General features: G+C 43.9%; 2 protein-coding genes across 2 annotated transcripts; both read right to left on the bottom strand.

Annotated features, from left to right (window-relative positions):
* Nucleotides 1–712: 712 nt before the first annotated feature.
* LOC115774673 (ankyrin repeat and SOCS box protein 2-like) lies at nt 713–28865 on the bottom strand. Its single transcript, XM_030722031.1, has 11 exons — nt 28800–28865; nt 28605–28701; nt 13088–13447; nt 12438–12548; nt 12158–12327; nt 11936–12091; nt 3323–3568; nt 2996–3167; nt 2035–2605; nt 1580–1733; nt 713–1471 (listed from the first exon to the last, which is right to left on the bottom strand). Exons 3-11 carry the CDS (start codon nt 13438–13440, stop codon nt 1332–1334), a joined length of 2073 nt encoding a protein of 690 aa, XP_030577891.1. The 5' UTR covers nt 13441–13447; nt 28605–28701; nt 28800–28865; the 3' UTR covers nt 713–1331.
* A 9610-nt stretch (nt 28866–38475) lies between these two features.
* LOC115774706 (ankyrin repeat and SOCS box protein 2-like) lies at nt 38476–59925 on the bottom strand. Its single transcript, XM_030722091.1, has 8 exons — nt 59478–59925; nt 58195–58364; nt 56341–56496; nt 54828–55073; nt 54592–54763; nt 53899–54469; nt 53671–53824; nt 38476–38921 (listed from the first exon to the last, which is right to left on the bottom strand). The coding sequence occupies exons 1-8, from the start codon at nt 59774–59776 to the stop codon at nt 38776–38778; spliced, it is 1914 nt and encodes a 637-aa protein (XP_030577951.1). The 5' UTR covers nt 59777–59925; the 3' UTR covers nt 38476–38775.
* Nucleotides 59926–60948: the final 1023 nt, after the last annotated feature.

The following is a 60948-nucleotide window of genomic DNA, read 5'->3' as shown; positions in this document are numbered from 1 at the left end:
GTGTGTATATGTACATGTGTGTATTGACTATATATTTTCTGTATATAGTGCTTATGTATATGTGTATAGTGTTTTTCTATTTTATTTTATTTTATTCTATTCTATTTTTAGTTTTCTGTATTGAGCTGCTGTAATGTGCAAATTTCCCCGTCGTGGGATCATTAAAGTTTTATCTTATCTTATCTTATATTGCAACAGTTCTCAAGAGCTTTAGAATTTATTACATATTATTCCATTCCAGATCATTTATTTCTTACATGCAGCTAGCCTACCTTTGGAATACAATTAAAACACTTATATTTCTTTACAGTAAATTGAATCTATTTTGAGTCAGCTTCCTCTCCACCAGAGTCAGATTATGATCAGCGAGGCTAGTGATCAGGTTCTTCTTTCTGGTTTATTTGTAAATATCAGGTCCAATTGTGTACTTGACCTTTTTGAAATCCTTGTTACATACTTTCTCATTTGGCTTATTATATTTGTCCATTATTCTTTTTCCTTTGATTTGTCCTCCTAATCAAGTTATTATTGACATTATAACACTTATTTTAATGAATCCCATAACCATCCGTTCTCTTCTGCTTATCCTGTTCAGGGTTGGGGGGGCTGGAGCCTATCCCAGCTGTCATGGGGCGAGAGGTGGGGTACACCTGTGCAGGTCGCCAGCCTGTCGCAGAGCTAACACAGAAAGACAGACAACCATTCACACTCACACCTGTGGGCAATTTAGAATGAACAGGAAACTTAACCCCACTAATTGCATGTCTTTGGACTGTGGGAGGAAACCAGAAAAAACCCACACAAACATGGGGAGAACATGGAAACTCCACTCAGAGAGGTCCGGGCCAAGGTCGATCTGAACCCTGACCTTCTAGCTGTGAGGCAGCAGCGTTACCCACCACACCACTGTGCTGCCCCTTGAATCATACACAACAATTTAACTTGAAATTTGACACAAAATTTTTTCTAAGAAACTGATTTCTTGCTTATCAAACTACAATAATGCAATGTCATCCTGCTAGCAAACAATGTACAAAGCTTCATTTATGCATTACAGTTATTCACAAGAAATTTGCAGAGAATTATCTCCCACCAGTCTGATGCATCTACAGAATATGATATGAAGCATTTTGTGCATTTGTAATAATTATAGTGCCTCCTGTTGTTTACATGTGACATTTCTTTTCCTCAAAAGGCAAACAAAAACAAAAGATTCCTGCAGCTTTAAGATCAGCATTACAAAACTGCATACTGTCTGCAGCATCATCAGGAGATCGATCACAAATCAGAGCTGATAATACCTCTCAGTCAAACCATTCAATGGATAAACATCAGCAGTCATCCTGCAACAGATCTTGATACTGTAGGAAGCGGATCAGACCTCCTGGAAGTGGTAACTTTTTCAACCTACGGCGACCAACCAGCTGCAGAATCTGCAGCCTGCAGAGGTGCAGCAATGGCCGTGGTGGAGCTGCAACAAACACAGACAGGTTAGCGTGGGAGCACTCCAAAATAAGTAATTCTGAAATCAGTGAAATTGTAGCGGAATCAATCAGGTGATTGTTAGTTATTGATTTACCTGCTTTCTCCTTGATGCTGCTCCATTCAGAGTAACTGTCAAGGTGCTCCATCAGTCTGGAGCAGAGCGTCACATGGCCAACGTAATCCAATAGGACATCAATGATTGGCCCTGCCCACCGACAGATACTGGGGACGGAGACCATCTCACAGAACTGTCAATCAATCAATCAGTGAATCAATCAATCACACCTTAACTTAATTGTGGAGGAGTTAAGGCATAGACAGATACCTTCTCCTTCACCAAGTTAATTACCACTGTTAGATAACGATTATCCTGGATGTGTTGGACTGGCTCTGAGTACATTCTACCTTTAAACACCACCTTTGACCACCAAGTCTTTGAATGCCTCATTTAAACACGATACAAGGCCACCTGGGTAGCTAATGATTTTACTGTTTTGATTTTTAATTTTACCAAATAAGCATAAAGTTGAAAGGAGAAACAGAGATCACCTGAACGCCTCTTCTCCACAGGGCCAGGTTGTCGTCATGGACTTCATCCCTCTCTGATCGGCTGGTTTTGATTGGTGGGTGAGGCCGGCTGCCATACATGCAATCAAAGCAGGAGAGGGCGTGGCCTCCGTGGTCCAGCAGGTACTTGAACATGGGCAGGTACTTCATGGAGAACATGTAGACAGCAGGGAAGGTGGTGGGGTGGGTGGGGATGGTGGCATTGATGTCAGCACCGTGTTCCACAAGCAGGGTGACTGTCTGGATGCAGCCCTGCCTTGCCGCCACCATCAGAGGCTTGAACACATCCAGGTTTGGGTCAGCACCCGCAGCCAAGAGCATTCGGACAGCATTGATGTTGTTGTTGATGACAGCAAAGTAGAGTGCCGTGCTGCGGCGATCCTCGTACAACTGTGACTGTTCCTCTGATAGCTGAGCGTTGACGTCAAAGCCTGCCTCAATCAGAGTCTCCAGGACGTCATCACGGTTACGCTCCACTGCCATGTGCAGCGGGCTAATGCCAGTTCGCCGGACTCTGGCCTTACTGGTGACCGGGATCAACATTGAGACTATGCTGGGAACAGGAAACACATAGGACTTAATCTAACCTGATACACCTGAGAGAAGTTTCTCCCCAAGACTTCCTGGCATGCTGTGGTTCTCAGCCATGGTTCAAAACCCAAATATCTGATCCAGCAAAACTGAAAACAGAAAGTACACCTGAGAAGAGGTCAGCAGAGAATCTCCTTTTTCACACAGAAAAACGTGGCAGGTACCAGAAGCAGAAGCAGCTAGAAATATCCAGGCCACTTGAGGCGCAGCACTGATTAAACCAGATGGCCTAAAAAACGCATACCTGTAGCTGAGTTGAGGTAGCCAGACTCACCATGGGTCAATACCATTATTCAGTGTCAACCAAGGTGAGTCTGAACACACCTCAGCAAATATTTCAGATTGTACCTACATGTCACTTCCTCTCTGAGCAGCAATGTGAAGCGGTAACAATCCCCTCTTTCCTGGTTTGTTGGCATCAGCATTCTGGGAAATCAGGAGCTCAACAATTTGCTCATGTCCATTTTTAGTGGCTTCGTACAGAGGTGTGGCACCATCAGCTGCCTGACTGTTGATGTCAGCACCTGTAGGGAGACGGGCGGGGTCAGGAGAGGATTCAGGAGTGTTTGTAAATGAGAACTAGTTCTCAAACATTTTTACCTGGTAAAATAAAGGTTTAAAAAAAAATCAGGTCAGTGGCCGCACAGATGTTCAGCATATACCATCATGTATCATTTACCGTGTTTAAGCAGAAAGCGAAGTGTGGTGAGCTGCCCGCTCTGAGCAGCGGTGAACAGTGGCGTGATGCCATACATGTTACTGATGTTGTGTTTTGCGCCGGCCTTCAGGAGCATCTCACAGATCTCCACGTTGTTTCGGCCCACGGCTTCCTGCAGCGCTGTCCAGCCCTGAATGCAGCGAGTGTTCACCACAACTCCATGGTTCAGCAACAGCGCCACGATTGCTGGGTTACTCCTCTCACAGGCTGCAGGTTGGAAAACAGGTAATTAAAGAGACATTTCACCAAAACAGGAACCAGGTGTAGGTGACTTGAATTAGTGGTGCCCAGTAGACATCACCCTTTAGAGTTAGGGTTAGATGAAATCAGTCATTCTCTGTTGCATGGTCAAAGATTTCTCATCACTACCAGCTCACTCTTCTTCTCCTGCTAGTGTGACTGCTTGTTCTATATCTATAAATTGGGTGTTGAGTTGTATTTAAAAAGGAACAAAATTCTGCTACTTATCCATATTATATTTATGTTATATTTATGGTTTGAAATTGAATGAATGGCTGGTATGAGCTTGCAGGCCTCAGGCCTAGGCAGATGAGGAAGTGATTTAACCCTCCTGAATCAGGTGTGCAGGTTCCTTTGTCTAGTCATCATGGCAGACTGTAGCAGCAGAGAGGAGAGCTGTGTGTCAGTGTTTTAGGAGACCCAGAGACGCCACTGGTAGGTGTGGATTTGTTTGATTTTCACTGCTGAATTATGGTGAATATGATTTAAAGTGTGGCATGTTTAGTTTCAGTTATACAATTTCCGTCGAATGAATAATTGCTCCACTTGATTTGACTGTGCTGAAAGCTGTTTGGGCCAGTTAAGTAACTGACACACATGCTTGCTTTGACGTGAAACCCATTAGTTTATACGTTTGAATAAATAGATTTAAGTTTGAAATCTTTAAACAGTAAGGATAAAATCATGAACATTCTTTGGTAAAAATGTTTAAATATTAATTACAAGTATGTGTTAAAAAATGATGACATTGGTTTTGTTTATCAAGAGGTACTTTAATGTGAATTTGTGTTTCTCTTCTATAGGTTTTCAACCTGCCTCATTACTTTGCTTTAAAATTTGAAATGCACATGGAACAAATAAAGAAAGTATAATTGAGTGAGTTGGCCAGCGTCCTCTGTGGAATCCAAGCCGGTTCGAGTTACGGCTGACACTGAACCTAGGAACTTTGAAAATAACTCGACAGTTGAAAACCAGTCTTTCAGCGGGGGACGAGAAGATAAAAGGCTTCAGTCGTCTGAAGGAGCTGTAGACGCTGAGGTGAAGCTGTCCAGTCAAACATGGCTGAAGATGCCGTGGGCAAAACCATAAAACAGCTCAAAAGGGAGCGAACCATTGCAAAGAGCAGCTTCACCAGACAAGCCAATTTCCTGGATAAAGCGGCAAGCACCATGGTTGAAGCAGAACTGAAAGAAGGACATAACAAGCTCCATGATTATTTCAAGAAGGTAATCGAAGCCAATGACGACTACAGGTTGGGATTACTGGCTGAGACCAAAAAGGATAAGGATGGAGATGCAGTCCTTGGAGAGGTCCTAGAGGGCGACATTCAGAGGACTGCAGACGATGCTGAGTCAAGGCTGAAAGAGATAAAAGAGACTGTCCAACAGAACCTGTGGTCAAAGTATGGTCAGTATGAACTCACTGTTGCAATTCTGGAAGCAGAAAAAAGCTGTGATATGGCGAGTCACCTTCCTGTGGAAGGTAGACATCTTGAGGCTTATGAAGTGCACCTAACTTTCCTCAAGCAGAGGATGCAGGATGCTCGGGCAGCTATGTCATCCTGGGAGCGGTGGATCCCTGGTGAGGAGAGAGGGGACCTAGATCGAAGGATTAAAACCCTAAGAGAGATCACCAGCAAACTTGAGCTTAGGAAAGCTGAATTTGTCTTGGCACAGCGGATTACAGAGGACACACAGGCTGCAGAAGCGACTGGTGGAAGGGATGGAGCATCATTAACCCCGGCAGCACCTATAGTGAGGATTAAACCAACAGCCTTACCCATCTTTAGTGGAAACAAAAGAGAATATTATAGATGGAGGAAAGACTGGGAGAGTCTGCAAAGACAAGGAGAGCCATCTGGATCAGCTGAAATCCGAAAAATCCAACTGCTCAATAGCCTTGATGACAAAATATTAAAGGACCTCAGATTGTCAACCTACAGCACGGCTGCAGAGATCTTCAGAGTTTTGGAGAACAGGTATGGAAATAAATCAACCATCACAATTGAGATTCTAGAAGAACTAGATAAATTACTTCCTGTGAAGGGCAACCAGCCAAGAAAAGTTATAGATCTGATACAATCTGTAGAGAAAGCGCTGGCCGACCTCACAGACCTGGGGAACTCTGGTGCAATTAAGAATCCACTGGTGATCAAAGCAATTGAAAGCAAGTTACCTGACTTTGTAAAGCGAGATTGGTTAATCTTCATGGTGGATCCGGGTAATAATGTCACATCAGATAACCACTTTGATGTCCTGTTGGAGTTCCTGAAAAAACAGGAGGAGATTCTTGAGAGGCTTGAGCAGCTCAAAGTGGGTGAGAAGACAGAAAGACCAGAGCATCATCCGGGTAAGAAATGTGAGAAGAAATATGCCTCTACAAAAACCGCTAAAAAAGTGCTGGAGGATGTGTGTAGTATTTGTGGTGATGGAAGACATGCTGATAAGATCTTCTTCTGCAAAAAATTTAAGGAATTGAAGCTAAATGAGAAGAGAGCTGCATTAAAAAAGCTGGGAGCTTGTAGCCGTTGCCTTGGACGTCATGATCATGAGGGGTTTTGCAGAGACACTTTCTTATGCAAAAATAAAGACTGCAAGAAAGATGGCACCTCCAATCATCATTATTTTCTTTGCCCAAAAGGTGGCAGCAGGAGGGAAAGTGAAGAGGAGTTTGGGAGAAGTATCAGAGGAAGACTTCAGCTGACATCCGAACAGGAGGACTTTTTGTCTGAGCTTTCTCCAGAGATGGCAGAGAGATGCAAAAAAGCTTTCACAAACAAAACAGTAAGGACGACAAACACCAGTAAAAACCAAACTGACCTTTTAAGGGAAAACAGATTCTATGAGCTTCCTGTAATTATGATGCTGTTGGAGGTCACTGCTAATGCAGGTCAGAGGATTGGCACTTTGATTGACCTTGCATCTGACACAAACTACATCACACACAAGGCTGCTGATAGACTGAAGCTACGCAGTGAGAAGGTGACCTTAGTTGTGCATGGTGTGGGTGGGATGTCCCTGAAGGTCAGCACTGAAAGATACCTCCTCAAGGTCAGAATAAAGACAGCTGATGGTAAACTTGTGGCTCATGAACTTTTATGCTATGGTCTGGATAAAATTGCCAAAGTGCACAGAGTTATTGAACCTGAGAAGCTGCAGAAGTTTTCCCGGAGGTCCAACTGGAGGAACTGAGGAGGCCAGAAGAGATTGAACTCCTCATCAGCCACAGAGAAGGAAGGCTTGCCCCCCAAAGAAAGAGAGTGATTGGTGACCTCGTTTTATGGGAAAGTCCATTAGGAAAAACAGTGGGAGGAGCACACCCGGAGCTTTTTGAGGATGTGGAGGTGATGGCACATGAGTCGAAGACCCACTTTGCTCACTCCATGAGAACAGCTGCAGTTAAATATGAAGAAATCACCAGAGACCATAGTAATGTAACGGACGGGAAGTTGACAACTGCAGCAAACCACGAGTTTCTTGAATGGTGGAGGTGGGAAAGCATCGGTGCAGCCTGCGAACCGAAGTGTGGTGGGTGTCGGTGTGGAAATTGCCAACCTGGAGGAAAACAAATGACTCTGGCAGAGGAGAAAGAGCTTGAAATTATAAAAAGAGGACTGACCTATGTAAAAGAAGATGCTCACGTAAGTTCTCCACACTGGGATGCAAAGTATCCGTGGACAGCAGATCCCTCCTCACTCCCCAACAATAAAAATGCAGTGGAGGCCACATTCTTGAGGACAGAGAAACAGCTGGAGAGGGAACCAGAATGGAAAGTTGCATACACAGCCCAGGTCCATGAGATGGTTGAACGAGGTGCAGCCATGGAATTAACTGAAACCATCAAGGGAAGCTGGGATGGGCCTGTGTGGTATGTGAGCCATCTGGTGGCACCCAACCCACATTCTGTAACAACACCCGTCAGACTCGTGTGGAACAGCAGCCAGAGGTTCAAAGGTCTGAGTATGAACGATCTTCTTCTAAAAGGGCCTGACGTCCTCAATCCCATAAGGGCTGTGCTGCTAAGGTTTAGAAGAGGTGTATATGCGGCCCTGGCAGACATCAAAAAGATGTATAACTCAGTATGGTTGGAAGAACGTGAGATGCATCTTCACAGATTCCTCTGGAGGGATGGACCTAACCAAGAAATTAAAGAATATGTCATCACTCGTGTCAACATGGGCGACAGACCAGCTGGATGCATCGCACAGGTAGCAATGAGGGAGACAGCTAGGCTGACCGATTTTGCTCATCTAGAAGATGAGCGCAGGGTCCTGGAAGAGGACAGTTATGTGGATGACATCCTCACTTCCAATAACAGTCTAGAGAATCTGAATGTTGTCACAGAAGGAGTAGAGGAGATTTTAAAGGCTGGTGGGTTTTTCCTGAAACCTTGGGTCCGATCAGGGCAAAGTGGGAGGCAGAAAAGTGCAAAAACCCTGGGAAGACATGAAGTTGTGCCACAAATCAGAACTGTCATCCTCCCAAACCAAATGAGGGATGAAGATAACAAAGCCCTAGGGGTTGGATACCAAGTGGAAAGTGACAGACTGCATATCATGACCTCAATCAACTTTTCCAAAAGGAAAAAGAAGATGAGAGTTGGCAAAGATCTCCTTAAAGATGAAGTGAGACTTGGAACGCCTGACCCATTGACTAGAAGAGATCTACTCAGTCAAGTAGCTGGACTTTATGACCCAATCGGCCTAGTAACACCTGCCAAGCAGAAGGGGGCAATCCTTGTGAGAAAAGCATTCCAAGAAACAGGTGGTGGAAAGCTGACACGTGGAACCTGGGACCAGCCACTATCAGAAAACCTCAGAACAGAGGCTATCAAACTTTTTGAGGAATATGTGGCATTAGGTGAAATTAAGTTCCATCAGAGTCTCACCCCAGTCGGCTGGATAGGTAAACCCTGGGGAATCACCTTCTCAGATGGGAGTGATAATACTTATGGAGCTGTGATGTACCTAAGATGGTCCACCAGGCAAGGTGTGGAAATCCGATTAGTTGAATCTAAAGCCAAGCTGACTCCACTGGATCAGAAAGGAGACACTGTTAAGGCTGAAATCTGTGGTGCAGTCTTTGCCACCAGACTCAGAAAGTATTTTGAGAAACACGGAAGATTGGAGGTTGAGCAGTGGATTCATCTAGTAGACAGCCAAACAGTGCTAGGAGCAATCCAAAGGGAGAGCTATGGATACCAGACCTTCTTTGCTAACCGGGTTGGTGAAATCCAAAAGACCGGATCAGTGAATGACTGGTGGTGGATTCCTGGGGAATTAAACATTGCTGATATCATCACAAGAGGCGGCTCTCCTGAGGAGTTAAAGGAGGATTCCACATGGCAGAACGGACCAGAATTCCTGAGGTGGCCGGTGGAAAAGTGGCCCAGAAAGTCAGCTGGTGAAGTGGCAGCGTATGCCAAAGAGAAGGTAAACAAATTGCAAAGAAAAGCTTTCTCGTCAGTGGTAACTAGAGCTCAAGTGAAGCAATGGGACAATGACCAGCATCATCGGGCCTCGCAAGTAGAGAAAGCAACTCAAGAAGAGGATGCACCTACTGGCTGGTGCAAGGACCTCATACAGGTGGAAAAATTCAGTAGCCTGTCCAGACTCATTAATGTCACAGCCTGGGTGTGGAAAGCTGCCAGGAAGTGGCTGACTTTAAGGAAAGGTGGGAGAGGTCAAATCAAAAACATCAAAACTGTGCTGTCAGTAAACGAACGTGAAGGCGCCCTCAGGATGCTCTTTCTTTCTGCCCAAGGAGGTGTCACTTTTCCAGAGACAATATTAAACAGGCTGGTGGTATACCGTGATGTGATTTCTGGACTGTTAGTCTGTGGAGGCCGAATCCAGATGTTCAATGAAGATAGAACTGCTGTTCCACTTATACCTTATGATGCCTGGTTGTCCACACTGATAGCACGTGAGGCCCACAATGCTAACCATGAAAGTGTTGCAGGAACACTCCTAAGGATGAGGAAAAGTGCTTGGGTAATAAATGGTCGAAGACTCGCAAGAAAAGTAGTGGACAGCTGTGTGGTTTGCAGAAAAGCAAGAGCCAAGCTCTGTCGGCAAGTGATGAGTGACCTTCCTCCTGAAAGAGCATGCCCAGCCAACCCTTCTGAGCTGTTTTATGGTTTTGCCCACGGCATCTTCAGCCATGTTTGACTGGACAGCTTCACCTCAGCGTCTACAGCTCCTTCAGACGACTGAAGCCTTTTATCTTCTCGTCCCCCGCTGAAAGACTGGTTTTCAACTGTCGACCTGTTTGGACCTTACAAGGTAAAAGATGAAGTGAAAAAGAGAGTCACGCTGAAGGTCTGGGGTGTTGTGTTCTGCTGCATGGCCTCACGAGCCATACATACTGATGTGGTCAGTGACCAGTCATCTGAAGGGTTTCTCCTGGCCTACCAGAGGTTCACCTCCCTTAGAGGACATCCCAGAAAAATATGGTCTGACACCGGCACAAATTTTGTGGGGGCTAAACCTGCACTGGAGGAGCTTCACAGATTCCTCAGTAAGCTGAATAAGACTGAGCTAGAAGAAAAGGCTTCCAAAAATAAAACATAGTGGTCCTGGAAATTTCACCCAGCAGACTCTCCCCATAGAAATGGAGCAGCAGAAGCAGCAGTCAAACTGGTAAAGCGAGCCCTGAACAATCTTGGTGGGGATGGTGTCTTTACATGGAATGAATTCCAGACATTTCTCTTCATGGCAGCAAATCTGGTGAATGAAAGGCCCATAGATGCTAGAGTGCAAAGCCGGGAGGACTGTATAGAATATGTTAGTCCCAACTCTCTTTTGTTAGGACGAACCAGCCCAAGAGGAGATCTAGGTGACTTTGCATTTGAAGGCTATCCTTATAAGAGACTTCAAACCATCCAAAGGGAAGTGAACAAGTTCTGGAGGAAATGGTGCCAGTTAGTGGGTCCTAACCTCTTCATAAGGACTAAATGGCACACAAAAGAGCGGAATGTAGCTGTGGGGGATATAGTGTGGCTGGCTGACCAAAATGCTTTGAGAAGTCAATACAAGCTGGGCAAAGTAGTCAGTGTCAACACTGACAAGAATGGAATAGTGAGAGATGTGAATGTGAAGACCTATCCCAGCTATCCTGTCCCACTCATCAAGCCAAGAAAGCCATCAGATTCACAGGAGAGGAATCTCACATTCATCCCTGCTACGATCCTCCACAGGGACGTCAGACGTCTAGTGATAATACTTCCTGTTGAAGAGCAGCAAGGAACTTAAAAGACTTCTGTGACCTCCTTGGGTAAAGTAACCAGGAGCTCAAGTGGGAGGTGTTGAGTTGTATTTAAAAAGGAACAAAATTCTGCTACTTATCCATATTATATTTATGTTATATTTATGGTTTGAAATTGAATGAATGGCTGGTATGAGCTTGCAGGCCTCAGGCCTAGGCAGATGAGGAAGTGATTTAACCCTCCTGAATCAGGTGTGCAGGTTCCTTTGTCTAGTCATCATGGCAGACTGTAGCAGCAGAGAGGAGAGCTGTGTGTCAGTGTTTTAGGAGACCCAGAGACGCCACTGGTAGGTGTGGATTTGTTTGATTTTCACTGCTGAATTATGGTGAATATGATTTAAAGTGTGGCATGTTTAGTTTCAGTTATACAATTTCCGTCGAATGAATAATTGCTCCACTTGATTTGACTGTGCTGAAAGCTGTTTGGGCCAGTTAAGTAACTGACACACATGCTTGCTTTGACGTGAAACCCATTAGTTTATACGTTTGAATAAATAGATTTAAGTTTGAAATCTTTAAACAGTAAGGATAAAATCATGAACATTCTTTGGTAAAAATGTTTAAATATTAATTACAAGTATGTGTTAAAAAATGATGACATTGGTTTTGTTTATCAAGAGGTACTTTAATGTGAATTTGTGTTTCTCTTCTATAGGTTTTCAACCTGCCTCATTACTTTGCTTTAAAATTTGAAATGCACATGGAACAAATAAAGAAAGTATAATTGAGTGAGTTGGCCAGCGTCCTCTGTGGAATCCAAGCCGGTTTGAGTTACGGCTGACACTGAATCTAGGAACTTTGAAAATAACTCGACATTGGGTATCTAAAGAATGTAGTCCAGTAGATTAAACTGGCCTCATTTTATCCAGAGCTGGTCTAATTGGTTGTTTTTTGGGGCCTGATGAAGCTGTTCCTGCTGAAGGTCAAAGAGAGTCTGACCTCCAAATAAGGATTTCTGCAGATGAAATAAAAATCCTACTTTGAATACAGGTCAGGACTTTTTAGTAACATTCAGGGGATGATTTTTTGTTGTTGTTGTCTCTTCACCATGATGCCCTGTCTCTGTTACCTTTATACAGTGGTGTCTCTTTGTCATAGTTTGGGATGTCAGGATCAGCTCCTCTTCCCAGAAGCACCTCAACACATTCCAGATGTTCTCTGCTGACGGCAACCAGTAGTGCCGTCTCACCGCGCTCAGTCCTCTTGTTGATCATCCCAGGCTGAGCTGCTCAAACCAAAGACAGGATTATAGGTGTGCTCAGGTGTGCACTGTGTCAACATATGAACCTACCAGACAGCAACATGCGCAGACAAGGTTCCTTGCCGAACCACGCTGCCTGGTGAACTGCCAGCCAGCCTGGTTTACTCGGCAGCATCAGGTTTGTTGCTGGGCACATCACAAGCACTTTCACTCTGCTCGCATCACCTTCACGGATTGCTTTGAACAAAGGCTCCTCCTCCCTGCAGCAACAAGACAAGTCAGTCACCTGTGTACCTGAAATCCTGTTTCACCTGTAGTGTTCACAGGTGAGTCGGGTAGTTCTACATGTTATGAAGAGAAATGAACTCACTCTTCAGGCTCTGGACAGAAGTGGACCAGACTGCCATCATGTCTGCGATATGCCACCATCCTCTTCCCAGAACCCGTCACAAACAGACTGATTGTCCCATCAAATGTCTTCCTGTTGATACCACAGCCAATCAAAGCACAGTCACAATGACGGCAGCCTTGTCAGAACACAGACAAGGGGCCTGGAGCTAATCAGAGGGCAGACATGGGGCCTGAAGTTTGTAGACAACTGCACATGTTCAGTCTTCGGTGCTTTAGTTCACTAAGGTGTTTGAGTCTTGAATCTGAGGTGTGCGTGCAGGTTTGCATTAAAGAAGCTTCTTCTGTCTTGTAACCCTCTTTTGCCTTTTTTGGCTGCAGGTTGTGCTTGTGTGTTTTGGTGCCCAGTAGGTGTGTCTGGGTCATCATCAGCATCTGGGAAAATGTGGGCCCACTGTTCCCAAAATAAAAGTACACCACTTTCCCCCTTGGGCAGAATACCTCTGCTTCTGAGCATGTGCTGCAGACCTAGTTTTTTTTTTATTCCTCTCAAACATTTCGCCCAGCATGCTAGCACACAAACATGAGACTCATCAATTAGCTGAAGCCTAGAACATGTGCAACTGTCCACATGCTTTTGGTCAAGAGTGCCTAAAAATAGAGGTTACTCACGGATCCGGAGGCTTCTCGGTTGGAGGGTTCGGTGAACTGTAGTGTGCTGTGGTCTGGACTGGGGGAGAATTATGGGAGCTGTGACTGTGTTGGTTTGTGTTTCTGGCTGCTGGGTTCAGTTTGTCACAGCAATGAGGAGGCCGGACAGGGCTAGAGATGTTGGTGGTGTTGGCAATGGTGGTGTTGGCAATGGTGGTGTTGGCGGCGGCAGTGTTGCGGTGTGTGTCGGTCAGGCTGCGCTCAATGGCGAGCTGCAGCAGCTCATCTTCACTCAGATTACTATAGAGAGAATAATCATCGAAGGTCAGACTGGAAGCAGACGAAGTGGAGCGAGAGATCCTGGGAGCTGCCATGATGGCACTGAAACACACAGGACAGACACTTATTGATCCTAATGTCAATGTTCTATCATGTAATAGAAGCTGCTTTGCAAAGTCTTTCTGAATATATTCTCTACAAGCTGTACTCACTGTAGGGGTTTGATCAAAAAACTACAAGAAGCTTCAGCTGCAACAATGAAAGTATGTGCTGGTCACTATGACCATGATGATGGGGACATCATCATGCGTCATTGTATGCTACATAAAGTTTCTGCATGCTGCCTCTTTTGTATTGTTGCCACAGATGGGCAGTGTACATTAGAGTACAAAAGGCTTTAAAAAGAGCTACAGAGGGTTTTACAGAGGGTGAGCACATACCAAATCTTCTGATCAGCATATTAGCTTGTGCATACATCATACGATTCTGCCTATAAATGTCACGATCATCAAACAGGTCATCATTTATGTAATTCCCCAAGTATTTAACCTCATTACAGATGTTAAGAACAGCACCAGACAAGGAGAAGTCAGGAGTTATCAGATGCTTATCTGCCTTACTTCTAGCAATCATAATGTTGCTCTTCTTGGCATTATACTTTATGTCAAAGTCATAACCATATTGATAATAATTAATAATGGTTGAAGGCCAGTGCTGTATGGACATAGGACCACCAATTCATCTGCATACATCAGGTGGTTGGTTATGTGGTCACAAACATACAGCCTGTTTTACAACTATTTAACAGCTTTGACAGATCATCCATATAGATGTTAAAGAGGTAGGGGACAGTATACTTCCCTGCCTGACTCCGTTGCCAACATTAAATGCATCAGACACAGTATTACCCCATTTCATATACATTATCTGATGCCCATACCAGTAAACAAGGATTCTAATTAGATATTTTGGTACTCCTCTGTTATGTAGCTTGTGAAACAGCTTTTGATGATTCACACGGTCCAATGCTTTAGAGGCATCAATAAAACACACAAATTTTGTGGTGTTGTGCCTGTTATACAAGTCTAAGCTCTCCTTTAATGCAAAGATGCACATGCCTGTGCCGTGTTTAGGTTTAAAAACAAATTGGTTGTCAGAGGTCAGGACAAACTCCTCCAACCTATTTAATAAAATCCTTTGTAGGACCTTTGACAGACTACTAGCTAAGGCCATGGGTGGTAATTCTCCAGAGAGCTAATCTTACCAGCTTTGTCCTTAGTAATGGGTACTAGTGTGATAGATAGCATTGAATTAGGTAACAAACCATGGACTAAAAGATCAGTGAAACACACAGAAAGTAGTGGACAGAGTTTTCTACTTGCATTTTTCAGATGCTCAGTACAAATGTTATCCATACCACAGGCCTTATTGTCTTTCAATGTCATCATTGCATTATGTATTTCTTGAGGGGAGACAATCATATTCTCATTACTATGTATGTCATCCACCACAAAAGCGCTACTTTCGACACAATTAAAGACCCCAGTGTAGTGCTCCTGCCATAACTGAGTAATTTCTTTTACATCACTGACACCATCAGTAGTAGTTGGAAGTGATGTTTTACAGTTATTTATTTTCTTAATTTTTTCCAAAAGTCCTTAAAATATTATGTTTTAACTTCCTTGCCGGAGAGTCAGACCTCATAGTGTTTTCATTTCTCTTTATAAATCTTAAAGAATATTTAATTAATATTAATATTAATATTTAAATCTGTTGAATCTTTTCTGCCTTTTCAAACAATATGTCATCTACAGGTTCTGCCTCTTTTTTTAACTTTACATGATCTAATTAAAAACATTTTGAAAACTGTATTGTCAGCTGATAGCTAGACATTGTGTATAACAAAAAATTACATTATACTGTATTGTATTTGATGAATATCTCACAATATTGAACACAATATTATGAAAAAAATATTAGTAATTATAACATAATTTAACTAGTATTTTAGTATATCTGTTGTGCAGTGTCTAGAGGCGGCTTGTGCACCCTTAGTGGTGCATGTATGCACAATACTTTGTGAATTCCTGATGTAGCTTAATTCAAGTGACCACAAGGCAATGAATATTTCCAAACTGATCCCACATATGTGACTGTACATCTCAAAGGGCTGAAAGAGGAGTGAAGAAGCATCACTGTGAACAGAGGAGGTGGATTACGTCACCAACTTTCTCCTGCTTGCAGTCCTGAGCTCCCTCCCCAGGTGCCTCAACCTACATTCATACCTTTGTTCAGGTGACCTCAGTAGGTCACATGATAAAATGGTGCAAAGTCCCAAATTGGTTTTACCCAAAACCATTGATTGCAATAACCAACACCTCCTTTTCACACCTTGGTACATGTGATTATGCACATGAACGATAGAGTGTCACAACCAACCCCAGGGGACTACTGTACACCCACTGGGGTTTAAATACCTTTGGTTTGAGAACTGAAGGAGCCTTTGGGATGAGAGCAGGAACGTCTTCAAGAAACAAAAAGAGGTCCAGTCACCCTTTTTTGAGCTCCAGAGATCTGTATGACTGAGAACCTACACAGACAAGGGTTGAAATGTTTTTGGTAGGCAATGCATTTGACAATTCTTTGGCCAATCAGGGCTCATCGTGTGAAAATCATAATGAGACAGTCATTGAAGAGAGGAGGCAGGTTGTATCAGGCCAAGAGTCTGTTTCAGATGGAGCAGACGATGCCTTAAACTCTTCTGTTGATGATATTCAAGATGCCACGCAGACACAACCACATCATGAAGAGAGCAAATCTGATGATGATGATGTAATCTGTGAACCAGATTATCCCCCATCCTGTGATGAGTCCTCTGATCCATAAAATAGTAAATGGACTGGTTCTTATATAGTGCTTTTCTATTCTAGCTGAGCACTCAAAGCACTTCATGTATGAATGGGTAAATGTTTGCATTTACCCATTCATACAAGCACTTCCTTCTAAAGCTAAGTGCTTACTAGCTAACATTCACACACACTCATACAGTTGCATTGGAGAGCAACTTGGGGTTCAGTATCTTGCCCAAGGATACTTTTGTCATACAGACTGGAGCAGCCAGGAATCAAACCACCAGCCTTCTGATTAGTAGAGGACCTGCTCTACCTCCTGAGTCACAGGAACCACCATGAAGACAAAATGAAAGCAGCCTAATCATAGCAATAAATCCATGTGAAAGTGCTTAGGCATGATGAGTTCCTGAAATTGAACGCAAGTTACTTCATTAGCTTCAGATCTTATTCGCGATCTTATTCTTTCGGTCACTACCCAAAGCTCGTGACCATAGGTGAGGGTAGGAACGTAAGATCGACCGGTAAATCAAGAGCTTCGCTTTTACACTAAGCTCCCTCTTCACCACGACAGACCGGTGCAGCATCCGCATCACTGTGGAAGCAGCCCCGATCCGTCTGTCGATCTCCCGCTCCCTTCTCCCATCACTCGTGAACAAGACCCCGAGATACTTGAACTCCTCCACTTGGGGCAAGAACTCGTTCTTGAGCCTGAGAGGGTACTCCACCCTTTTCTGGCTGAGGACCATGGCCTCAGACTTAGAGGTGCTGATTCTCACGCCGGGCGCTTCACACTCAGCTGCAAACCGTTCCACTGTGAGCTGGAGGCCCCCCCCCGATGAAGTCAGCAGGACCACATCATCTGCAAAGAGCAGAGATGAGACTCTGAGGCCACCAAGGAAGAAGCCTTCCGCCACCTGGCTACGCCTAGAAATTCTGTCTGTAACCCTGTTAAAATCTGTTCATGTAATGTATGCGGAAATAAATAAGTTCATAGTTCGTAAATGGTATTTGTTAAAAATTCGTTAAACAGCAAATGAGGTTTGACGTTTAAAATTGTTTAAGAAAGAAAAAGACAAAAGTTGTATATTTTATTTCTGTAACCTTTTGTGAGGGAAGTGATCACATCTCCGGTGAATGGACAGGAAATGAGGTGAGAGGAAAACGTGAGGGATACGTGGTGGAGAGAGCAAGAAAAAAGAGAGAGAGAGAGACGAGCGAAAGAGATGCAGGTGTACACTGCGGACTGTTAAGCCAGCTTTTATCATCGTTCAGTGAAAGTGCTCGACAAGGACTCTTTTCCAAAACCTGAATGGTGGTGAAGTTGGTGAGTTTGAGTGGAAAACTCAACCGAGGACTGACGTTAGCCGAGTGAGCTGCTAATACAGTGGCTAATGCTTTCGCCTGTGCCATGCTAAGAAGCTAGCAACCCGCGAACTCAATTAGCAGAGCCTGCGTGAAGCTGTGAGCGGACGACGAGGACAGAGAGCCGACGGAGCTGGTCAGCGCTGTGTGTGAGGGCTGTGCCTGCATCGTCTGCTGCGTGTTTCCCCTCGTCTTCCAGGCGAATCACCTCTTCTCATCTTCTTCTCCTGCGTCCTTGACTGTGTGAGTGGTTGACTCCATCAGCAAAAGGTACCGCTTTTTATTTTGCCCTTGAGGTGAAACGGCCATTTGTTTAAGGCTACAGCGTTCCCGAGCAGCGTTCAGGCCTGCAACGATTGGACTGGAGTATAATATTATTTGTTTTCTTGCCGGCTGTAGGTTAATTATTGGGGCCCATAGGAGATATTTAAGTTTGACGTTTTTATTGAATGTTGAATGCATTTATTGGTTCAAAAGAAACTGAACAGAATATGTAAATAATTCCTTCTATTTTGCTAAGTAAATGTTCTATATATTTTTCAATTAATTGGTGTGTTTATTGACTGTTCTGATATTATAAGTGTATTAGTCAATGCAGGGTTTAAAGGGACATTTATTTAAATTTCGTAGAGAAACCCCAGGTTCTGTGAATACTTAAAAGAACTCAGGTTAGCCACCTCTCGTTATAGCTGTACGCACTAGAGAGGCGCTACATAAATTGGAGGCTAGGGTTTAATATTTTTCCCGAAAATGACATGAATCAAATCCCGGGAAATGACGAGCCATTTCCCGGGAATCCCGGGAAAAAGTTTATTTATTTTTTATTTTAATTAGGCCTTCTGTAGCCTGTGTCGGCCTTAACCTATTCTGATATTGTAGAGGTAGCTTTCCAGCTATGTCCTGTTATGCCCAGTAGGGGGCAACGTCGGCTTGATTAACGCAATAAAACCTACATCTCGGCATTCGAGTGCTCGAGCTATGCGGTGTTGTATCGTTCCTCAACACTCCCTTAACAAATATAATTCGAATATTCCTCCATTGTACATGGAATTATACCAAGATATTTTACAACTGCTGGTACAAAACAATACGGTTCATCTCCACAGCATTGATAAAGGCTCAGCCACGCTGTCGTGGCGACATCTGTTGCGCTATATCTCCACCAGTGGAACGCTGTAATAGTCATTGAAAAGTTAACTACCGTACTACACTATAATATGGCATAACACAGGGCCTTGAGTAATGCACCACGACTTGGTCATTGCCATTCTGGCAACAGCAAATTTATAACACCGTGTCTGAGGGTTAAAGTAGGTTCGCTGTGAATCGTCTATTGAAAAACTGGCCAATCATTATAGCCTAAAAAATATACATTTTACTCAACTCCATTTTAAAAGCGAAATATGTTAAAGCAATCTATATCATGATCATTTCTTCACCCATTAGGCCCGTATCCTAATTCATGATTGTTAGTAAGCGGCTGCAAACGAGGAAAAGAAACACTCGAAGTTAAACAGATATTTCTTTATTGTTCAGGGCAGGCATATTTTATAGGCTATATAATGCAATATAACAATATATAATAATATGAAATTATATAATACAAAATACCTTAGGGTAAACACATTGCCTACGATTTCAACAAATTAAAGAGGAAAAAAGCACAACTGTGTAATACCTCTATTAAAACGCTTGAGATGAAGGCTGAAGCCTTAAACGGAGGCTGAACGTGCCTGAAATGAAGAGTAATGCTTTTCGCATTAAACGAACCCTTCTCTCAATATTTCCTTAAATTTAACATTCTGAAGCTTTCTTTTCTTTCTGAAAGTCAAATCGACGCGCGCGACTTTTTTCCCGGTTTCCCGTCTAACGTTTCCCGGGAAACGGGAAATTGTTCTGATCGCATTTCCCGGGAATCCCGGATCCCGGGATTAAACCCTATTGGAGGCACCGCTGGGATCAGGATTATTGTGTGGGTTTCTTGTTTTTTGTGCATTATCTTGTGAAAAGTATTCTGTTGAAACCGTAAATGGTGAAAAGTTTTTCTCTTTAACATGGGAACTCGAGACGAGTTGGTATTAGAGTTAAAGGGTTGGTGCCAAGGGGAGTCAGTAGATGAGGCTCATGCAGTCTTGGTGCTCATGCAAGAAGATGTAACTGCAGCAGTTATTGAGGAGACTATGCAAACAGTGAAGAGTCTGGGACGTGTTCGTGTCAGAGGCCGAACACTAAGTTTACGGCAAAACAGATTTCTTGTCTTGTGTGAATGCAAGGAGGCCGTAAAGAGAGACATGGTTCCCTTTGAGGTGTTCCCCATTGATGGGGGAGGGCCGTGGTCTGTGGTCACAGTTGATGAAGGTCTTCGAGCTAGTGCACAAGCTCAGGGGTCATCTGGACCACAGCAGGCTAAAGATAAGCCTGTAGATGAACAGTGCACATTATTCCCAGAGGGAGATACTGTTGCTAAGTCAACAGAAGCTATTTTGCGAGCTGTGAGTGAGATACTTGACAAGAGCAAGTCTTCGAGTGAGCATGGAAGCTATCGCCGCTTACGAACCTTTTCGGGGTTGTTGCCCACCCCGGCTGGAGAGGAGCAGTTTGACCACTGGTTGAGCCAAGCACGGCTCATGGTGGAAGAGTGTGATTGCTCCCTCAAAGAGAAAAGACGGCGACTGATGGAGAGTCTTAGGGGCCCGGCGCTTGAGATTGTCCAAGCAGCACGCGCTGGCAATCCTGACGTTAGCCCTGAAACCTGCTTGGAGGCACTTGAACATGCTTTTGGAATAGCAGAAACAGGTGAGGAGTTGTATTTTGCTTTTCGTTTGTTGCAGCAACAACCAACTGAGAGGCTCTCTGACTTCCTTAGACGTCTAGAACAGTCGTTAAACCGGGTCGTGCAGAGAGGTGGCCTTCCTCCTGGTTGTGCTGACAGAGTAAGGCTAGATCAGTTGTTGCGTGGTGCTACCGCTTCTGATCTGATGCTGATTAATCTTCGGCTTAGGGAGAGAAAAGATAAGCCACCCTCTTTTCTCCAATTGTTAAAAGAGATTCGTACAGAGGAAGAATATGAGGCCTCAAGGAAAAAGCTTCATCCTGTTGTGCAAAGTGCATATGTAAAGCAGGAAGTTGTTGACAAGCAGACTGAATTTCAGAATTTGAAGTCTGAGATGAAGGAGCTCAGGTCCTTAGTTGCTGCTGCTGTGTCTAAGCCAGTTCGAGACACACTAGCTAGCACTGATCAGACTCCTCGTAATGCTGTAGCCAGTGAGTGCAGTCCTGACAAGGAGATAACTGCATTGAAAAAGCAGTTAAAGCACTTGCAGCAGAAGTTCACAAAGAATGTGGCTGAACCACAAGCAGCTGTTTCATCCGTAAAGACATCAAAGCTAGCTGCTAGCTCTCCACAGAGATCACTCAAAGTCTCAGAGGAACATTTTTGTTATCGGTGTGGAGAGAATGGACATTTCGCAGGGAAATGTCAAAATCCGGAAAATCAGGCTAAAGTTATCAAGAGATTAATTCAAGCCCTGAAGTTGTCTAAGACCAACAAATCATCTGGTGATGCCCCTGCTAGCACAATGAACTGTTCAGTCGAGAATAGTACTGCAGACATGCCAGAAAATGTGAGCATTCCAGATGGGCTGGTGGGGCCGCCTAGCCTGGTCCCACTGAAAGTTAATGGGCAGCCCTGTACTGCTTTATTGGATAGTGGCTCCCAGGTGACAATCATTTTTGAACACTGGTACCAGAAATACTTGTCTGATATCCCCATTCAGCCAGTATCTGGTCTATCCTTGTGGGGCCTAAGTGAGTCAGGTGTTAGCTACCCATACACTGGATACGTGGTAGTCGACCTTGAGTATCCAGCTGAGGTGCTAGGAACTGTTCAGACAGTAACTGTCCTTGCCCTCATATGCCCTAGTCCAAGAGCTGATGACAATACCTCTGTCATTGTAGGTACTAATGCTAGCCATGTCAGACGCTTGGTGAACCAATGCAAGGACAATGGTGTTGATGTCACACGGGCCCTGGGCCTTCGTGTTTGTGTCAGTGAAGGCCAACCTGTACTCAAAGGCGTTACTGTTCCTGTCCAGGATGACGACGAGGCTGGTCGTGTCCGATGGATGGGTCCAGGCCCTTTGACTGTACCACCACACGGTGATGCACCAGTTGTGTGCAAAGTGGAACTGAAGAAGCCTGTTCAGCAGGAAATCCTCCTGATGGATTCCTCACCAGCAGTCACTCTACCTGCTGACGTGTTCATCCTTCCCATGGTAATGCCCAGTGGGGCATTAGATGCTAATAGGTTCAAAGTCCTAGTCAGGAATGAGTCTACAAGAGAGATTTCTATACCTGTGGGAACAGTGATTGGCAGTGTGTTTCACATTGATTCAGTTTCTACCATTCCACCGAAAGAGACAGCTCCCTCCAACTTTGATGTGAGCAAAATAAACTTTGGAGACTCTCCCATCTCCGAAAAATGGAAGAACCGGCTGCGTCAGAAGCTAACCCAGAAGTCTCATGTCTTCTCAATGAATGAGTGGGATGTGGGGTTAGCAAAAGGGGTGGAGCACAGAATTCGACTGTCAGATTCCAGGCCTTTCCGTCAACGATCACGTCGATTGGCGCCAGCCGACATTGAAGATGTGAGACGACACTTACAAGAGCTGCTACAGGCAGGGATCATAAAAGAGTCAAGAAGTCCCTATGCATCCCCGATAGTTGTTGTTCGGAAGAAAAATGGCACTGTCAGGATGTGCATAGATTACCGACTATTGAATAGCCGAATAGTACCAGATCAGTACACCACCCCATGCATTGAGGACGCACTGAATGCCTTGACAGGGAGTCAGTGGTTCTCTGTGCTTGATCTGCGTTCAGGCTACTACCAGATTGCCATGTCTGAAGAAGACAAAGAGAAGACTGCATTCATTTGTCCGTTAGGCTTTTTCCAGTTTGAGAGGATGCCGCAAGGCATCACAGGAGCTCCGGCAACCTTTCAGAGGTTAATGGAGAAGGCAGTCGGAGACATGAACCTCTTGCAAGTGCTAGTGTACCTTGACGATCTGATTGTTTTCGGAAAGACTCTTGAAGAGCACGAAGAGAGACTGCTCAAGGTCATAGATCGTCTTGGGGAGGTAGGACTCAAACTTTCAGTCGACAAGTGTCCGATCTGTCTGCCCAGAGTCAAGTACCTGGGGCACGTAGTGTCTGCTGACGGTGTTGCCCCAGATCCAGACAAGATAGAGGCTGTTACCACCTGGCCTATGCCAACAAACCTAAAGACACTGCAATCGTTCTTAGGGTTTTGCGGCTATTACAGAAGATTCATCCAGAACTATTCTGCAATCGTTCGACCGTTGACCGAGCTCACCAAGGGTTATGCTCCTACCCAAAAGGGAAAGAAGCAAGCCCCTGATGTCAACAAAGTCTACTTGAAAGAGTCAGAGCCCTTTGGAGACAGATGGGACAAAGCATGCACAGATGCGTTCCACCAGATTATCCATTGCCTGACCCATGCACCTGTCTTGGCATTTGCCAACCCACAAAAGCCATACACTCTGCATGTTGATGCAAGCTTGAAGGGTCTTGGTGCAGTACTTTACCAAGAGTACCCTGAAGGCCTGCGGCCAGTTGCTTTTGCAAGCAGAAAGCTGAGCACAGCTGAGAGAAATTATCCCATACACCAACTGGAATTCTTGTCTCTCAAGTGGGCAGTAGTCGACAAGTTCCACGACTACTTGTATGGGGCAAGATTCACAGTACGTACCGATAACAACCCGCTTACGTACGTGCTGTCAACAGCTAGGCTTAACGCGGTAGGGCATCGCTGGCTAGCTGCCCTGTCGACGTATGAGTTTGACATCCAGTATCGTCCAGGTCGACACAACATCGACGCCGACCTGTTGTCACGGAACACCCCAGATGTGGATGACAACGGTTGGGTGACTATACCGCAGTCTGGTGTCAAGACTATTTGTCAGCAAGTCTGTGTACCAGAAGCTGCTCATTTGACACCTGTATATGTCGCGCAGCTAGGGGCATCTGCACAGTGTGTTCCTGACCTGTATGCATATCCAATGCATATGAACTTGAAATCGCTTGAGCTCATGTCAAAGCAGAGTCTCAAGAAAGCTCAAGAAGGAGATGAAGCCATTGGACCAGCCATCCAAGCTGTCAAGCATGGACAGTGGCCTGATGAAGTGTCAAAGAATCTAGAGTTATTGAGATTGAAAAGAGAAATAGGAAAGCTTTCCATGAAAGATGGATTGTTGTACCGTTACAGTAAGAAACCATCTGGAGAAATGGTCACTCAGCTTGTCCTTCCAAGGGAGTTTCGACCGATGGTCATGCGAGCCATGCATGATGATCTGGGACACCTTGGGCAGGAGAGAACTATTGACCTTCTCCGTAGCCGATTCTTTTGGCCAAAGATGTCAATGGAGGTGGAAGAGTATATCAGGAACTGTGGAGAGTGTGTTGCTCATAAGACCCCTCCACAGAAAGCTGCTCCATTGCACCAGATTGTCAGCCATGGGCCAATGGATCTAGTGTGCATGGACTTCCTTTCCATGGAGCCTGACTCCAAGGGCATAGCTAATGTCTTGGTAGTCACAGATCATTTTACAAGGTATGCTCAGGCTTTCCCAACTAAAAGCCAGAAGGCCCAAGTAGTGGCTAAGACCCTGATGGAGAAATATTTTGTTCATTATGGGCTGCCATCAAGGATCCATTCTGATCAAGGGAGGGATTTTGAGAGCAGACTGATCCAGGAACTACTGCATCTGATGGGGATACGCAAGTCACGGACTACTCCCTATCACCCGCAAGGAGACCCGCAGCCAGAAAGGTTTAATAGAACGCTGATCTCTATGCTTAGCATGCTGGGTCGTGAGAAGAAACATAGCTGGAGCCAGCATGTTCCTTACTTGGTCCATGCGTACAATTGCACAAAGTGTGACGCTACAGGGTACTCACCCTACCATCTAATGTTTGGTAGGGAGGCAAGACTTCCTGTTGATCTGTGTTTTAAAACATCCCCAGATGGCCTAGAGGATGCATGCCACACCCGATATGTCACTAAGCTGAAAGAAGATCTGAAACAAGCCTACAAGTTAGCCTCGGAGGCTTCAGACAAAAGGCACCAGAGAAACAAACGGTTGTATGACCAGCGAGTTACCTTTCAGTCCCTCGAGATTGGTGACAGAGTTCTACTCCGAAACTTGGGTCTGAGAGGAAAGCATAAGCTGGGAAGCAAGTGGAGTACTGAACCTTATGTTGTCACGGGAAAGCTGCCCAACCTACCTGTGTTCAAGATCAAACGGGAGGATGGAAAGCCAGGGACAAAGACTATCCATAGGGACCACCTTCTACCTATTGGACAGTTTGTGAGAATGCCACTCACCAAACAGATTGAGGATCCACCTGCCAGGCCCAGGACCAGAGCATTCACTCAAAAGAAAAACCAAAGAGACCAAAGTCCAGAGACTCCAGAGTTACAGGAGTTCTCTGACTCGTCTTCTGATGTGGAGTATTTTGTCACTCACCGGGCTATGCCAAAAGACCTTGCCCGTAGAGTGTTGAATACTGCCAGGTCAGTTGACATAGATGATGAATCTGATCCAGAGCACGACGCTGACTCAGAGTATGATAATGACACGAGAGTTGAACCTGTTGATGGACAAGACTCGGATATAAACAATGATGGTCACAACTCTGATCCTGAACTAGAGGATGAAAGGGGTAAGGGGTGTGAAAGAGGAAAAGTTCCAGAACATGTCAGTGAGAATGAATTGGAGTCTGGAGAAGAATCTGTAATTGAGGTCCGGGAAGAGAGACTGAGAACCAGAGCTGAACCCAGACCAAAAAGAACTATTAAGCCTACCATTAGACTCACCTATGATGAGCCTGGTAGATCCAGTGACAAGCCCTTGACCATAGTCCACAGGGGAATTGTTATTAAAATAGGACCACCCTAGAGGTACTAGGTGTTGTGCCCTTAGGACTCCTTAGTTTGGTGTCTGGTGAGGACACACAGACATTTCAAAAGGGGGAGGGTGTAACCCTGTTAAAATCTGTTCATGTAATGTATGCGGAAATAAATAAGTTCATAGTTCGTAAATGGTATTTGTTAAAAATTCGTTAAACAGCAAATGAGGTTTGACGTTTAAAATTGTTTAAGAAAGAAAAAGACAAAAGTTGTATATTTTATTTCTGTAACCTTTTGTGAGGGAAGTGATCACATCTCCGGTGAATGGACAGGAAATGAGGTGAGAGGAAAACGTGAGGGATACGTGGTGGAGAGAGCAAGAGAAAAGAGAGAGAGAGAGACGAGCGAAAGAGATGCAGGTGTACACTGCGGACTGTTAAGCCAGCTTTTATCATCGTTCAGTGAAAGTGCTCGACAAGGACTCTTTTCCAAAACCTGAATGGTGGTGAAGTTGGTGAGTTTGAGTGGAAAACTCAACCGAGGACTGACGTTAGCCGAGTGAGCTGCTAATACAGTGGCTAATGCTTTCGCCTGTGCCATGCTAAGAAGCTAGCAACCCGCGAACTCAATTAGCAGAGCCTGCGTGAAGCTGTGAGCGGACGACGAGGACAGAGAGCCGACAGAGCTGGTCAGCGCTGTGTGTGAGGGCTGTGCCTGCATCGTCTGCTGCGTGTTTCCCCTCGTCTTCCAGGCGAATCACCTCTTCTCATCTTCTTCTCCTGCGTCCTTGACTGTGTGAGTGGTTGACTCCATCAGCAAAAGGTACCGCTTTTTATTTTGCCCTTGAGGTGAAACGGCCATTTGTTTAAGGCTACAGCGTTCCCGAGCAGCGTTCAGGCCTGCAACGATTGGACTGGAGTATCATATTATTTTGTTTTCTTGCCGGCTGTAGGTTAATTATTGGGGCCCATAGGAGATATTTAAGTTTGACGTTTTTATTGAATGTTGAATGCATTTATTGGTTCAAAAGAAACTGAACAGAATATGTAAATAATTCCTTCTATTTTGCTAAGTAAATGTTCTATATATTTTTCAATTAATTGGTGTGTTTATTGACTGTTCTGATATTATAAGTGTATTAGTCAATGCAGGGTTTAAAGGGACATTTATTTAAATTTCGTAGAGAAACCCCAGGTTCTGTGAATACTTAAAAGAACTCAGGTTAGCCACCTCTCGTTATAGCTGTACGCACTAGAGAGGCGCTACATGTCCATAAAAATTATGAACAGAATCGGTGACAAAGGGCAGCCCTGACGGAGTCCAACACCCACAGGAAACAAATCTGACTTATTACCGGCTATACGGACCAAGCTCTCACTGCGGTTGTAGAGAGACTGAATGGCCCACAACAACAGGCCAGACACCCCATACTCCCACAGGACCTCCCAAAGGATACCCCGAGGGACACGGTCGAATGCCTTCTCCAATTCCACAAAGCACAAGTAGACTGGTTGGGCAAACTCACACACACACTCGAATATCCTTGAGAGGATAAAGAGCTGGTCCAGCGTTCCGCGACCAGGACGAAAACCGCATTGTTCCTCCTGAATCCGAGGTTCGACTAACATCCTTATGTTCGAACATGGTGTTCGTTATGGACAAACTGTGGCTACACATTTCCTCAATCACCAAATTAATACATACACATATTCCCATGACAATGTGACACACAGTTTGCACTTCATTCAGTGGTTTTAGTAAGGTACAACATAACTGCACATATAAAATGTATTCCCCCGGCAGTGAATCTATACTGGGCTTTAGACATCGCTACAAATACAAGAATCAGTGGAAATGTGGCACGTACAGCTGATTTTAAACTGACACCCTAAACATCACCTGCTGCTGACAGGTTTAGTTTTTATTGTCCCGCTGCTGTTTAAGGGTTCGAGAGTAAAGATTGAATATTAAAACAGAATTCAGTCCACATACACATTTGATATGAAATCTGCAAGTACAGTGCAGGTGTCCTGTTTTAGGATCTGGCTGTGTGGACCCACACAGCCAGAACATGACTTGAAACCTGTAATGCTGAAGTTACTCCTCGAAAACAGAGATGAGAGTGTGAAACTGAAGCTTCGATACGTGCTTCGAACCCTGGGCTTACATCTCCAGAGAACCACTGCTTCGAAGCTTCAGGACGGAAAAAAATCACATTCTCAGAATGAATCATGTGACTGGTTCAGGTGTGAGCGAGAGTGAGACAGTCAGCCAGGTTCATACTCGCACACTTTGAGCGTTGTTAGGCCAACAGATACTGCTGAGTTATGAATTAAAGACAACCTTTGCTGGCTCGTCCTTTCAACGTGACGACGGACGTATAAAGATTAACGCAAAAGTGGTAGTTACACAAGCACTCTGCTCAATAACACAACACACACATTCATCCATCTTTATTTGTAAACAGAACCTGATATGATATTTGGTCATAACGTGTGCGCCTCAAACAATGCAAAGATGCTTCAGATCATTGAGGTGTGTGAGCGTGTGCATGCAGGTGTGTAATTGAAAACACTGCATGTTTCCAGGAGAGGGCGCTATAATTGAAGCTTCGAGTAATGAACCTGTTTTCAAAACAACTGGCTCAAGTGGTTCAGTGCTTCACAAAAGCTTCATTTTCTCATCACTACTCGAAAATACTGAATACCAAATAACACAGAAGGACACACTGCCAGGAGGGGAGAAGGAAAGGTGAGGGCTTAAATACACACAGGGTAATTAGGGGGAGGGGAGAAAGCAGGGGAGCACAGGTGAACTGAATTAGATGAAACAAAGAAGGCAAAACAGAACACACTGCACATGGGACAAGGATCGCCAAAATAAGACAGGAAGTGTCGAAACACAACAAGCGTGAACTTAACACAACACAGGAAAGCAAACACAATCAGAGCTGAGCTCAGACACGAGGGGCTGAGGATAAAACACAGAGACAGGCGCAAGATTAGAGAAGGTATGAAAACAGAAACATGGACTTGATTTCACACCTTTTGATTTCTAATCTGGATCCTAACCTGCTCCCATTAGGTTTGCAACATAAATTACCATGGTGACTTACCCCAGTAAAAGTGAGCCGCCTTCGTAGTGCAGAAAACCCGGGGGTTAACCCTGAAACGACCTGGACAAACCAAAATCCTGCTTCGTAGTATAGGGCCCTGATAAACAAGCACAAGTAAACAAACAGATAAACAGGCAGAAATAAACAAAGAGGTCAGACTTCAGTGTAACAGCTGTAGTCAATGAAGTTGTTTACTGCTGTCAGAAATCCAGTGTTTCCTTTGAGTTCAAGCTTTGTGTTTTCCTCCGTCTGTTCTGCAGCTGTCTGTCTGTAATGGAGTCTGACCCCGGGGTGGGGGTGGGGGTGTTACTTAAGTTTTATTTTAGGAAGCAGCTATCAGAGCTTGTTGACCGGCTGACCTCTTCACTGCTTCTAATATTGCAGATGGAGTCGCATGAAGCTGAATCACACAAACAACTGATGAAGTGCTGTTTCACAATCCCACACCTGCACAGAGCTGCAGATTAACTTCAGGTTTAAACTGGGCTTTCAGGATTGTGAAGGTGCTCCAATTCCTGGGGTACATAACACTGCTGCAGATCTAACCTGCTCCAGAACTAATCAGACACCCACTGGTATAAAGCCACTACCTACTGACCAATCAGATCTTTGGAAAATAGTCACCATTCCTGATAGATCCCTCACACCTCAGAGGGGGTCTAAAGATTTTTAACAGCATCTAAAGTCTTTATCCGATGATCAGTAAGAAATATAGATTCTTAGAGAAATTTTATTCCTGCTTTTTTCCTGTTGGATGAACGTGTAAAATAACCCTTTAGTCCTCTAAATCTCACCTTCTTGCAAATTGAATTATGTCTTGATTTGTTCTTTTGCCTGAGCATAAAGAACTGAGTATAAAGCTCCACCAGGACTGCAGCTGAAAGAATAAAAACTGTTACAAACCATCAGAAAACAATTTACCAGAACAAACAGATGTCATTATAAGCAGATCTTCTTTAGTGGTAGCTCTGCTTAGGGTAATAAAGCCAAACGAGGTAAAGATGACCTTCACCTGTCCAGGATTGTTCCAGACTAATTCTCTATATGCAAGTGTGGCTGTTTAACTCAAAGTCAGTATAATTTCTGTTAATCTAAGATCTTTTTCTCACCTAATCTTCCTAAATTAACTATCACATCTCTCCTTTCTGTTTTGAATTATGACAGGTCAGACCAGGTTTAAACAGTGATGTCAGTGACTCTAATCTGACTACTTTTTCTCGGTAACGAGTAATCTAACGCGTTACTATTTGCAGTCCAATAATCAGATTACAGTAACTTATCCAAGTCACTGTGCGTTACTATTTTTGTCATGTTCCTCAGTACAAAGATATATTTTTGCTTTCTTCTTGCATCTCAGGGAGTGACGTCTGGCCAATATGACAATTACGTCCTGTTTTCAGCATGAGGACAACAACAGCACAGCGACACAAACAGAAACAATGGAGGGAGGAGAGAGATGCACGTTTTCTAGCTGAAATACAGGAATTATTGTGAGTCTGTGTCAGCTAAAGAGACAACATCAAGGTTAGTTGTGTGCTCTGTGCTGGCGACAAAGTGCTGTCTAGCTTCAAAAACACTACATCAAATATGAGGAAACATCTGGAGTCGCAGCACAGTCACACTTACAGAGGAGTCCCACCAGGTGGTGAAACAGCTGCAGGAGGCAGGAGGCCCCCCAGCACCCAAACAACAAAAGCTGGACTTCAGTGCTGCCGGTGTTGTGCCAAAAAGCGATTTCTGGTATTTACCAGAAAATGACTGCCTGTATTTAAACAGCTGTAAATGACTTGATGACCTATAATCTGTGAAGCATATATCAAACATATCTCTCATGAATGATATCAGGTCATTGTGAGTGAGAAACAGCATTTCTATCACAAGGTAGAAGCTGCACTCAGTTTTTGGCAAAGTGACTTTTATATATTTGTTTTTTTCAAGGTAAAAACTGTCTGACATTAAAAATGTCTTTTTAAACATAAATCTGGCTCAGAAGGCTGCAGAAATCACACCAAATATATCACAGATCTATAAAGATATTTGAAGTGACCAGAAAGCTCTGGATTGATTAAAATGTAGGTACAATAACACAAACTCCTAAAGATTGTTGAAAAACAGGTTATTACTGCATTTTATATAAAAGCCCTTCATAAATCATGCTGACTGCACTCTATTTACCAATATAAGTAAATACATTACACAATAAAAACACACAAAAACATCAGGATCACTTTATGGCAGACGATCACTTTCTGGCACAACACCGGCAGCTGTTGAATGTAACTAATAAACTAACTTGTAATCTAACTTAGTTACTTCTAAAAGTAACTAAGGTACTTAAAATATTTATTTATTTATGTCTGGCAGATTTTGCAACCAGAATTGTGATCTGAATGCAAATTCAAGATGAGCTTTATAGATTCTCTGTAGGTTCCTCTTGTTAATTTTTGTCCTTTTATCTTATTTATTTATTTGTGTTATTTTTCCCATACATGTACAGGGGTTGGACAATGAAACTGAAACACCTGTCATTTTAGTGTGGGAGGTTTCATGGCTAAATTGGACCAACCTGGTGGCCAGTCTTCATTAATTGCTCTTACTGGTGCAATGTGCAGAGTGTGAAGGTCCAATTAGCAGGGTAAGAGCACAGTTTTGCTTAAAATACTGCAATGCACATAACATTATGGGTGACATACCAGAGTTCAAAAGAGGACAAATTGTTGGTGCACATCTTGCTGGTGCATCTGTGACCAAGACAGCAAGTCTTTGTGACAAATCAAGAGCCACGGTATCCAGGGCAATGTCAGCATACCACCAAGAAGGACGAACCACATCCAACAGGATTAACTGTGGACGTAAGAGGAAGCTGTCTGAAAGGGATGTTCGGGTGCTAACCCGGATTGTATCCAAAAAACATAAAACCACGGCTGCCCAAATCACGGCAGAATTAAATGTGCACCTCAACTCTCCTGTTTCCACCAAAACTGTCCGTCGGGAGCTCCACAGGGTCAATATACACGGCCGGGCTGCTATAGCCAAACCTTTGGTCACTCATGCCAATGCCAAACGTTGGTTTCAATGGTGCAAGGAGCGCAAATCTTGGGCTGTGGACAACGTGAAACATGTATTGTTCTCTGATGAGTCCACCTTCACTGTTTTCTCCACATCCAGGAGAGTTACGGCGTGGAGAAGCCCCAAAGAAGTGTACCACCCACACTGTTGCATGCCCAGAGTGAAGCATGGGGGTGGATCAGTGATGGTTTGGGCTGCCATATCATGGCATTCCCTTGGCCCAATACTTGTGCTAGATGGACGTGTCACTGCCAAGGACTACCGAACCATTCTGGAGGACCGTGTGCATCTAATGGTTCAAACATTGTATCCTGAAGGCGGTGCCGTGTATCAGGATGACAATGCACCAATACACACAGCAAGACTGGTGAAAGATTGGTTTGATGAACATGAAAGTGAAGCTGAACATCTCCCATGGCCTGCACAGTCACCAGATCTGAATATTATTGAGCCACTTTGGGGTGTTTTGGAGGAGTGAGTCAGGAAACGTTTTCTTCCACCAGCATCATGTCGTGACCTGGCCACTATCCTGCAAGAAGAATGGCTTAAAATCCCAATGACCACTGTGCAGGACTTGTATATGTCATTCCCAAGATGAATTGATGCTGTATTGGCCGCAAAAGGAGGCCCTACACCATACTAATAAATTATTGTGGTCTAAAACCAGGTGTTTCAGTTTCATTGTCCAACCCCTGTACATGTCTCCTTGTAATGCCAGAGTTAACAGACTGAGAGAGAAGGAAAAAAAAAGATAAATGTAATGGAAAATTTGTTTTTGAACTCAAATAACCTCTGTGTACTTCTTTGGTATGCAATTCTTTGGTATTCGTTTAAAAACACACCTTTTCTCTAAGGCATTTCAAAATATCAGTCTCTAGTTAGTTTGAGTCATTTTGGGAATTGTTTTTATATTTTTTTTTTAGTACTCCTTTTATGGTTTATCCTTTTAAATTATTAATATTTTTTATGCATTTATTTTTGTGCTGTATTGTATTGCTGTCTTTTATCTGGGAAGTGCTTTGTTCAACTTTGTTGTCTTTTAAAGCGCTCTATAAATAAAGTTGGATTGTATTGTATTGGAATTGTAATTTTCTAGCACAAAGATCGAGTGTGTGGAGATGAGAAAACAACTTGACTGTAGGCTGTGTCCAAGGCCATGGCGCACTTGTTATCATGCAGGTGCTACATGGTGGGGGGAACCTGAACTCCCCATGGCTAGTGGAACAAGATTGTATCAACACAATAGTATAAAGGATTGGGTGTTATTCTGTCCTTTGGTCAATGCTGGTGCGAAGGCTGTTCGTGCTTTATTGACCCCTTTGCAAAGGTTAACTCTTTACTTTTAATAAATCATCAGAAAATCAGTTTGGATTCAGAGCTCAACTTATTTTTTCCACCACAATAAACCAACATACAAAACAAAAAAACAAAACAAAACCAATACCTGGAAAAATACATTTATAAGGAAAAAATAAAACAGAACAGAAACAAAGCATGGCTACACAAACCAACAACCCTGCTATGCCCATGCCTGCATGAGTAAGTGTCTGTGTCCATGTCATGAAATGTATTTACTAACAAGGGTGGAAAGCCACAGCTCTGCCCACCAGAAGCCCGAGACAGATAGAGAAAGATCCAGGACACCCGGGCTGTCCGCAACCCATCAAGAGCATGGCCACACACTCCAACGACAACCGCATCCCCATCCCAGCAGATGGGACAGGCCAGCGGCAGGACCCCAGGGTCCCAGGCATCGGAGAGCTGCCCGACACCCCGCAGCCCGTAGTATAGGGCCCTGATAAACAAGCACAAGTAAACAAACAGATAAACAAGCAGAAATAAACAAAGAGGTCAGACTTCAGTGTAACATTCATATGTTTATGAATGTCGTCATGCCAGTCGTCATGCTTGCCCACACTGTCCCCCCAAAACCATTAATGTCTAATGTGCAATTAAAATTGAGGGGCAGACAGTAGTGAGGGTCTGAGTTGGGCCTCCTCAACAGTTGTATCTCATCAACTGGTAGCATGCCTGGCCCCCAAGGTCCTGTGTGTATCAGGATGTGTTGTGAGTTATAATGACTATAACGCAATTAAAAAGGAGAGGCAAGTGGTCATGCAGCTCCACACGTGGCCTCGTAGGACCGGGAAGAAAAAGGAAGACCTGGAAGAAGAGAGCCAGCTTCCACTGGTTCCCCACCACCACCACAGGCAGAGTCCCCAAAGTGCCCGAGGCGGGCCGGGCCAACCCACCCCACCCCGTGGCATAACTGGGACAACAGAGACCACCCCAATGCAGGGAGGGACCCCACCAGGAGCTGGGCAATGCCAGGGCCCCGGGCCCCAGACCTCGCACCCCAACCCCCACAGAGAAGACCAACCACCTGGTCAAGGGCCAAATATCTAGGTTGTTCTAAATGGCTGTTAGTTTACAGGGAATAAGTGAAGACTCTTTTTATTTTTAAAAATTCCCACCATGCTGTCAGTGTCACAGTTGGTGTTGAGTGCAGGAAGGTGTGGACCCAAATGCAGGACAAAAACTTAAATTCAAAGTAGCTTTATTGCTGAAGGAAGCAAAGGAACAAAAACAAAATACAAAAACCCAAAATCTCCACCAGAGCTGAACCAAAAGGCAGAACGCCAAGCCTGGGAGAAAATGCCAAAAAAACAGATCACTAAACTTGAGGACACACAGCTAAGGATTAAACATAGACAACGATGCAAGAAGAGAAGAAAACTGAGGGCTTAAATACACACAAGGTAATTAGGGCAAGTGAAAACAATAGGGAACAATGGGTGAACCAAATGAACCTATGACATAGGAGAAGCAAAACTAAACACAAAGCACAGGGAACACGAGACTGTCAAAATAAAACAGGAAGTCAGACAGGGGAACAAAGCTGCAGACTTGACACATGGAAACACAAGAAACTAGAAATAACAAATTAAAACCCCACAACCCAAAAAAACCCAGAACAGAACAGACAAATGAAGCCAAAACAAAAACACCGGTCACATGGACCCCAGACCATGACAGTCAGAAAGGTGTTTATACTAAGGCTTTTAAAGTAGTTATAATGCTTAATACCGGGGCCAATGAAAGGTAGATCCAAGATTTTTACTTTCCCACAAAGTGCTTGTTCTATCCAGCCATGGGCTATCTAATGAGTTTGATTTGATCCACCTTGAAATGCATTGCAGTCTACTGATTAAGAAATAGTAATAAAAGTTTGGTAGATCTAGACTGCCATCGTGTTTTGGTTTTTGTAAAGTTTTAAAACTTATTTGTGATGGTTTGTTTTTCCATAAAAGGTTTTTGAGTCTAGTGACTTATTTATCCCTAAATATCTAATGTTAACTGATTTTAGTGGAGTCCTGGAGGTGTTCTGAAAATTACAGTTCAGAGGCAAAACTATTAATTTATTCCAGTTGATGAAGTAATCTGATATAGATGAGAACTTATCTATAAGTGGGATCATCTTTGAAAGAGAAGCTTTTGAGTTCCCAAGGAAAAGTAATACATCATCCGCATAAAGGCTTATCTCATGGTCCATATTTTCAGTTTGAAATCCTTTAATATTTGCATTTTGTCAGTTTGCTGCTGCTAGTGGCTCAATAAAAATGACAAAAAGTGAGGGAGAGAGTGGGCATCCCTGCCTGGTGCCCCCCTGCATACTCAAGCTTTGGGAAATAAGATCATTTGTCCTAACAGTGCATTTGGCAAGCTGTATAGCAGAGATCCTCAACTCCTCAAGGGCTGGTGTCCTGCAGGTTTTAGATGTGTCCCTGATCCAACACACCTGAATCAAATGGCTGAATTACCTCCTCAGTATGCAGTCAAGTTCTCCAGAGTCCTGCTAATGGCTTCTATATTTTACTCAGGTGTGTTGAAGCAGAGACACATCTAAAACCTGCAGGACACCGGCTCTCGAGGCCTGGATTTGAGGATCCCTGCTGTATAGTTTCTGATCCAGTTTATGAAAGATGAACCAAATCCAAATTTGTGCAGAACTGCTAATAAAAATTTCCAGTTAACTGAGTGGCTCAGTCACTGAGCCTGGAGCTCAATAACTGTATCTTTAATTTTTTATTTTCTTTGGTGAGCCGGGTCATTCCCTCAGTGAGAGATTTCACTGACTCCCTGAGGACGGCGTTTTCCACAGCGACTGTTTCCACCTGCTGCTGCTGGCTGAACTCTACGGACTCCCACAAGGCCTGAAACTCCTTGTGGAGGATTTCAAACAGGGCCAAGCGGCTGTCAATACTAGACAGCTTACTATTAATGAACTCCAGAATATCCATCACAGTGCTGGTTTGTGGAGAAGCCGCTTCTGGGGAGTCTTCAGGGCAACTTCTTTTGGTGGACAGAGCTCCTTTGCTGGTGGAGGGAGACGGCATCTTATCTGGTTTCCCCATGACAATCCGCTCAAAATACTTGTCGATATACACCTGTAAGCCGTCCAGATCCTCCTTGCCGTGCTCCAGACTGTTAAAATTAGAGAGGAAAAAAAAATGCCTCGGCATTCGTAATTACCTATTACCAGGGGTGAAAGTAAGCCGGTACGGTCCGGTACTGCGTACCACTAAAAGATTTTGCGCCGGTACACAGTACCGGCAAGAGTTGGTGCGGCTGTCTTCTGTAAAGCCATCATTCAGAACTGGTCACGGCTGTACTTTGGGTCACAATAGATCCGCTAGCAATAAGCAGTCTAAAACACGACGTAATCAGTTAATAAATTGCTTTTTTTCTAATTTCAAATTGTTTCTGAACTGTTCGTGCTATGCTGGAGCCTCAAGTCTCTCGCTTCTCTACCCTGAGAGATCGCGGCTTTCATCGATGGACAACCACGTCCCGTAAGCGGGACGGATGTAGTGCATTGTATACGGCAGGCTAGACCCTCCTATTTTGATTAACACCTCATTCGGCCAGTCATGTAACTGGCTGCACCAAAATCAACAGAAACGCTATGCCACGCCCCCTGGTTATTATTGGCTCTGGAAAACCCATTTCTTAATATGATTGGCCAAATGAGATGTCAATCAAAATGGGAGGGTCTAGCCTTCCATATAAAATGCACTACCTACCGGTCAGGACGCGGCCAGTTAACAGGCAACGAAATGGGTTTTCCAGAGCCAACAATAACCAGAGGGCGTCGTTTTTTTCAGGTGATTTTGGCTCGGCTAGTTAACAGTTTAAAACGTTCAAAATACGTTTAATGTCGGTCTGCTTGTTACAAACTATCTCAATTAAAAGCAAAGAGAGATTAACTAATTGTGTTTCATGTTATTCTGCTCAATTTCAACAACACAGCACAGCTCAAAAACACTGCTTATGACCAGAGATTTCATTTACGCTACATGAGAGCGCATTCACCTCCAAAACACAGTGGTTGCCAAGGGGACTGAGGTTTCAGAAAGTCTGGTGGTTATTTCTGTCCAGATGTTTTGTATTAGTGGACAGAGCCAGAATGCGTGGAGGTGGTCATCAGCTGTGTTAAGTGTGCATTGTGTGCAAACATCTCAGCTCCTTAACAACAAGAAATAGGATTTTGTCATAGTACCGGCAAGAATTGAAAACTAATTTCACCCCTGCCTATTACACTGTCCATCAATAAGCTGGTGGAGAAAACTAATCAATAAAGGTTTTGCAGTCAGTGACGGGCCGCCATGTTGGAAACTGCCGAGATTCTTGTGCGTTCTTGCATCCCATTATAGCGCCTCCTCCTAAATTAGTTTTTAAAGGAGTAATCAGAAATCAGCTTTACCTTTTTCAAGGTAAGTCTGCCATCACTGGATACGAACAGCCTGAATATTGCTAACAACCTCGGCTCAGTCTGAACTTCAGTGACCTTTTCTCATCTCTTTCTCCTCACCCCCAACTGGTTCAAGGTAGGTTGCTATCTCTCCCTGACCCTGGTTGTGTTGGAGCTCTCCTCCTGTCAAAAAGGAGTTCTTCCTCCCCACTGTCACAAAGCACTGCCCATATGGGCTTGTCAGATTGTTAGGGTTTCCCTCTAATAATGTAAGCACTTTATGTTACAATATAAACTGCCCTGAGGCAACTGCTGAAAAAGATAAGTTTATATGAGCTCTTTCTGATTTAAAACTTTGGGTCAGGTGAAAGATGAACATCTTCTAGAGCAGCACACAGTAAACTCAACACACTGAGTCAACACAGAGGAACTCAGTGAAAGATGTTTATGTCTTTAGAAACATCAACATTTAGTTACATCTCTGTGTCCTAAATTCTTTCACACAGTCTCAAATGTATCAGTTTTCTTCAGAGGGGTGTAACTACAAACAAAGTTTAACATATCCAGGCAAGTGTTACCTGGCTCAACAGAATCTAAAGCCCCAGTCGGAGATAGCTGGTTATCAACTTTCTCTGTTCAACTTGGCTCTCTGTTTCTGAACACACTCACAAAAAGTGGCATTTTGCTGGTCATGTGACTCTTCTTTCACTTAAAATGAACCCTGCAAGTGCCACCTGCTTCAATCAAAGACATCATAGAATGAAGATAATGTTGATAAAAATCTATAAAGAACATGAAAATCCAACAGTAAAATAAGCAGAGAGGTGCACGCTGCAGAAACAGGTTAATCTGGTGATTTAGCATACAGGGCAATAAAATAAACATTTGAATTCTAGTGAATGATGAACTCAATGTGATTGAACAGGTATTCTTGTTGTGTGTTCTGTGTATATAGCAGTGTCAAAGAGACTCAACAGCAGATTAGAATCAAGTAGAACCACATTTATACATTTGGTGCAACACTAAATGAATTCATGCATATTCAGTTACAATGTGATGCACAGTTTGAGCTACTGTAACTTTAGAGTTTGGCTTCATTCAGTGGTTTTAGTAACAAGCTGCACATATAAACTGTATTCCCCCAGCAGAGAATCTATATCACACAGAACATGCTGAAAAAAAAGAATCGGGGAAAACGTGAGACTGAAAATGACCTGCTCCTGACCAGATGTGTTCAGAATCAGTTACCATAGTGATCTAGCCTGGTAAAAAGAGAGCCATTTTATTGACACAGAAAACTCTGACCTTAAGCTCGACACGGTTCGTTAAGCCATTAATCTCACTTTGTTGTTATATGCTATGACAGTGGACATCATAGTGCAGGAAGCGGATAAGTCTGACAGGAAGTGGCAGAGTGTGAAGCAGTTTCAGTCCTTGGATTCCCACCAGGTGTCGAATCTTCAGCCTGCAAAGCTGCATCAGAGGATGAGGAGGAACTGAAACCAGAACACAGAAAGGAGGACAGTATCAACATTTCAATCAGACCAAAGCTGAAAAGGATCAACATACATTTCTGGGAACAGGTTTAAAATCTTTTCAGCTTTTCTAAGAACTTCTGAGTAACTGTAAGAACTCAGAAACCAGAAAGCTTCTTCTATTCTGTGGACCCACAAACAATCGGAAACTTTTTGACACCTCTGTCGAGAGGAAGAGTTTATATGAACTCTGGAGAATTTCACAAGAAACTTTTCAAGGATGAACTTCAGGTACTATCCTTTGAGTTCTGCGATGTCAGAACTCTCTGGAGAATTAGTTTCTACAAACTTTTTAGTAACTGAGAAACTCCTTTAGGAACCATGGAGCCATAACCATTTTGGAAAAGGAACGCAAAAGAGGCTGCAGAAAGCCAGACCCAGACAGAGTTATAATTCATCTGAAAGCCTTAATCTAAGTCTCATGTACCCTAACTGAAAAACACAAAAAACCTGTTTTATTTGTTGTTGTTTATCACCCCCCATCTGATTTCTCTGACTTTTTCATCAGATTTAGATTTCAGTTTAGTGTGTAGATGCTGAAAACAACAGGCTTCACACAACAACTTTCATCAAACTCAAATGGCTTCTCCCAAATGGAAGTAAGCACACTCACCATTTTAATAACTAAATGTCTCTTCTTATTGCTAACCAGAGGGTGGTGCAGTGGTTAACACTGTTTGTCACAGCAAGAAGCTCCTGGATTTGAATCCACCATCTGGCCTGGACCTTTCTGTGTAGAGTTTGCATGTTCTCCCCATGTTTGTGTGGGTTCTCTCTGGGTACTCTGGTTCTTTCCATAGTACAAAGATATACAGTTAGTGGGGTTAGGTGATTCTAAATTACCCATAGGTGTGAATGGTTGTCTGTCTCTCTAATTTGGTAGACTAGCAACCTGTCCAGGGTGTACCCTATCTCTCACCACTACCCTGTACAGTAGCTGGAATAGCCTCCACCCGTGACCCTGAATTGGATAAGCACAAGAGAAAGGATGGATGGACTCAAGATCATATTATAAAAATTTTGGCAGTTCAGAAACTCTAGTAAAGGTTTCCACATGTCTTCAACCTTTTAACTTGGAGCGATTGCTGCTGAAGCACTGGTTTCCTGCCCTTACTAGCCGGTTAAGACATAGCATATCACCGTTACTGTAACTACGTTCAAACGGTTTCTGAAAGCCCAGAAATTGTACTTCACAGCCATATAGGGGTATTATGGTATTTCTTGCAGGAAGTCTGCAAATGGCAGCACTTTAGAAGTACATTGTGCCCCGGCCAATGCATTTGGAGTGAAAGGGTTAAATTCTGCTGCTTTCTCTTTGATTATATGTTTCTCAAGTGTAATATAATTGGCCATCTCTTTCAGCCATACAAGAATTGAAGACAGCTCCATTTTTCTCCATGTTGTAACGTGAGGTGAGGTGAAGCCAGCCACGGAGGTGTGCAGGTGGATAGCAGAAGAGCAAACACTGGTAATATTTCACAAAAAGGGTGGTTTATTCCAAACATAAAAAAATAAGGCACTGGCTAAGCGACACGCTACGGAGAAAGCACACCATTCCGCGTACACACAGACGTAAGGTCTCTCTCTCTCCACAGAACAACGAAGAAGAACGGTAACTTAACAGTCACAATAAGCAAGGGGTGCCACCATGTGGCAGTACACAGCATTACAATAGCAGTGACGGTTACATAGTCCCCCTGGTGAAAAAAAGGCTGCCCTCAGCCGCACACAGCTGACCCAAACAAACCACACTTGACAGCACTCTATACATAGACAGTACAACTAAGCTAGGTATGCACACGGAGTAAAAGGACAAAAATTTTTGGCAAAACAGGTTGAGGTAAACAATTCACAATGGCAAGTACTTAAACAACATTACTTACAATTTTTTTTACACTTTAAATATAGAAACAAATAATGACCTCTTCCCCAACTAGGAACACTTGGAAAATGGGAGCAAACCTAACAGTTGCACATACTCAACGCGACCTACAATATACTAACGCTGTCTGAATTTGTCCAGAAGCAAGACAGCCCATTACAGGTCAAGCCTGGTAGTGTGAAAAGCATTGGTCCATCTGTTAACATCCCAGCCAAATGTGAGCCTAGGGTCTGCCTCGGATCGGGGCGACAGATCACCGGCAAACATGTCGGCCGTGTTAGAGGGAGGGTCGACGACAAAGTCGATATCTGAGACGTCTGCAGCACCCCCCCCCCCCCCACTGGGGGAGGACGCAGAAGATCCATTCAAAGTGAGGGAGTCCCAAGTGTGAAATGGTTGCATATTCACAACATGAAAGACTCCAGCATCCACGCCTGAGTCCACCCAATTGAGCCTGTAGTTAACATCACCAAGCCTCCCAGATACGCACAATGGTCCCTCAAACAGAGGTGCGAGCTTGGCAGTAAAATTAGATTGTGATTCAGACTTAGGGTGGGTCTTAATCTCACCCTAAGTCTGATTTAGGGTGGGATTAACAAGATCACTAACATGAAACGTGGCGTTTCTGCGTCTGCGGTCATAATAGCGTTTTTGTCTGTCATGACTATAGTCAAGTGCTGCTCTAGCATGATCGTGAGCTTCTCTTAGGGAGGCCCTAAGAGTCTCAGGGTAGGGTACACCCGGTTCATCAACGCCTGTCTCAGACAGCTGTGTGATGAGGTCAAGGGGGGTGTCCAACTTGCAACCATAAAGCATCATGGCGAGACTCAAACTGGTACTGTCATGGGGAGTGGTACAGAGAGCAAAATAAATCTGAGGGATAAATTTGTCCCAAGAAGTATGTTTGTCCCCACGTACGTGCGATTTGCAGTCTTCAAAGTTCGGTTGACACGCTCAGTGGCATTTGTCCGGGGGTGATACGCTGTAGTGAGCCTTCGCACAGAGCCTAGGGCAGAAACAACATGTTCAAACAGCTCACTCACAAAAGGAGTCCCCCTGTCGGAAATCAGGTAAGTCGGGGTACTGTGTCTAGCAAAAATATCGGTAACAAATTCACCCACTGCCACTTGAGATGTGGCCTCCTTGACTGCACTTATCTTGACCCACTTAGTGGGCCGACAAACACTAGTAGATACGCATTACCAGTAGGGGTACAAGGAAGCAGCCCAACGAAATCAACACCCACGTACTCCCAGGGCTTCTGAGGCACAATGGGAACCATAAAACCTGCAGGCTTCTTCTGACTCGGCTTAGTGAACTGGCAGACTGGGCATGAAGTTACATAATGTTTCACATCAGCAGCCATTTTGAGCCAGAAAAACCTGAAATGCAATCTAGCTAAGGTCTTAGAAACACCCAGGTGACCTGCTGTGAGGTGGTCATGATAACAGTCTAACAAGGCACCTCTCATTGAAGTAGGAACAAACAGTTTCAACTCTTTCAAAGGGTGTAAAGCACACGTGGACTTAGAATTCTTGTAACACAACATACTGCGACAAGGTGGACAGAGAGTTCGCTTCAGTGTCTCTTAGGAGTGGACCCGTTACATGATCATCCAGTTGCAACTGTCTCAGTTGTGAACGATCAGTCAGCATGATGGGCGGCAGGGCACGAATGTCCAGACTGCCGATGATGGCATGCTCAGGCAGTAGATCTGTCAGCTTGTCGTCGGGCAGGCGTAAGGGATTTCGGGACAGTGCACCCGGCACCTTGTGCACGCCAGGTTTGTGCACTACCATGAAATCGAAGTCCTGTAGGCGAAGCAAGCAGCAGGCAAGCTGGCCTGTAGGGTTTTGACGAGACATGAGCCATTTAAGGCTATTGTGGTCAGTGAAGATGGTGACGTGAACACCTTCAACATATGGACGAAAGTGTTCTAGGGCCCATATTACAGCAAGACACTCCTTTTTTGAAGTGCAGTAGGGGAGTTCAGTTTTGTGAAGGGAGCGACTAGCAAAGGCCACAACATACTCACGACCCTTGTCGTCCTTTTGCATTAAAGCTGCACCCAGACCAATGTCACATGTGTCTGTGTGAATGGAAAAGGGGCGTTCGTAGTCTGGGAATGACAGGACCGGGGCTGATGTGACATGATCTTTTAAAGTGTCCATGGCTTTTTGGCAGTTGTCGTCCCAGTGGAAAGTATTGTCCATTCTTGTAAGGTAATGAAGAGGTTCAGCATGGCAGGTGTATTCCAGAATGAAGCATCGATAATAACCTGTCAGGCCAAGGAACTGATGGACATTTTTCACTGAGGTGGGGGTACTAAACTCCCTAACCGCTTTGACTTTGTCTGGATCAGGTTTGACGCCTGATGGTGTAATCCGGTATCCAAGGAAGGTGAATTCGTTGAGGCAGAACTGGCATTTTTTGAGCTTCAGGGACAAGCCAGCAGCTTGCAGTCTGTTCAGCACTTCTTTAAGATCCGCTAAGTGCTGTTCAAAGGTAGGTGAGACAATGACAATGTCATCCAAATAGACTGCACATGTCTTGTAAATGAGGCCAGCAAGCACTGAGTTCATGAGCCTCTGAAAAGTTGTGGGAGCGTTGCAAAGTCCAAAATGCAGCACCCGAAACTGGAAGAGACCACAGTGAGAGATGAATGCAGTCTTAGGTTTAGAGTCCTCCGCTACAGCGACTTGCCAGTAGCCCCGTGCTAGGTCCAATGCTAACACAAATTTCCCCCTTGCCAGAAAGTCTAGCGACTCATTAACATGAGGCAGGGGATAAGAGTCTTTTCGAGTCACCTGGCTGAGGCCACGGTAGTCCAAACAAAACCTTGGGTCAGTAGCTGCTCTGTTGACAATGACTACAGGGGCAGCCCAAGGGCTTGTGGAGAGCTCTATGATGCCATCATTTAACATTTTTTGCACCTGTTCTTCAATTATTTGTTTCTTAGCAGGTGATGTGTGATAGGGTGGGAGATTAACTGGTTTTGCATCACCAATTCAATTCAATTCAATTCAATTCAATTCAATTCAATTCAATTCAATTCAATATAATTCAATTCACTTATTTATATAGCGCCAAATCACAACAAACTGTCGCCTCAAGGCGCTTTGTATTGTGGGTAAAGACCCTACAATAATACAGAGAAAACCCAACAGTCAAAACGACCCCCTATGAGCAGCACTTGGTGACAGTGGAAAGGAAAAACTCCCTTTTAACAGGAAGAAACCTCCAGCAGAACCAGGCTCAGGGAGGGGGGGTCATCTGCCGCGACCGGTTGGGCTGAGGGGAGAGAAAGACATGCTGTGGAAGAGAGCCAGAGATGAATATCAATTAATGATTAAATGCAGAGTGGAGTATAAACAAAGTAAATAAGGTGAATGAGAAACAGTGCATTATGTGAACCCCCCAGCAGACTAGGCCTATAGCAGCATAACTAAGGGATGGTTCAGGGTCACCTGATCCAGCCCTAACTATAAGCTTTATCATAAAGGAGAGTTTTAAGCCTAATCTTAAAAATAGAGAGGGTGTCTGTCTCCTGAATCCAAGCTGGAAGCTGGTTCCACAGAAGAGGGGCCTGAAAGCTGAAGGCTCTGCCTCCCATTCTACTCTTAAGTATCCTAGGAACCACAAGTAAGCCAGCAGTCTGAGAGTGAAGTGCTCTGTTGGGGTGATATGGTACTATGAGGTCTTTGAGATAAGATGGTGCCTGATTATTCAAGACCTTGTATGTGAGGAGAAGAATTTTTCTCAGAGTGATGCTGAAAAGCTCATTCATGCATTTATTTCTTCTAGGCTGGATTATTGTAATTCATTATTATCAGGCTGTCCTAAAAGCTTCCTGAAAAGCCTTCAGCTGATCCAAAATGCTGCAGCTCGAGTACTGACAGGGACTAGAAAGAGAGAGCATATTTCTCCCATATTGGCTTCTCTTCATTGGCTCCCTGTTAAATCTAGAATAGAATTTAAAATTCTTCTCCTCACATACAAGGTCTTGAATAATCAGGCACCATCTTATCTCAAAGACCTCATAGTACCATATCACCCCAACAGAGCACTTCGCTCTCAGACTGCTGGCTTACTTGTGGTTCCTAGGATACTTAAGAGTAGAATGGGAGGCAGAGCCTTCAGCTTTCAGGCGCCTCTTCTGTGGAACCAGCTTCCAGCTTGGATTCGGGAGACAGACACCCTCTCTATTTTTAAGATTAGGCTTAAAACTTTCCTTTATGATCAAGCTTATAGTTAGGGCTGGATCAGGTGACCCTGAACCCTCCCTTAGTTATGCTGCTATAGGCCTAGTCTGCTGGGGGGTTCACATAATGCACTGTTTCTCATTCACCTTATTTACTTTGTTTATACTCCACTCTGCATTTAATCATTAATTGATATTAATCTCTGGCTCTCTTCCACAGCATGTCTTTCTCTCCCCTCAGCCCAACCGGTCGCGGCAGATGACTGCCCCTCCCTGAGCCTGGTTCTGCTGGAGGTTTCTTCCTGTTAAAGGGAGTTTTTCCTTCCCACTGTCGCCAAGTGCTGCTCATAGGGGGTCGTTTTGACTGTTGGGTTTTTTCTGTATTATTGTAGGGTCTTTACCCACAATACAAAGCGCCTTGAGGCGACAGTTTGTTGTGATTTGGCGCTATATAAATAAAATTGAATTGAATTGAATTGAATTAATTTTAGAAATATTGCGCAAATGCAAAACCGCGGTCCTACATATTTGTTTAATATGTGCATTGAAGGACATATCCTGGTCAAAAATGACTCCAAGATTTCTCACAGTGTTACTGGAGGCCAAACTAATGCCATCCAGAGTAAGTATCTGGTTAGACACCATGTTTCTAAGATTTGTGGGGCCGAGTCTCTATGACATGTTCAGTGAGAGCAGTTTGACCAAGATGACCATCGAACATGGAGCTAAACTTGGTGAGCAGCCTGAGTAAAGTGTCTTTGTGGTCCTTGGAGAGGTTTGCTTCAGACACTTTAGCTGTACATCCAACGACATCACTGTGACCGTTGGGTGCGAGTAATCGTTCTGAAGGTCCTCATCCTCCTCCGCGAAAGGGCAGGGGATGTCATCCACGTAGACCGTTCTTGTGGGAACGTGGATGGACACCGAAGCTCTTGTCATAAAGTCCATGCCCAGAATGAAAGGGGAAGTCAATTTTGGTATTATTGCAAAACGTTGGTAAAAGTTTTTGTTCATGAATCCAATATTGAGCCAAATGACACCCTCAGGGATGCAGGTAGCGTTATCTGCAAGGTTAACCAGTGGGCCATTCCACTCACTTGTGTTTTTTGGATAGAAGTCTTTGACTTGAATGAGGTCCGCTCTGACAGCTGAGAGGGAAGCACCTGTGTCAAGAGTGGCCTCCACTGAAGTGGCATTAAAGTTCACTTTAGTTTTTAGGGGGTATTCCAGTGGACTGTTGAAAAATTGTCTTCTAAATGTCCAAGAATATGCCCACCTCGTGGTGAAGGGGGTGAGTGAGGCTCCATTAGCAACTGGGGGAAGGTTGGCCTCTGCGAAACATCCTTCCCCCTCTGTAGTTTCCCGACTGTGTTGTGACTGGGCTGTGGCACTGCCAAATTCATTTTGTCAGCTTGAATCAGTGGGGCCTGATGGCAGCAAGGTTTGGACCAAGTTAGGGCCTGCATTATCTGACGGTCTTTTTGTCAAATATGGTTGGTTGTTATTCATTGGGCAGGTGCATGTAGTGACCCCTGGCTGAGAGCATTTGAAGCAGAAAAGTTCAGGTTTATGGGGTTCTCGGTGACGTGGGGAAGGCTGTAGTCCACTTGGGCCGAGCACTGAGTGGCGCTCATGAGCTCGTAGCAGAAGGTCCATTACAGAAGTGATGTTAGCACCATACAGTGCAACTCTGTATTTTTCAAGAGTGTGTTTGCTAATCATGTCAATTTGGTCTTTTTCAGGTGGAGGGCTTTTCAGTTTGCCAAACTCAGTCAAAATGTGGGCAATAAAAGTTGGGAGTGGTTCGTCTTCAGCCTGAACATGATCCAGAAGTCCTCTCAGAATGCATTCTTGATTATCAGAGGGCCCATGATATGACGTGGGATCTCAGGGCTTTGAACCATTTTCCAGGCTCTTTTGTGAGGAAGTGAGACAGTTCGTTTAGTAATTGTCCATCAGTCAGGTTCAAAGAGGATTTATATGTGCCAACTGCATGCAACCAGTCCTCAGGTTGTACATTGTCATCTCCAGAATACACAGGAGGCTCAAGCTTAGTGTTATGTAAAGCTGCTGCAATCAGTCTGGAAGTGTTGTTGAGTTTGAGCAAGTTTGAGCGAGTGAACTGTAGTCAACTGTAGTCAACTGTAGTCAACTGTAGTTGACTACAGTTGACTGTCTTTTGTTCTGTCTCCCTCCCCTCAAACCCAACCAGTCACAGCAGATCAGAATCAGAATCAGAATCAGAAGGTTTTTATTGCCATATGGGTGAACAGGTTCACAGCATTAGGAAATTGCTGCGGTACTTCGTGCTTACAGAAAAAAACAAATAAGTATAAAAACTATAAGACAATATACAAGTATACAAATTGCAAATATACAGAGATATTAGAGCTATAACTATAGCACAATATTACAAAATTACAAAATATACAGTGCAGAGACTAATTAAAAGATAGAAGAATGTAGACTATATTCCACTAATATGTACATCAGTGCAATCAGACAGGTGCATAGACATAGGGTCATCAGCGTTTGTGGAGGGTGGTGGTAACAGTCTTAGGGTAATTGTTCATGAGTCCAACAGCAGAGGGGAAGAAACTGTTCTTATGGCGGGAGGTTCTGGTCCGTATGGACCGTAGCCTCCTGCCTGAGGGGAGAGGGTCAAAAAGTCTGTGCCCAGGGTGAGAGTGGCCGGCTGTGATCCGACCTGCACGCCCCAGTGTCCTGGAGGTGTACAGGTCCTGGAGAGATGGGAGGTTACAGCCAATCACCTTCTCAGCAGAGTGCACAACGCGCTGTAGTCTCTGTTTGTCCCTAGTGGTGGCTCCAGCGTACCACACAGTGATGGAGGAGGTGAGGATGGACTCAATGATGGCAGTATAGAACTGCACCATGGTCCTTGCTGGCAAGTTGAATTTCTTCAACTGCCGCAGGAAGTACATCCTCTGCTGGGCCTTTTTGACAACAGAGGTGATGGTGGGCTCCCACTTGAGGTCCTGGGTGATGGTAGTTCCCAGGAAGCGAAAAGAGTCCACTGTGGTGATGGGGGTGTCAGTCAGGATGATGGAGGGTAGAGGGGCTGTGTGCTTCCTAAAGTCCACTATAATCTCCACTGTCTTCTGGGCGTTCAGTACCAGGTTATTGTGGCTGCACCAGGACACCAGACGTTTGACCTCCATCCTGTAGGCCGACTCGTCCCCATCTGAGATGAGTCCGATGAGAGTCATGTCGTCTGCAAACTTACTTGCAAAATGACTGCCTCTCCCTGAGCCTGGTTCTGCTGGAGGTTTCTTCCTGTTAAAGGGGAGTTTTTCCTTCCCACTATCACCAAATGCTGCTCATAGGGGGTCATCTGTGGGTTTTCTCTGTATTATTATAGAATCAAGAAGAATTTATTGTCATTATACATCAAGACATACAATGAAATTGTCTTCCAGAACACTCATCCAAGAGGACAGACAAAACTAACACACAGGGGACATAAGTGTCTGTGGCTGCTGCCTCAAGGGCACCACCAATTTAAGCAGGAAAGAAAAACAAACAATAGGACAGTTGGGTTAAAAAAATTCATCTCATACTGTGCTTATAATGAGCGAGGTTCCAAAAAACACCTCAGCAAAGCATATAGCACATTTAAAGCTGGGATAGCAACATGGTGGGGCTGCCAACAGAGACGAGGGGGTCAGGGGCATTATGGAGCCAGGACCTAGCTCCTTGCCTAAACAGTTTGCTGAGATTGATGGGCATGTGTCCGCGGTCGTGGTTCACCAGATCTCAGTTCACACAAATCACAGAAGAGATGGGAGGGGGGAAGAGCATCTGTTGACATATTGTCCAGGAAAGATATGATTACCGGCCTCAAGGCCGGCTAAGGAGCCGAATTCCTGATAATACAGATGTTTTGGTACAGAGTGGTTTGTTATTTTCTCGACAGCCTTCAGTTCACCGGGACACTCTCAGTAAATCCAATAGTTCAAATTGTTCAGTTACCGTTCTCGTGCAGACACGTACCCTTATCTCCAGATCTAATCCATTTCACCTGCGAGTACTTTCACAGCTGGATTACGAGCATCCAGCTTGCGGCTCAGGTCCAACAGGCTCTGAGTCTGAGTCTGAACAGTTCTGTACAATCCATCCATCTGGTTATGCAGTCTCAACTGGTGCTCAGATTCTCTTAATTTCCCGGTAAATCAGGTATCCTCCAAGCCCAGGCAGAAGAGATACCGTTACCAAAAAGCCGAATATGTATACGTCTTCCACATCCTCAACCGACAGCGCTGAAAGACACACAGGTCTCCACATGCTCCATGAGTCAACGACATATCCAACTGGGTCTGGTCCACTAGGACAAGCGGGCTCCCCTTTCCACGATCTCATAGTGGAGAAAATATGATCAGTTGTGTTGAGGGCACAGTTTCCCAGATCCATGTTGATTCTTATTCGGTTGATGTGTAAGAGAGGCCCTTACAGCAAGCAGCAAAGCAGGATAGATAGGGGAGGGCAGGAGAGAGAGAAAGATGCGACCGTCTCTGTCGAGAGCAGGAATACCATAGGGTCTTTACCTTACAACATAAAGCCTTGAGGTGACAGTTGTTGTGATTTGGCACTATATAACTATAATATATGTAAATAGCATTGAATTGAATTGAAATGAATTGAACTGAGTTGAATTTAATTGCGCTGACTTAGCAATAATGTTGTTTGAGTATACACCTATATCACACATTTTTGTTTCATAGGCTATCTGCAAACCAGAAATTTCAGTATTCCAGTATTTCTTCAGTTTTGAGCAGTCCCATATTCCTTACATAGGACTTGGTGTTTCAAGTGTTTCCGTGAAGATTCAGCTCTCTCTTTGACAGGGTAAAGATGTTCTTCTCACCATCTGATGGAGCAACCAACCCAGCACATCATCAGCTGGGGTCCTCAGCATCATCAGGTGTTTCAGTCTTTTAACACAAGACACCCTCTGCTGAGGCAGGCGCACCACAGATTGATCAGGATTGGGTGTGTGCCACAATAGTTGGCTTCTCAGTGGTCCCCTGGAGGCCCAGAGGGGGTCCTTCCTCTTCAGCGACAGCCAGTGGCTGCTTCTTTCACCATGCTTTCCAGTGCTTTCACTGCTTTCGTTTGGGCCTGCTGTCTGATCCCGACTTCCTGCAGGAGCCTTGTGGTAGAACTTGAAATTAAGCCTCTGCACCCCACCTCAACTGGATGGACCTCAGCTTACCAGCCTCTTGACGCAGTGTCAGCAATATCAGCAGCCTCTTGTGTTCAAATGCCACCTCCACAGCATCCCCCCATGGGAAAGTTAGTTCAATGAAGAATACGTACTGGCAGGACTTTGGCCAGAGGAGCAAATCTGGCTGCAAGTTGGTTGCTGCAATCTCAGGTTGGAATGATGGACTCTGATCCAAGTCTATGTACATTTTCCAGTTCCTGGCACCATGCATTGGGCTTGGTTGAGGAGGTGATGGTGTTGCCACATGTTTCTACCCCTCCTGGATGAAAGGTGTAAACTGGGGGAACTTAGTGTGGGTGTTGAGAGGCATGGCATTGGTGGTTACCCTCAGCTTCTCAAGATCACTCGCCAGGCAGCTTAATACCTGGTTGTGCCACCAGGTGTATCTGCCTTGCGTTAGGCTGGTCTTGCATCTTACCAGGATATGCTTGAGTGTTCCTGGTCCTGAACATAATGGGCAGGCAGGAATTGGCACACTGGCACACTGGAACTCCTCCACCGGGCTGGAGATGGGTAGTGACAGGGCTCCATTCCCATAAAATCCTATGCAACTGAGGCATCTTGGTAAGCCAAGCCACTTTCTCACCTGTGCATTTACCAGCCTTTCCAGCCAACTGGCCTGAGACAAAGTGACCTCATATATGGAAATTGGCCATATGAGTCGAGGCAGCAAACTGAACTGGAAGCGCCAGAGCTTGAGCTTTGCTGGGAAGGTGGTGCTGTTGATCTGATTGAGCTTACTGACGGTGTCCTGCTTAAGCTGGACAAGATTTTAAATATATGTTAAATATATGCCATCTACCATCTGCTAAGGCTTTTCATGGGCTTCTCCAGGACAGCTGATATTGTCTCACCGTTGATGTAGAGGTTTTCCAGGTAAAGCTGGCCTTTAACAATGGAGATGCTGCGGGACTTGCTACAGTGAAACAGAGTGATTTTTTCCACTGAACATTTCCAGCATGTATTTGCAATATCAGGGGACCAACAATTCAGCTTTCCACGGGTGACAGAAGTTCTTATTGACCACGTGTGTTGTAATAGCTTTATTGTCATATTCACTGATTGCTTTTGAGACTTTAAACAGGCCATATCTCATTTACCTTCTTGTATGTTTTCTTGAATGTCCAGTTTCCATGCTTCCAAACACACTGTAAAAGAAATCTGTAATTTAACAGAATTTTTCCAGCAAGCATTACAGAATTTCCCCAGAATTTTCAATAAAATTGCAAAAAAATAAAAATAAAAAATAGACTGTGAATTAACATGGCTAATGTAAAACAATGTGAAAAAACCTGCACCTGTGATTAAAGATGATTTTGTTTTCACAGAATGTTTTCGCACAAACAAAGCTCGTAAAAAGACAGTTGCAAATTTAACATAATTTCACAAATATGTAATGTTTATTTAAAAAATAAAATGGTTACATTTTAGTTTAAATGCTGTCAATATCTAAAATTTGATGCATTAAGTGAAAAATGTCACAAAAATGACAATAAATGAAATATTAAGGCACTGAAGTAATGTTAGTGATTTTAACTTTCAAGCTACCTGCACACAATACTTAGCATTCAGCACACAGTACATGTGCAGGGACTTTTATAGAGCCATATGAAAGTTAATATAGTCCTGATTATAAAGTTGTTCCCTCCATGCAAATGGTAAATGGACTGGTTCTTATATAGCACTTTTCTACTCAAATTAAGCACTCAAAGCTGAGAAAGGATGTTTCTAATTTTAGAAATATTGCGCAAATGCAAAAAATCAGTCCTACATATTTGTTTAATATGTGCATTGAAGGACATATCCTGGTCAAAAATGACTCCAAGATTTCTCACAGTGTTTCTGGAGGCCAAAGTAATGCCATCCAGAGTAAAAAGAGTAATCTTTAGGTGCCTGCAGCACCAGGGAAACTTGGCATGTTCAGCGTTACTCTAAATTTAAGGTACCCTTGGTTTGATTGTGAGATGTTTTTAATTTTTATTCTGTTGAGAGCACTGCTATAACAAATTGTTAGAAGCTTTCTGCTGTAGTCCATTTGTTAACAGAATTAAATGCTGAGGCACAGGAAGTGCATCCTAATTGTTTTTAGTTGCCATCATAAAACTAAATCTCAAAAATGAACAATAAAGTGTTATGACTATAAACCCAGTTACTATTCTAACAACAGTATTTTTTTTTACGTATTTTTAACATAAAATTAGATATAAAAAACCCAACTAATAACAGTACGTTTCTGCAATTTGAAAGCCCGATTACTTGTATTACCACAATGTTTGAGCATATTATTAGGCAACTTCATTGTTTTTACACATATAAATGTCATGGTCCCTGGGTCTAAGACCCAGAGTTTTGTAATGGCTTATTGTTTTTGTTTCTGGTCTTCATATTTACAATCCTCGGATTTTGGTTCTTGTTTAGTTCTGGTCATGGGTGCTGTTATATCATATTTCCTGTGTTTCTGTCACCATATCTGTGTCCCTGTGTCAAAACATGGAAATATGACCCTTTTATTTTTAGGTTTTCAAGTGTAATATAGTGCTGGTACAGATGTTAAAGGTTTATACACTTCTCAAAAAACTTAAAGGATCCCTTTGAAAACTTATTTATAGCGGTGTATTTGGATCATGCCTTTTAGGAATGCTCCAACAATGGCTCAGTGGCCATTGTTGGGACCAAAATTATATCAGACCAAAACATCTGATATATTGCAGTTTATTTTATTTGATACTGATATCATTTGTGGTGGAGAGAATCCACAGCCACTTTTAGAAATTGTCACAAAAGAAATGAATCAATTGAAAACATAGTTTGATAGAAACAAGCTATCGATAAATTTAAACAAAACTAAATTCATGTTGTTTGGAAATTTTAGAAAAGATGCAGGAGTAAGATTTAGGTAAATCTATATTTATACATTTTTGCTCTCGTTTATTTTTGTGGGGTTAGTGTGTACATGTGCTGAAGGGGTGTGAGGGTGAAGGTGAACTTTGCACATTAAGAGTGTTGAGCATGGGGTAGGGATTAATAAGTATGTACATACTTCTTCCTACTCCATTTCAGGCGTGGGGATTTTATTTGATTTTGTCTGTGCACGTTTCTGGGTATGTGTATACATAGGCATGTCTGTGTGTATACATATATGCCAATATATTGGTTTGTTTTTTTATATGTCCAGAAAAAAGATCATCATCATCATCATGATCATATAAATAATATAAGTCGTAGAGGGCATCATGTGTCATGTGGATCAGTCCAAGGTTCAGAGATTACACCATTTTTTAAGATGATTGCTAAAGGGTGATTGCTAGGTGATAGATCAAATAAATATGGCTATTATGTTATTGCTAACTTCCTGTCACATGTGCGTGTGGTTTAGATTTCTTACAAGCTTTTAGTTTGATCAGTGCCCAGTCACTATGACTCGCTAGGATGCCAACCAGTCGAGAGCAGAGGCAGATGTGACTGACGTAGTCCAGCAGCATCAAGATGATTGGACCAGGTGTCAGGCAATAAGACAAGCTGGAGATTTCCTCGCAAAACTGAAACAAGATGAAAAGGCTTACTGTTAAACACATACACATTCTCACAGTTTTTATTTAAATTTTTGACTCACCTGAATTTTGTGCTGTGGTGGCAAATCTACGCTGACCTGTAGCTCTTCAATGGGATGCCGTGATGGTGCAATGGTGGGATGTGGTTTCTGGCCATAGGAACACTGGAAACAGGACTTCGCATCACAGCCGTGGTCCAACAGCAGTTTGAGCATGGGAAGACAATCCATGCTGAACAGGATAGCTGACGGGAAGGAGGAAGGCTGCGTGGAGATCTGAGCATTTACGTCAGCGCCATACCTCAGCAGCAGCACTGCCATGTCCACCCAGCCGAGCCGGACAGCAATGAGCAGTGGGTTGAAGATGTCCAGGTTGGGGTTGGCTCCAGCCTCCAGCAGCATCTGTGTAGCCTCTAGGTTTCCATTGTAGACCGAGAAGTAGAGTGCTGTACTGCGATGGTCTTCATAAATTCTGGACCAGTCCTGCGACAGTTTGGCATTAACATCAAAACCAACCTTGATGAGAAGCTCTAAGATTTCATCCCTGTTCCTCTCTGCAGCCATGTGCAGAGGGCTGATGCCACAGCGCTTTATTCTGACCCTACTGGTGACTGGGATCAGGACGGACACGACGCTGGAAATAGAGAATGCAGCTGTCAAGGTGTTAGCTCTTTAATCCAGAAATAGTTTTAATAAAAGGTGAGTTCACACTTGTGCAGTAAAAAAAAAAACAAAAAAACGGCAAGCCGTTCAGACCGTGCATGGTTGTTCTGAACAGCCACATGAAGAGGCAGCAGTCCAGACTTTGTGGTTCGGTTGGCGTCAGCTTTCAGAGTGAGCAGTGCTTCCACAGCTGAAATGTGGCCGTTCTTAGAGGCTTCGTATATTGGTGAGGCTCCATCTCCAGCCTGTGCATTTATATCTGCACCTGAAAAACACACACTAAGTTCGTGACAGTAAAGGTAGTTCTCATCCAGGTATGTAGGACTGACCTTTGTGTGCAAGCAGGTGGATTATGTCTACATGTCCGTTCTGTGCAGCAGTGAAGAATGGCTGGATATTGTAGATGTTTTTCAGTTTAAGATTGGCTCCGGCATCCAGTAACATCTTGCAGAGCTTCAATAGTCCATGTCTGCAGGCTTCGTGAAGAGGTGTTCCTCCCTGAATGCAGGAGCGGTTCACCTGAGCTCCTGACCTCAGCAGCAGCTCCACAATGGCTTCGTTTGGGTTCTCACAGGCTAGAACACAGCAATAGACCAGCAGTTTGTGAACTTATACTACTGTGATGTTCATAGTACAGAAACAACCTTGGTAAAAATCACTAATGACCTCTGCATGGCAGCTGACTCTGGACAATTCACACAATATCCTATAACATTCATCTTGACAAACTAGCTTCTACTGGAATCACTGACACCCTGGTTTAAATACCATCTATCTGGCCGCACTCAGTTCCTCAACTCAAAAAATTCAAATCAGTTGTCACTACTATGCTGATGACACCAAGTACCATCCTCTGGCTTCCCACCCACCTTCCTCTGTGTTTGCCTCCAGGAAATCAAACCTGGTTCTCATGCAACCTTCTCAGATTGAACAATGATAAAACCAAGGGTCTCCTGATTGGCACCAAATCCACCTTATCAAGAGTTAACAGTTTTTCCCTTTCCATTGACAACTCCACAGTTTCTCCAGAACTCCCTCCATGAGTCACATCACACCTGTCCTTCAGCAGCTTTGATGACTCCATGGTTAAATATCATATCATATCACCATTAATTAATACTTCAGTATATGATGATCAATCTGTCTTTATTAGTTGGCTATGTACCACAGGCCTTTAAGGTGACAGTAATTAAAACGTTACCTGAAAAGCCATCACTGACCCAGCTGTCTTAGTTAATTATAAGCCAATCTCCAACCTTCCTTTGCTCTCAAAAATCCTTGAGCAAATAGTATCAAAGCTGCACTGAGGTCCAACAGGACAAGCACAGAGATGAGTCCACTGTCAGAGGCTGTAAGAAGATCATTGGTAACCTTCACTAATGCTGTTTCTGTACTGTGATGAATTCTGAAACCTGACTGAAACAAACCGTTCCTCTGCAGATGATCAGTCAGCTGTTTTACAACTACTCTTTCACTTCCCACTGTCACCAAGTGCTGCTCATAGGGGGAGTTGTCTGACTGTTGGGTTTTCTCTGTAATAATTGTGATGTCTTTACCTTACAATATAAAGCACCCTGAGGCATCAGTTTGTTGTGATTTGGTTCAATATAAATAAAACTGAACTGAATTAAATTGAACTCTGACCATTAATCGTCTGTCACACAAATCCTCTGTTCTTAATTATTTTTTATACCGTAAACCTGTTTTATTTATTTTGATATCTTCTTGTTTATTGTTAATATTGGTTTTAACTCTCTAGTGTAAGGCGACCTTGAAAGGTGCCTAAGATCAAGTATATTGTTATCATAATTATTATTATGTCACTGTGATGTCACAGATCACCTGCAAACAGCGGCGTCTCCCGGGCCTTGTTGCTGATGTTTAGGTCAGCTCCGTGCTTCAGAAGAAACTCAACACAGGAAAAGTTTCCTCGCCCAGCAGCCAGCATTAGGGCAGTCCCATGCTTCAAAGTACACCTGTTCACTGTGTCAGGTGCAGCTGAGTGCAGACAGAAGTCAAAGGTCAGATTGTGCTTCATAGAGCATGTATTCATTTATAAAACACTCCACTGAAAAAGCCTGTCCAGTGTGTTTACGCCTCCATAAGCTGAATGTTTTGCATCTGTCCTGAGCTAAAGTCAGACATGACATATTGTCCTAACATGTAGGAAAAAAAATGCTTCAAATGGACAGGAAATGACATCACAGGAAGTGATGCTGTCAGTTTATATGCTCAGTTTTCAGCCTCATATGACCTACTCTCTTTAACATGTTCTTTAGATGTCAGTAATTTGTGAGGGAGCTCACGGTTATAATAAAATAAAACATCATTTTAATAAAATTTTAATTTGTGCGTCCTGAAGTGAAACTGAAGCATCGCTGCGATGTCTCCTGAAGTGATCAAACTCAACATAAGAGTCCATCCTGGTTCAGAGATCTCACCTCGCTAATCGACTGTATAACAGACCCCGCCCCTGTGACCCCACTTATATCATGACTTTCTGTGCTTTTGTTTTTTGTGTATTTGCTTTGTTTTTCTTGCAGTAAGAAGTGCACAGCAAACATTTTTCTATGAGGCTCTCCAGCAATGGCTTCACTTCACTAACTCAGTAGCAACGGCCATCTTTGATAAATATTTCCATGTCTAGAAGTCACTGACTGACCTGATCACTGACAGCAGGTGATGGAGACATATAAAACAGGACTCAGTAGAAGTTTAGGCTCATGTTACCCTTGGATCAAATTCATAAAGGAACAGAACATATTGTTGCATATCAGCACATTTTCCCACCATGTATGAAAACTGCAGACAGAAAAGTATTGTCATGGTCCCGGGCCGATGACCCAGTGTTTAAGTTCTTTTAGTGAAGTTCTGTTTTTATTGTATTTCTGGTTTTGTTTACGGGTTTTTACTTCTTCTCAGTTTGTTGTAGTTTTGTATTCTGTTTTTGGTAATAATTATTATAGTTATTTGTTTGTTACTTTGATTTCCCTGTGTTCTGCTATTCCTGTGTCTGTTAGTCGTATTTTCACGTTAAGTCTGTGTGTATGTCATGGTTGGTCACTTCCTGTTTTATTTTGACAGTCTCGTGTTCCTTGTACTTTGTGTTTAGTTTTGCTTCCTCAGTGTTATTAGTTTCTTCTCTCGGTGTTTCTCCCTTCCTGCTGTGTTCTCCCAGGCTTGTTTGGTGTTTTACAGCCTTGGTTGAGATTTTGTTGTGTTTTGAGTTTTTGTTTATTGTAACTTGGGAGCCTCCAGCAAATAAAGCTGTTTAGAGTTCAGCTCCAGTTCACGGATCCTGCATATGGGTCCTACCCTTCCCACCACGCAGCCTGACGTGACAAATATGAAACTCTTCATGTGAATGAAACTGAAAATCTGCAGCAGAAACACCTGAAGTCAAGTTACAGAAACAGCACTGACGTCAGCTGAAGCTTCAGTTCAAGCAGAAGTTAGAAATTAGTTTAAATGTGAAATACAAAAAACAATCTTCACATAAAACACAAACTAAAATTTTATCAGTGATTAACATCGCCTTTAATGCCTGAGCTCAGGAGTCAGGTGAGCGGCCAGACGAACGCACTTCATGTGGGCCATGGAAGCATTTTATCCAGCGATATGGCGCATGATGGAAAAGGTCTGAGAACCACTGCGTTACAGGGTTAATAAAAAACGGGAAGCAACAGGTTTCCTGACCTCTGACCAGGATCCTGACACACTGCAGCTGTCCGTAATAAGCAGCTTCATGAAGAGCGATCCAGCCTTCATCATTTGGCTCCATTAGGCTGTTTGACCGCTGTCGCACCAAGTCCATCAAAGCTTCTGCATCCCCATTCATGATGATGGACTGTAAGGGACTGACCTCTCTGAGGGAAACACAGAAACAGAGCCAGAAGTAGCACAGATGGGAAAGGACTCCATTTAGACACTAAAAGCAGCAACAAAACAGGTGAAAGCAGTTGTGTAACCCTTCCAGGAGTAGGCAGTTCATTTTCCCAAGGAGGCACGTGATGGCTTATAGAAAATGGCTAGACCCAAAGAGCAACTAAGCTCAAATAAGGATGTTTATTTACATAGTTCAACAAAGATGAGAAAGTCACAGAATCTAGGTGAGGCATAAATACATTTACTTGGCAGTCAGGGAGAGTCAGGAGAGTCAGTGCAGGCAGGTGTACTGGCAGACGCTATAACTAAATGTGTAACAGAAAACATTTCTTGAGATCCGAAGGGAAGATACGAAGCTGGAGGAGGTTAGTCAGAGGACTGGCTGGGGTCTGAGATTACCAGAGCAGTGCAGCGTAGAGTGGGCAGGCAGGTGTGTATACATGAGAGTCTGGGTGTGAAGGAGGCTAAAAGTATGCAGGGATTTGCCCATGATGTGAGAGGCCCACAGAACAAGGCAGGTTAGTTCTCCAGGGAAGTAGTTGGTGAAGTACAGGTAGGAGGCAGAATCCCTGAACTGGGGGAAGAACGAGAGGCAGGAATTACTAGCAGGCAAAAACAAAGAAGGAGCATTAAGGCGAGCCAATTTACCCCATGGAGGTTGGGACAATCTGGCAGAGAAGCTGTCACAGCCAAGCCTAATGCCACAGCCAACAAATAGGCAGGTGATGGTGTGCTCCTGCCCACCAGTGCACCTGAAAGAACAAGAAATGGACAAACTACCCCAGCCAGCCCACACGGACACCACATCAGGACCTCTGACTGTGGTGGGGGGCTGCACCGCTACACTCATTCTCTGAATTTGATCTCTAAGCTTTGGTGCAGCCATCCACCACAGTCCCAGTTGCTCATGTTGCCCCTTTGAAAAAGGAACTGCCCACTCCCACTTCAGGCGGTCTGTGATGTGTAATGTTGGATAACTGGTTGGTTTCTGATGTTTTGGTTGTTTGGATGTTTACTGATTTTTTAAATGTTTTTTTTTGTGTGTTTTTGGCTGTTTCCATCCTCTGCGCTCTGTTTCATTCAGACTGACTCACCTCTTGGAGACCTTGTAGAGAAACTGTGAGAGGGCTGTGGGAGGGTTTGCACAGTTCTGGACGTGGGGGGGAGGTTGGGCTGGAGGAACTCTTTGCAGAAATTTGGAGGAGTCAGGACCTCTGTGTGGGGGGTTTGGGTTTGTTTGGGTTGGACCTGTTGCTGCTGCTCCTGCTGATGATGATGCTGATGAAGGCTGCTTTTCAGATAAACTTCTCTCAACAGCAATCTGCAGCAGCTCCTCATCAGTCAGGTGGTTGTAGATGTTGTAGTCATCCAGGTTCTGCTCAGAGACAGCCATGTTAATCTGAGGAGCAGATTTATCCTCGGTGTGTGTCTGCAGCGTGTGGACAGCAGCAGGTTATCTGAGGTCACAGTGGTTTGGCCTCAGCTGCTGCTGAATAAGGTCACGGCCGCAGGCTGAGCGAGTCAGTGGTGTTTATTTCCTCCAAGCTGAAGCCAAAAATTTAAAGACTGTGAGAACTGCTGTCAGCGAGATCTACAGTCCTGGACTTGAAACACAGACTGCACCAACAACATGGATGGAAACGGGATTAATACACTCAATCAGATCTTCATAAAACTACAAACTGATTCCTGTTATTGATCCGATTGACTGGTCCATCAAAAAAACAGCCTGACAAGGTTCACAGGACAAATCAGAACAGACAGAACTAACTGACAGATTCAGACTCATTTCGGATAAACTGAGAGAAGCAGCGTTCACATAAAATTACATCAAAACAAAACAACACAGAAAAGGTTCTACAAATTCAAACATATAAAAATAAGATAAAAAGCAGAATAGAAACAATCTGCAGACCGTGTACTACCTGTGAAAACCGTCCAATCAGGAGGCAGCACTCCCAGGTCTGCAGCCAAAGGTGCAGAGTCACACGGTATGATAGGGTCTGAAGTTTCATTAGCTCTGACACTGAAACTCTGCTGGCTGAAGGTCAGCTGCTCTCCTCCTCCTCCTCCTCCACCTGCCTGTCTGTCTGTCTGCCTCACAGGTGTGGCCTCTCTCCTGTCCCCCTCCTGTGGAAGAAGCCTTCATATTTCCTTTTTGTATTTGTTAAGTTGCTATATATTTTTTTTAAAAAGAAAGAAAGAAAGAAAAATCATTCTGCCACTCATGTATGTTATCATATTTTTATTACTTTATTTTGAATGCCTTGGCATGAGCTTGCAGGCCTCAGGTCTACGGCAGATGAGGAGGGAAGTGATTAGCCCTCCTCAGGTGCGCAAGTTTCTCTGTGTAACCATCATGGCAGAATGCAGCAGCAGAGAGGAGAGCTGTGTGTCAGTGTGCTGGGAGACCAGTGATCCACTGGTAGGTGTGGATTTGCTTGATTTTCACTGCTGAACTAAATATGATTTAAAGTGTGGCATGTTTAGTTTCATTCATAGAGTTTCCCTTGAACGAATTGTTTGACTTGAATTGATTGTGTTGAAAGATGTTTGGGTTGGTTT

Source organism: Archocentrus centrarchus, chromosome 24, assembly GCF_007364275.1.
Source record: "Archocentrus centrarchus isolate MPI-CPG fArcCen1 chromosome 24, fArcCen1, whole genome shotgun sequence".
Lineage (NCBI taxonomy): Eukaryota > Metazoa > Chordata > Actinopteri > Cichliformes > Cichlidae > Archocentrus > Archocentrus centrarchus.
This window is presented reverse-complemented; position numbering and strand designations above follow the sequence as displayed.

Coding starts and splice junctions, on each gene's coding strand:
- LOC115774673 (XM_030722031.1), bottom strand. CDS start 13,440: ATGGCAGCTCCCAGGATCTCTCGCTCCACTTCGTCTGCTTCCAGTCTG. Junction 12,092..12,157: donor TCTGCGCATGTTGCTGTCTG/GTAGGTTCATAT, acceptor TGGTTTGAGCAG/CTCAGCCTGGGATGATCAAC. Junction 1,472..1,579: donor CAGCATCAAGGAGAAAGCAG/GTAAATCAATAA, acceptor TGTTTGTTGCAG/CTCCACCACGGCCATTGCTG.
- LOC115774706 (XM_030722091.1), bottom strand. CDS start 59,776: ATGGCTGTCTCTGAGCAGAACCTGGATGACTACAACATCTACAACCAC. Junction 58,365..59,477: donor CTCTACAAGGTCTCCAAGAG/GTGAGTCAGTCT, acceptor TGTTTCCCTCAG/AGAGGTCAGTCCCTTACAGT. Junction 54,764..54,827: donor CCACCTGCTTGCACACAAAG/GTCAGTCCTACA, acceptor TGTGTTTTTCAG/GTGCAGATATAAATGCACAG.